Genomic DNA, 72089 nt, shown 5'->3' on the forward strand with positions numbered 1-72089 from the left:
GCTTTGCCAGGGAAAACATGCCACAATGATGCTCACCAACGAGCAAGGATTCCTATGCTGCTCTACGACTTGTATAGCCAACCACAGCCCCTAAGGTCCTCTGCCAATGGCCATATCTGAAATTGGTCAATGACCCTGATAATAGCCTGTGTGATTAATCTATACATAATGTCACTGCCAAGTGAATTACATGATTGTATGGTTATTAACATGGTTTATAGAATAACATGGTTGAGTGAGGTTTACCTGAACACTAAAGGATTACATTTCTTCCCAACATCTCACGTAAGGAGGAGACAATTCAAAACACACAGTAAACCCCACACACCTGGATGAAGTGATGTCACCTAATAACATTTTCAGATGTTTGTAAAATTGGATAGACTTTCCTAACTAACTAAGATTAATGGGCCTTTAAAGGGTTTCTGGTGTTTACATTTTTTTTTATATATATATCACTGCATTCCAGAACAATTTGGTCTCCATATCAGCGTTCAATGAACCAACAACGTGCTTTGGGCCAATCGACATGGGAAAACACATTCAACCATGTTAAACCCATTGTAAACCCAATCCCTCCAGAACTTTCATTACACACACTTGGCCACTATTCCCAGTGATTAGTAATTGTATAAGTGTTTGGTTTACCATTGTCCTGTCAATTATTGGTCCCATGTCCGTTGGTGGTGTGAGTACCTATGCGTTGGTGCAGCTGTTATGCTGGGTGTCTTATAGATTGTGTATTATTGGGTATCGTCCCGTGTCGTTCAACAAGGTTTACCCTCACTCTTTTGTTTGGGTACAGCCCAGTGTTTTTGTATATGTGTTTGTTTTGAGTGTATTAAAAACCCCTATTGTGTATTCCTGCGCCTGTCTCCAAATCCTTTATACCAGCGTGACACCCACTCAACCGTGTTAAACGCATTCAGCTGTGTTAGTCTACTTTCAACCCCTGATCTGTTTCACCTGTCTTTGTGATTGTCTCCACCCACCTCCAGGTGTCTCCTGTTTTCCCCATTAGTCCCTGGTGTATTTATCCCTGTGTTTCCTGTCTCTCTGTGCCAGTTTGTCTTGTTTTGCCAAGTCAACCAGCATTTCTCCTAGCTCCTATTTTTCCCAATCTCTGTTTTTCCCAAGCCCTCCTGGTGTTGACCCTTGCCCGTCCTGACACCATATCCGCCTGCCTGACCGCTGCCTGTTCTGACCACTGCCTGTTCTTACCTCGAGCCTGCCTATCCCCATGTACTGTTTGGACTCAGACCTGTTCACTTAAACCCTGCCTGTCCCCGACCTGCCTTTTGCCTACCCCTTTTGGTATAATAAATATCGGAGCTCAACCATCTGCCTCCTGTGTCTGCATTTGGGTCTCGCGTTGTGCCCTTATAGCATGAACTGGCCATGACAGACCCAGCAGACTGGGACCAGCTCCGTCACGCTTGCAGGGAGCCACCATTGGGAGGCATGATGAGCTACCGTTGGATCTTTTGGAAGGGCTTCGTTCCCTGACGGAACGCCACTACCAAGGGTTCAAGGCTATAATGGAGCAAATCAGTGAGTTAGCTCATAGGCAGTCCGCCACCTCTGAGACCTCCCAACCACCCAGTATCCTGTCTACTATCAGTGGATTTGTTTAACCTACTGGGCTCCTTGAGAACCCTGCTTACCTCTTCTGGCGCAATCTTGGTACCTGCCGGGCATTCCGTTGCCAGTGCTCCCTCATTTTCAAACTCCAGCCCTCTTCGTTCCCTTCGGACCGATCAAAGATAACATATTTAGTCACGCTAATGTCCGGAAGGGTGCTCTCCTGGGCAACGGCTGTGTTGAAGCAGCAATCTGCTGTGTGCCATAGCGTGGAGGAATTCAGGACAGTGAGGAAGGTTTTCGATTCTCTGGTGCCCGGGAGGGAGGTGGCTCAAGCTACTGCAGGTACATCAGAACTCCCGTAGTGTGGAAGACTATGCAGTAGATTTTCGCACGCTGGCCGAGGAGAGTTCCTGGAATCCGGAGGATCTGTTTGACACCTTCCTCCATGGACTGTTGGAGGAGATAGGTTGATGCTTCTGATGTTGGAGTGGGGGCCATCCTGTCCCAGCGATCTGCTCAGGACCAGAAGCTCCATCCTTGTGACTTCCTGCCCCATTGTCTCAATCCTGCAGAGAAGAACTACAACGTAGGCAACTGAGAACTCCTGGCGGTCCAGATGTTACTGGAAGAGTGGAGGCACTGACTGGAAGGAGCAGAACAGCCATTCTTGGTTTGGACCGACCATACAAATTTGGAATATCTCAGTACAGCCAAGTGCCTTAACTCCAGGCAGGCCCGGTGGGCTTTATTGTTCACAAGATTCAACTTCACCATCTCCTACCGCCCAGGGTCCAAAAATGTGAAGCCTGTCGCCCTCTCCTGCCTATACAGTTCCTCTGCCACACCCTCAGTCTCCGAAACCATTCTCCCTACCTCAAGCCTTGCAGCTTCAGTGGATTGGGGTATTGAAACCTTGGTCCGCAAGGCACAACGCTCCCAGCCTGAACCTGAAGGGGGCCCGGCTAACCGGTTGTTTGTCCGTAACTCAGTCCGGTTCCGGGTCCTAGAATGGGCTCTCTCCTCCAGGCTGACCTGTCATCCAGGTTCCCTTTGTACCCTAGCCTTCCTCCGACAACGTTTCTGGTGGCCCACAATGATTCCTGGCGTCTCTACCTTTGTCTCTGCGTGCACAGTGTGTGCTCAGAACAATGCTCCACGGCAAACTCCTTCTGGCCTCATTCAGCCACTACCTGTACCTCATCGTCCCTGGTCTCATATCCCTCTGGACTTTGTCACTGGGCTCCCTCCGTCTGACGGCAACACTATCATTCTGACGGTAGTGGACCGGTTCTCCAAGGCCGCCCATTTCATCCCTCTCCCCAAACTACCCTATGCCAAGGAGATGGACCAACTGATGGTGCAGCACGTCTTCCGGATCCATGGACTCCTGGTGGAGATGGTCTCCGACCGGGATCCTCAGTTCTCGTCTCAGTTCTGGAAGGCGTTCTGCACCCTTATTGGGTCGTCGGTCAGCCTGTCCTCTGGATTCCATCCCCAATCCAACTGCCAGTTGGAGAGAGATAACAAGGATCTAAAAACCACCCCACTACCCCACCCCACAGATGATCAACCAACCCCACTACCTGGAGCCAACAACTGGTCTGGGTGGAGTATGCCTGGAACATTCTTCCCTGTTCAGCCACGAGACTCTCCCCTTTTGAGTGTTCTATGGGGTATCAACCTCCACTCTTCCCAGAACAAGAGCAGGAGGTCAACGTACCCTTGACTCAGATGTTTGTCCGCCACTGTCGACGTACCTGGAGAAGAGCTCTGGCAACACATATCAAGACCAACTTCAGATATTTGGGCCTCGCCTTGTGCCCTTTTACACCCCTCGGCTCTGACGTTTAGAATAGATTCATTATGATATCAATAGGGTCATTGACCAACTTCAATTATTTCAAATAATTATTTGTTGTATAATCCTTATTGGAGTATCATTGGAAGCGGATCATCTTCATTTGAACAGGTCAATTATCCTCAAGTGTAATTTGTCTCCCCATAACAGTCATGTTACAGCTTTCTAAATCATGTGACAAATGTTTTTGTTTTCTTGATCAACAAATAGTTTGGCCATTTTTGTGTGTACGTCTGTCATTACAAGAAGTCAGGTGTTCCGGCCTGGTTTTGTCATGGCTAAGTAACAGCATATAGGGTTTGCCCGAAACGGAGCCCTCAGAAGCAGGCGAGCTCAGTGGGAAACAGCCCTCCCTTTCAGCCCAGCGCGTGTACTTAATGAATTTCGACACGTTCCCCGTTCCTTTCTATCTCCCCTACCAAAATGAATAGAAGCAGGGCTCTACACTGAAAGGCTACGAGGGGAAATCTAAATGAAAGGAGATATTGTTGACACTATGGGACTTCCTAAAAAAAAAACGTAAAAAAAAACGATGGAACTTCCTGTCTGTATATTGTCTGCTTTCACAATATCCAATAACAGTGGGTCATGTTACAACGTTACAAGATAAGGGATCTAGAGAGCTGCTACACTATGTCTGTTGTTTGAATAATAGGAATTTTATCAACTGTGATCTCTCTTTAGGCTCTGGGAGGAACATGATTTCTAAGCCCATGTGAGAGCCATACTATGTGATCATGACACCAAAACCACAAGCACGACGAGATCACACGATCAGAGTCCAAGACCACAACACCAATTCCTGGCACAACTGTAGTTTATAGCTTCAATTAGGCATTTCACTACATCTAATTCCTCTCAGTTTATGCAACATTTTCACAGAAGACCCTCTGTGATTTGTCTAAAAGAGATGAAAGCACTGGCCTTTTTTGAAATAACCTGCTGTCTAATTACGGCTGTAGACAGACAATTAGATGCCTCACTTGGCCAATTAGAGATAACAAACATTAAATCAAATACGTATGTTGGGCAGCAGTAATCTCTCTCTCTCCATCCCTTTCTCTCTCTCTCTCTTCCATATATCCCTCTGTCTCTACACCCCACCCTTTTTCCAACTCTCCCTCTTTATCTTTCATCCTTCCCTTTCTCTCCATCTCACTGTTCATCCATCCCTCCCTTTCACTATCTATCTCTTTCTCATCTCTCTCTCTCTAATCACTGCACAGTCGTGGGCCAGGCATGGCAGCGTGCCATCAGGATTGATTTGAAGACCCTCCTCCTGAAAAGAGGACAATGAGGCCGAGGAGGTGGGTGCGCAGGGGCTCCCTTCTGATTAAATTCCACACAATCTTTTCCTCAGAGGGTTCCAACCTCTCAACACATACCCCTCCGCCCCCTCTGTATCCCACACAGCAGCTGGTCACAATGATTATAATAACACCCTGTACCTAGGTCAGAACTGGTAATGCCAGCAGCCACATGTGAGGGAGGTGATATAGTAGTGTTAGCATAGCAGGGGGTGATCTGATCTCACTGTCTGGTCTCTGAGGTGTTGTTTTATCTAATGGATGTGATGATATCAGACACACTGTCGATGCTTGACTGAAGGCCCTTTGACAGCCGATTTATGATCTCTTCATTATTTATTTATGATTTATTTGAGTAGGGACCCTTGACATTACTGTGCTGTATGTCTGAGATAAGCAGTTATTGTCCATTTTTTATTTAACCTTTATTTAGCTAGGCAAGTCAGTTAAGAACAAATTCTTATTTTACAATGACGTCCTCGCCCGGCCAAACCCTCCCCTAATAACCAGGATGACGCTGGACCAATTGTGTGCCACCCTATCAGACTCCCAATCACAGCCGGTTGTGATACAGCCCGGGATCGAACCAGGGTCTATAGTGACACCTCTAGCACTGAGATGCAGTGTCTTAGACCGCTGCGCCACTCGGGTCAATGCCCTGCTCTCTTGCTGTGTTCCATGGGAGAATCAGAGTTTTGTGCTGCCACCGTAAATTTCCTGACTTCTGTTCCATGCGCCACTAAATCATCAGATGTGGTTGTCCTACTTCCTGTTGTTCTATTGTTCCCATTTCTCCAGATAGACATCAAATCTCCAATAACACCCTGTTGCCCATAGTGCATTGCAGAGCTCTAATGTGGCTCTGGTCAAAAGTAGTGCATTATAAGATACAGGATAGGTTGGGACATGAGATGCATAATGAGCAAATGGTATCTGAAACCCTTCCCCATTATATTAGATATTCAATACCAAATGCCTCAATGTCTGTCCTGAGATGTCTTTTGTCTGAGAAGCATCTAAGGATATCCTCGAGAAAGGAAGGACTCAGTGAGTCTGAATATCTAGTAAGATGCTTCATGGATTGCAGTACAAGCATTGTTTTATTGATTTCATTTTTCTTCATTCTGACAGTCTCCCAACAGTCTCTCATGCAGTCATGGAAACCCCTGGAGTGTCTGTGCCAATGGTGCCAATATCCATCCCCGTTGTAGGACAAGCCTGGCACTGGTAGGGTTCCAGCAGGCCTGGCATGGGACACACAAGGGAGGGCATCCTAAATGGTTATTTGTGTGACAGTGGAACAGAGCTTAGCGCCATGTGTTTCTGAAGGTCCCTGTGGTGAGAGGGGGAATGAAGGAGCTGTAATCCTGTGGTGAGAGGGGGAATGAAGGAGCTGTAATCCTGTGGTGAGAGGGGGAATGAAGGAGCCGTAATCCTGTGGTGAGAGGGGGAATGAAGGAGCTGTAATCCTGTGGTGAGAGGGGGAATGAAGGAGCTGTAATCCTGTGGTGAGTGGGGGAATGAAGGAGCTGTAATCCTGTGGTGAGAGGGGGAATGAAGGAGCTGTAATCCTGTGGTGAGAGGGGGAATGAAGGAGCTGTAATCCTGTGAAGGAGCCGTAATCCTGTGGTGAGAGGGGGAATGAAGGAGCTGTAATCCTGTGGTGAGAGGGGGAATGAAGGAGCCGTAATCCTGTGGTGAGAGGGGGAATGAAGGAGCCGTAATCCTGTGGTGAGAGGGGGAATGAAGGAGCTGTAATCCTGTGGTGAGAGGGGGAATGAAGGAGCCGTAATCCTGTGGTGAGAGGGGGAATGAAGGAGCTGTAATCCTGTGGTGAGAGGGGGAATGAAGGAGCCGTAATCCTGTGGTGAGAGGGGGAATGAAGGAGCTGTAATCCTGTGGTGAGAGGGGGAATGAAGGAGCCGTAATCCTGTGGTGAGAGGGGGAATGAAGGAGCTGTAATCCTGTGGTGAGAGGGGGAATGAAGGAACCGTAATCCTGTGGTGAGAGGGGGAATGAAGGAGCTGTAATCCTGTGGTGAGAGGGGGAATGAAGGAACCATAATCCTGTTGCATCTCCATAGACCCTGCAGCAATTAACATTAATGAGGCTGGTGAAAAGGCAGATGGGATGTTTACTGAGGGCCCTGAGACAAAAGAGGGTCATTTGTACCAATCTGTGACTGTTCTGTCTAAAATACGAGGAAACCAGAATCTTAAGAGTTCTCAAGTGTCTGCTTGTATTCACAGTGACATAATTTGAGGATTTTACTTTTCAAGGATAGTGTTGGTTTATTTCTGACTGTGTAAGCAAGCATGGGTTGATGGTGAGTATGGATGTGGTAGAGACTGGGAACAGCACAGCTGTGTGTGTGTGTGTGTGTGTGTATTCAAGTGTCTGTGTCTGTGCGCACGCGCGCGTGTGTGTGTGTGTGTGCATTCAAGTGTGTGAGCGTGTCTATGTGTGTGTGTGTGTGTGTGTGTGTGTGTGTGTGTGTGTGTGTGTGTGTGTGTGTGTGTGTGTGTGAGAGAGAGAGAGAGAGTGTCTGTGTGTGTTTTGGAGGTATTCCCTGTCTGTGTAGCCTACTTATAAGTTACCACTTTCATTCTTGCATAAAGAACAAAAAGAACTTTGAGGCACATGATCATATGTGCTTTTGTTAAAAAGTCACAAGGCGCATCTTTCATTTCAAGGCACAGATTGGATCATGCTCCCTAATTATTCAATTAGGCTGATTAAAGTGATATGAGATGGACAAAATGAATATTAATATATAAACAAATGTATATGCCAATGTCTGAAGATCACCGGGTTATGGTTAGGGAAATGGTTATCATTAAATGATGTCACAGAAATATATCAAAACTGGAACATTTGCCCCGTTATTGCTTTGATGAAAGTGTATACCAGCCAGCATGATCCGTCTTCATAAAAAGGACGCATCTCCTTTAAGAGAAAATGGGGCGCAACATCTACAATGGTAGGGGTGCATAAATCGACTGAGAATGTAAAATAGCATCATATCGCTAGCACCAATTATTTATCGTTAACAATTCATCAACAGTTATGCTATAATAATCAAGCAATGTGAACTTAAATCATTATACGAAGATTCATATGCAAGAACATTTGGAATATGTCCCTTGTCACCCCTTTCCCTGGCGCCGTCATTGTATGGATACGGACTGTACAGTGCGCTGCAGATTGCGTTGAATTAGCTGTTTGGTGTTGCCCTACAGTTTGGAGGCCATCCCCACACGTTCCGTATAACGGAACGATATTGCAGTATCCTTTGTTTTCCTTCGCTGTGTATCAAGGTAAGAAATTTACCTATGGTTTACCATATGCTTGTCTAGTAGCCGATATATTCTGCACAGACTGGCGTTGCCATGCATTCTTGACTTTTTTCGTCCGTTTCCCTCAATTCTCCATCACCGTAGGCTGAATGGATTGTTTGAATGATGTCAACTAGCTAGCTAGTTATTAAACACAAAATATGGAATAAAGTCAAGTCTGAGTAAAGTCAATTTCAGAATAAATTCGTGAACATGTGCGACGTCGTGTTTCAACCGGCATGCAAGCACCAGGCAACGTTCGTGCGTACTCCACTGTTGTTTTTTTTGGCTCACAATGCTCCATACAGGTTGTTGGTGGCTGTAATTTAGTAGCTACACTAGTTCTACAACGTTGCGTCATCACACCAGCCTGAAGCAGCAGGTCACAACGAAACGATGCAACTAAACCTCAATGTTGCTCTCTTTTTTTGTTGCGGTTTTAACATTCTGTCATTATGATGTTTTGGGTGGCTCGAGCGCTGGGGGATTGCGTAGTCCGCATCGTTATTGTATGATTGTATGGGGTTATGAGCTGTGACATAATTCGAGTAATTGCCCGCTAACAAGCAGGGAAACTTGGACTCGCCAGTCCACTGAGAACATGGCATACAGGAGGACAATGTTATGGTTCTTCTGAGATATTGTGGTGTTTTTCTGTTTTGACTGACATTTTTAGGCTGAGACACACTGTCTTTATTACATTAGTGGAAATTAAGTGCAAGTGTATTGCATTGATTATATATTAGCATTAGGTCTGTTAGCATCGAGTGCCATAGTTTAAAGCGGCAATCAGCAGTTGAAACATTAACTAAGTGCAGTCCCCGCCCCTGTTTCTGGTAAAAAGCTGAAGGATGGTGCTGGAGAATTGTAACAACTCTCAAATTCATAGACAGAGCTATGGCTGCAAGTACTGACCGTCCATGATATCAACATTATAGTTTTAACCATGTTTTGAGGCTAGTGTTTGTTAACATTTACTTTGTTTAACAAACATTGGATTGAAACAAGCTTATATTTTGGGTCTGATGGGGTACAACAGTTGAACTAAGTTGAACTAACTCTGGCTGAATCATTTGATCTACAGTGCCTGGTACACAGCTGCACACAACAGGTTTAGTGTCAAAAGCTAAATATTGGGATTAGAGTGTGTGTGTCCATTGGTAGGCTGGCGTGGAAAATGCATTTGGGTATTTTATATCAGTGTGAACAGATTCTCAGGAAAATGCGAGGGAAAAGCATTAGGCTTGGATGAATTTAGCAGAAACACTTTATTTGAATGCTCCGTCATACTGCCTGCATAAGTCATAAACATGACTTAGTTTGACATAATATGTTTCCTATTGACAGTATGTTAAGCATGATATGCTTATATCAGGTTTATGACAGAGACCAACAGTGGGGTCATAAAGTAATGTCATGCCCCAAGTCCCTTTTATTACACATCAAATGTGTGCATTAAAAGTTAAGCTACCATTTAAAAAAAAAATAATATGCATTTGGCCCAGGCCTAATCATTTTAAAGGGATACTGCGAGATTCTATCAATTATCTCTACAGGTATGCTAGCGTAATGCTACTGTACTTGTAGACTTCCAGTCATTGCCCTACTGCTCGTTAGCTTTGGATTGCAAAACTAACTTCAGTCGCACTGCACGCAGAGACATTAAAATGGTATCCACGAGTTCTTCTGACTGTAGAAAAACGGCTTACTTGCCAGAATCTCACAGTATCCCATTAAAGCTTGACACTGTTGTGATGCATAACAGCAGTAGCTGAACATTTTAGGCAAAAAACCTGACTGTGTGCGTCATAGGTTGCCGACTCGAAACAACACATTATGACACCGTCGACACATTCTGTCCCTGCTGTGTAATTGGACAATTTGAATTCCCCTCTTGATCACATTAATATTAAACACTAAACCTGCCCAGTTGCTCACCAATTAACTCATCCCTTATCTGTCCTGACCATGCACACCTGGGCTGGCACAGCCAAGACAACAGCAGCTGTTGATTCTAGTGTTCATCACTAAAACTTTTTATTTGTGAGGAATGCTGAACCTTGATGAATTGGAGAGACAGACATGTCTAACATATGGGTCTCACAGTCAATGCCAGGTCAGTGTGATACATAATATTCATTTCACTATTCCCAGTTATCTGGAGTAGTAGGCTGTGCTATCATACACTACATGTTTGTTGCACCTTGCAAAGGGATATCATTTAGGCTAGCCTACACTCTGCTATGGCAAGCAGCAAGGGATCATGTCAAGAGGAACACAGAAAGGCAGTAAATGCTAACTCTAAATTGTATTACCTTCACTAGGGAGTCATTAGCTTCACTCCTGAAAGTGTTATGACTGCTGCTTGTACTGAATGTCCATAGTGCTGCTGCCTCTCTATGCCATAAACATGAACCAAAAGTACCTCCTTAACATCTGTTGGGTTTACATGAAGAAAACAAAACATGAAGATGATAAACTAGCCTACACATTTTCTTGCACAGGGAAAACCAGTAAGTCACTTGAAAATATCACTTGTATGAAAATGTAGGCATGTTCCTAAAAACATTGAGGACATACAGTGCCTTCAGAAATTCATACCCCTTGACTTATTCTACATTTTGTTGTTACCGCCTGAATTCAGAATGGATTAAACATATTTTTTTCTCACGTCTACACACAATACCCCTAATGACAGTGAAAACATGTTTTTAGAAATGTTAGCAAATTTATTGAAAATGAAATACAGATATCTCATTTACATAAGTATTCATACCCATGAGTCAGTACCTTGTAGAAGCACCTTTGGCAGCGATTACAGCTGTGAGTCTCAGGGTAAGTCTCTAAGAGCTTTCCACACCTGGATTGTGCAACATTTGCCTATTATTATTTTCAAAGTTTTTCAAGCTCTGTCAAATTGGTTGTTGATCATTGCTAGACAACCATTTTCAGGTCTTGCCATAGATTTTCAAGTAGATTGAATTCAAAACTGTAACTCAGCCAGTCAGGAACATTCACTGTCTTCTTGGTAAGCAACTTCAGTGTAGATTTGGCCTTGTGTTTTAGGTTATTTTAAGGTGAATTATTCTCCCAGTGTCTGATGGAAAGCAGACTGAACCAGGTTTTCCTCTAGGATTTTGCCTGTGCTTAGCTTCATTCCAATTTCGTGATATCCAATTGCGATCTTGTCTCATTGCTGCAACTCCCCAACTGGCTCGGAAGAGGCAAAGGACGAGTCATGCGTCCTCCGAAACATGACCCGCCAAGCTGCGCTTCTTAACACCCGCCTGCTTAAGCTGAAAGCCAGCCGCACCAATGTGTTGGAGGAAACCATAAAGGAAACCATAAAGCCCCCCCCCCCCTCCCCCCCCCCCACGGGTTTGGACCAATTGTGCACCAACCTATGGGGCGATCAAACCCCAGGGTGTTGCGATGCAGTGTCTTAGACCTGCTTTTTCTATCCTAAAAAAACTCCCCAGTCCTTAGTGATTACAAGCATATCCATAACATGATGCAGCCACCACTATGCTTTCAAATATGGAGTGGTACTCAGTAATGTGTTGTATTGAATTTGCCTCAAATATAACACTTTGTATTTAGGACAAAAAGTGAATTTCTTTGCCACGTTTTACAGTATTATTTTAGTGCCTTGTTGCAACAGGATGCATGTTTTGGAATATTTTATTCTGTACAGGCTTCCTGTAGTGACTGGGTGTATTGATAAACCATCCAAAGTGTAATTAATGACCTCACCACGCTCAAAGGGATATTCAATGTCTGCTTTTATTTTTACCCATTTACCAATAGGTGCCTTTTGCAAGGCATTGGAAAACAGCGTTGGTCTTTTTGGTTGGATATGTGTTTTAAAATTCACTGCTGGACTAAGGAACATTACAGAAAGTTAATTGTGTGTGTGGGGTACAGAGATGAGGTAGTCATTTCAAATATCATGGTAAACACTTATTACACAGTTATTACACACAGTGACTCCATGCAACTTATTGGGACTTTTCTTGCAATTTTTTACTCCTGAACTTATTTAGGCTTACCATAATAAAGGGGTTAAATACTTTCATCTTTAGAAGTGATGCTCTAAGCTGCTGCAAATGCCTGACCTGGAACAATCTGTGAACACATGAGCATCCATACATCATACACTGAAAATCATCAGACTACTAAAGCAGAGAGTATTAGCCGACGTAAAAGACCATCTTACACCTGTGTTTTTCAACCTTTTCTGTGCCAGGGACTAGCAAGCTGTGGTTCTCCGCCTTATAGCTGAGTTTAAAGCTATTAGTTGAGAACTGATGAAATAGTGAGTTGACACTATCTGACAGAGCAGATAAGTTAGCAACATCACATGGACCGGAGCTGGTCAACGGAACAGAGGGTTGAGAAACCTTATCCTACTCCTCCTCTGGTCCTCTGCTGATGTAGAGGTTAACCCAGGCCCTGCAGCCCCCAGCATCACTCCCATTCCCCAGGCGCTCTCATTTGACTTTTGTAACCGTAAAAGCGTTGGTTTCATGCATGTTAACATTAGAAGCCTCCTCCCTAAGTTTTTTTTTCTTTTCACAGCTTTAGCACACTCCGCCAACCCTGATGTCCTAGCCGTGTCTGAATCCTGGCTTGGGAAGGGCACCAAAAATCCTGAAATTTTCATCCCTAACTATAACATTTTCCGCCAAGATAGAACTGCCAAAGTGGGCGGAGTTAGCCTGCATTGTTCTGTCATGCTATCCAGGTCTGTGCCCAAACAATTTGAGCTTCCACCTTTCCAGAAACAAGTCTCTCACCGTTGCCACTTGTTATAGACCCCCTTCAGCCCCCAGCTGTGCCCTGGACACCATATGTGAATTGATTTCCCCTTATCTATCTTCAGAGTTCATACTGCCAGGTGACCTAAACTGGGACATGCTTAACACCCTGGCCGTCCTACAATCTAAGTTAGATGCCCTCATTCTCACACAAATTATCAAGGAACCTACCAGGTACAACCCTAAATCCGTAGCCATGGGCACCCTCTTAGATATAGTGGGGGAAAAAAGTATTTAGTCAGCCATCAATTGTGCAAGTTCTCCCACTTAAAAAGATGAGAGGCCTGTAATTTTCATCATAGGTACACTTCAACTATGACAGACAAAATGAGGGAAAAAAAATCCAGAAAATCACATTGTAGGATTTTTTTTATTAATTTATTTGCAAATTATGGTGGAAAATAAGTATTTGGTTAATAACAAAAGTTTATCTCAATACTTTGTCATATACCCTTTGTTGGCAATGACAGAGGTCAAACATTTTCTGTAAGTCTTCACAAGGTTTTCACACACTTTTGCTGGTATTTTGGCCCATTCCTCCATGCAGATCTCCTAGAGCAGTGATGTTTTGGGGCTGTTGCTGGGCAACACGGACTTTCAACTCCCTCCAAAGATTTTCTATGGGGTTGAGATCTGGAGACTGGCTAGGCCACTCCAGGACCTTGAAATGCTTCTTACGAAGCCACTCCTTCGTTGCCCGGGCGGTGTGTTTGGGATCATTGTCATGCCGAAAGACCCAGCCACGTTTCATCTTCCCTTGCTGATGGAAGGAGGTTTTCACTCAAAATCTCACGATACATGGCCCTATTCATTCTTTCCTTTACACGGATCAGTCGTCCTGGTCCCTTTGCAGAAAATCTACTATATTATCTTCTGGGATGAGTAGCAGGCAGTTGAATTTGGGCATGCTTTTCATCCAAAATTCCAAATGCTGCCCCCTTTCCTAGAGAAGTTAAATAAAGGTGAAATAAATAAATAACCATTAGCCAAGGCACGACCAGTTACTTTCCCACTTTCATGGTTAGTGTTCCTCCTTGGAAGAGAGAGGCAGGTATTTTGGGATGCTGATGTTTTACGTCCAACATTCTGTTTCATTGCTTGTTGTTGAACAGTAAGATCTTCTACAGCTGTGAGAGAGTGAGTTTCTGCTGTTTTCCAAAAGGCACGACCAGACAGTCAGGTCTTCTATCCCTCTCGTTCTTCTTGTCGGGCGCAGCATGGGGTGCATCATAATAGTCTAGAAAGGACTTCCTTTCCCTCTCACTCTCCTCTTCATCTGCACTGATCTGAAAAGAAAGGGTAGGTGAATCGTGAAAGGAAGTCCCTGGATACCTGCTGGGAATGCATAGTAGCCATCTGATTAATAGACTTGCATGTGGTGGTTTTAGTCATTCTAAAACATTGTATTGCAACACAATCACTTGCCAATCAATAAGGGATATGTTTTGGCTTTATGAAATAGCAGAGGTAAATCTACCAGGTACATGGTGGTCAATTTAATCTACTTCTGATCTGAGGACACAAAGCAACTTATTGTGACTGTTACAAAGGTTAGTTAGGTCATTGAATTACACATCAAACAGCTAGTGATGTGCTATGTTCAGCAGGACCTGTACCACATGTCCTCTCTTCTATAATCTAGGCCGTTCCTTCCTCAGCCCCAGGGCATGATGTGGTGGTCAGCGAGACGTCACACATTTTGATTAGGACATTTTAAGGCTGGCTATGTTTGTCTCGAACATTTGGAGTCAAAGAATTGTTGGCACTGGCAGTGACATTAAATATCCATGGTTCCTGAGATAAGTATGACTGCATAGCTACTCTTCCTGGGGTCCAGCAAACACTGCTAACCAACAACCTCAGTTTCTGTACTCAAACAATAGTGCCCTCTTGTACATGAGTACGCTAGTGTCTGAGGCATGTTAGCATGCCGTCTGAGGAGCAATAGAGAGAGACTGGGTCAGTCAGACAGCGTTCACTAGGACAGCTCCACTGATATGATCCTGGAGGGAGCAGAAAAATGGGGAGAGAGGGAGAAAGAGGGCAGAGGAAAGAGGGAGGAAGGGAAAAAGAGGGGTGTGAGGGGGGGTTTAAAGTGGAGCAGTGGAGTTTTACTGAGACTGGTTATAAAGCTGGCACTCAGGCGGGAGGAGGAGAGGTAGAGGAGGGGTAGGAGGGAGAGCGAGTAGAGTACTAAGACTTTTGGGAGTGGGCATTTACTGTAGACCGTGGGAGTCTTGAAGGTTGACCATAGACATCTCTAACTGTAGTGTAGAGAATCATTGTACCATCTAAACCGCTGTGAAATATATTTTACATAACCAAAAATATTGTATTTTCAGCTGTTTGAAGCTGGTGTTCAAAACCGAAAGTAAGACGCAAAAACTAAACTTTAAATGGGAAGCATAGAAATAGCGTACATAACCGATCTACTGCTTCTTAGACTTGCTTTCAATGAGAATGACAATCTATAACTCACATTTCTATTTTGAATTTTGTCGGGTCGCCCAAAAAAGTTACATATTGCAGCTGTAATGCGCTAAAACTAAGCTAGCTGTAATAAAGCTTTGCAGTTGCTGCTGATGCTCGTGAATTTTCTCTGATGGTTGTACTAGAGTTATTTTACTGTTTACATTGTATGATAGTGGCATTTACTGGCTAGGTTGTATTGTGTCACTGTTATAGGCGTTGTTAAAGTGTGACTGTAGTCTCAGCCAGGCTAGCTATTTTTATGCCTGGGCTGTTTGAGTTGGCTGGGCTAATTCGGAGATTGCTGTGGTGATAACATTGTGGCTCATTAGAATTCTCTGGAAGGTTAGGCTATGTGAAAATGTGGCTGTGCAGTGTCAATTTAGGATTGTGATAATGCGACTATTAGTTGTGGTAATGTAGTTTATGTCTGCATTTTGCTACAGATACTGTCTCTGTTGTGTCATATCGGAGATTAAAGTGTGGCCATTTTATTTATGGTTATGTGGCTGTCTCATGTTAAAGTGTGTACTACTGAGTCACTTTTGTGATAGTCTGGCCATCTAGGCTAGGTTGTGTTATTGTGTTGATGGTTTCATCTTTCGGTTGTGATAGTGTGGCCATCTAGGCTAGGTTGTGTTATTGTGTTGATGGTTGTGATAGTGTGGCCATCTAGGCTAGTTTGTGTTATTGTGTTGATGGTTGTGATAGTCTGGCCATCTAGGCTAGGTTGTGTTATTGTGTTTATGGTTGTGATAGTCTGGCCATCTAGGCTAGGTTGTGTTATTATGTTGATGGTTGTGATAGTGTGGCCATCTAGGCTAGGTTGTGTTATTGTGTTGATGGTTGTGATAGTGTGGCCCTGGTCTCATATTTCTCAGCTCATGTGAATCCTCTGGAGGCTATTTAGACCCATCTGTCTGATTCCTGACACATCAATGGAGACGCAGCTGTAAAAAAACAGGGCCCCTTCAGGCCTTTTCCTGACAGAGTGAACACATCTCTGTGTGTGTGTTTTGCCTCCAGTCAACGGTTGCCCTACCTGCTGCTTGTTTTTTTTTTTTATGTCGAGTGCATCTGCCTCTGGAGAGACAAGAGAATTAGCTGATCTGATCATGTGGCCTAACACTCACCAGTGTGAGGCCTCCCGGATGGTCATTTGACTCCCAAAATCCTGATACCTCAACCATTCAACACATAACAGGCCAATCAAACACTCCTGAGCCCTGGAAAATAGGCCTACTAATAATTTGCATACTGTACACATTTAGTGTAGAGCCCTGTGCAAGAACTCCTTGGCAGACACTGTGTATTTGCGCTTGAATGCGAGGAGAGCTACTTGCAGCGGCATTCAGGATATAGGAACCTCCTTTTTTTTTCTGGGATGTGGACCTAGGCCCAATGTCTTGTAATTTAAGTTAGTGTACATCTAAGCTACTTGACTTCCTGCCGTGCTGTTATGTGAGGAGGGTGCACATCACACCCCTTTGTGCACACTGACTGATTCTCAAAGGGCCGAAGCCTTGACAGTGAATCATCTCGTTTTAGGATTAGATCCAGAGTGACATTTCTGTCCTGCTGGGGTTGTGCTAATGCCTCACCTTTGGTCTGCTTCTGCTTGGCGTTAAGCCTTCCTGGTTCTCAGGCTGTTATGTTGTGGCTTCTAAAGGCCTCTCAGGCAGACCTGTTCATATGCATGTTGAAATGCAAATCTATTGTTTTCACCCTCCAAGAAACAACACACACTGATAGGCCTGGCCTACATAGGGCTGGGGTGATTTTGTTTGACATTCATGGCAATGTATCATCCTAGATGTTTTGTGTGACATTCATATAACCCAAGTATTGTTATTAGGTTTCTAAATCGTGATCCCATTGAGATTATTAAACCTGTCGCAGTGGTCACCAACCGGTCAATCGTGATCGGCTGGTTGATTTTCAATGCATTCCTTGTCGATCACCAAACATTTCTGTAGGAAATCCAACGATAAAGGCTTGCGCTCCATTTTGTTCAATTTTTATTTGTGTTGTGAATTTGGCGGTAGGTGCACTTGATTCATAAGCCCTGCGCAGCAGGTACTCAGTGTTCACATTTTTAACTATTTAATTTGTTACAGAAGATAAACTCTGCCTACCTGGCGGACCGGTGACTAAATCGAGTGCTGCGACTACTACGCTGGCCAATCGCTGGCCAATCGGATAGCTCAAATCACCACGCCCACAGAACTCTCACGACCCACAGCAAAGTTTGATAGGCTACTAGCCTATGTAAGAGTTAATAACTTTTAAAACCATGACCACATAGAGACCGTCCAAATTATACAGCAAAGAGCTGCTGTTTTTGAGTGAGTTCATGTTACATTTTTTATTCAGGACTGTCAACACTGTTTTTATTCGACACTATTACAAAACATAAAACGCACTTCTCCGTACTTCCACTAGCGCTGCAATGAATGAGTAGCCAAGTATAGGCCTATCAAAGGCCCTGCGTTTTAGTATTAGTAGCTTGTCGTGTCTATTGTAATATTGTGGAATATTTAACTTTCTCATATGAACAACATGAATTTGTGCATGAGGCAGATGCAATGCGACTCGAGTTTAGTCATCAGGTGGGAGACTGTTCCCCCTCTCTCTAGTCATCAGGTGGAAGACTGTTCCCCCTCGCTCTAGTCATCAGGTGGGAGACTGTGCTTCCTCCCTCTGGTCAGTCTCACCGGAGGAAAGAAAGGAGAGCTCAGGGACCGTGAGAGGACCCTCTTCTGTTCTCTCCCTCTCTCCACTGAGACTAATGCCGCGTTCAAAACAACTGGGAACTACTGGGGGAAACTAGATCTGACTGGGAAACCGTTTTGAACAGTCATCCAACTCGGGATTCCAAGTCAGAAACTCTGGCATCTTTCTAGACCTCCGACTTTCCAACCTGAAGATCACTGACATCATGATTTTACCTTGGGCCCCAGTTGTCTTGAAAGCACCTTGACCAAACGCACATTTCAATTTATGCTCAGCTGTGTCTCACAAGTGCAACACCAACTGATCTATTTTGTTATCAAAGCTCGAGTTGTGAAATATAATATGGTCTGATTAACAATTTTGGGAGGCCAGTCATATAGCCAATATGCTGTGATATTGTATTAGTCCTTAACTTAATTCCTACACAACTGGTTTTATTAGGTTCATCAAATCACATTTTATTTGTCACTTGCGCCGAATGCAGGTGTAGACCTTAGTGAAATGCTTACTTACAAGCCCTTAACCAACAATGCAGTTCAGAAAAATACCTAATAAAAATAAAAGAAACAAAGTAACAAATAATTACAGAGCAGCAGTAAAATAACAATAGCAATGTTAAGGTTACATTTTTTTTAGTGGTAGATCTGCTTGTTTTTAGACTGCGAAAGAAGTGATCTTACTGCACCAGTAACCAAAAGGTTGTTTGTTCACATTGTTCGAATACCCTAGCCAACTATCTGTCTATGTGCCCTTGAGCAAGGAGCTTAACCCTAATTGCTTTGGATAAGAGCCAATTTTTTGCTTGACACAATTTCATGTGTCCTGAAGGTAGAACTCCGCCTACCCGGCAGGCCCAGAGAGCAAATCAATTACACCTATAGGCCTGCCGCTGGCTAATTGGACAGCTCTGATTACCGTGTCTGCACAATTTTCTCGTGCCATAGACTGTAAAACAAAGCCTTGAACGCACAGCAAAGTTGATAATGTAAGATTTAAAAACTTTTAAGACAATGACTATAGAGAATGACTCAACGACTACAGCAAAGAGCTGCTGTTTTTATGAGTAAGTTCATGCTTAAGTTATTGAGCACTGTCAACACCTTGTTCAACACTTTTTTATGAGACATAAAATGTGAGCTCTCTCTACTTTCACTCATGCTACAACCAGCACTGCACCTGCAATGAATGAGTCTAGTAAAGTGTTTCCATAAGCTTGTGTTGCTTTTATTATTGTCTTGCCTTTTTTTAATATCCAGGAATATTTTACTTTCTCTGGTCATAGGAGTAACAACATTAATTGGTGCATGAGGCAGAAATAATGCAATGCGACTTGTGTTTCGCCATCAGCTGGAAGACTGTCTCCTTTTCTCAGTGGAGGAAGGGAGAGAGGAGGGACGGTGAGTCTGGTGAGAGGCAGCCTCATCGCTGCTCCCGCCCTCCGCTCAGACTGACCATCAGATGCAGGTCATCAGTCCAGTAAAAAAAGTACATTATTATGCTCACTCAGCTGTGCCTCAGAAGTAATACAACAAATGATCTATTACCAGTGTGATCATATACCTACAATTTTGAAATATCATTTGAAAATGGTCTGAAAAGAACCCCATATGCAGGGAATTTCAAGCATAGCCAATATGCAGTGATAATGTATTGGGCCTATAGCCTTCTGCACAAACAGAACTGTTTTTAATTGGTTAATGTTGCATAGGTTTATGTTTTTTATGTCACATTTAAATCAAATCTGAGCGGTAGATCTCGGCCTGCATTTTGAATTAGAACGTGATCTTGACTCAGGAAATCTTGGTGACCACTGGTGTAGAGACTTATTTACAGATGGCTGGGCATGCTACCAGAGTTGTGAGATTATTCCAACATCAGGTTGAATGAAGGGGGATTATACGGCAGCACTGCTGTGAGTGTGAACGACCCACCAGAAGGTACTGATGAGACAGACCATATAGTACCCGGCCTGAGCAGATGGTCTCAACCAAAGGTCTCCACAGGAACTGTTGAAGGGTGCCAGGTAACGAGCAGTTCCATATTTCCCAAACACAAACAAGCGATGCAGAGAGCCAGAGAAGAGCTGTGTCTGCAGTAGCACTGTGGACGATTGTGACATTGACAGTATTCGGATAAAGTCACTAACTCCTCTCTGCTTGTAAAGGCCAATTGATTTGGGTTTCGAATTACAGTACCAGTCAAAAGTTTGGACACCTACTCATTCCAGGTTTTTAAAATTTAATTTTCATATTTTCTACATTGTAGAATAATAGTGAAGACATCAACACTATGAAATAACACATGGAATCATGTAGTAACCAAAAAAGTGTTAAACAAATCAAAATATATTTGAGATTCTTCAAAGTAGCCACCCTTTGCCAAGAGTGTGCAAAGCTGTCATCAAGGCATTCTCTCAACCAGCTTCAAGAGGTAGTCACCTGGAATGCATTTCAATTGACATGTGTGCCTTGTTAAAAGTTATTTAGTGGAGTTTGAGCCAATCAGTTGTTTTGTGACAAGGTAGGGGTGGTATCAGTGGCGTAAAGTTATTTAACTTCTCTAGGGTAAGGGGCAGCATTCGGAATTTTGGAGTGAAAGCATGCCCAAATTACACGGCCTGCTACTTGGGCCCAGAAGATATGATATGCGTATACTGATACTGGTAGATTTGGATAGAAAACACTCTAAAGTTTTCAAAACTGTTAAAATAGTATATGTGAGTATAACAGAACTGATTTGGCAGGCAAAAACCTGAGAAAAATCTGTTCAAGAAGTAGTTTATTTTTTGGTTTTGTAGTTTTCTATTCAATGCCATTACAGTATCCATTGACTTAGGACTCAAATTGCAGTTCCTATGCCTTCCACTAGATGTCAACAGTCCCATTGCAATATTATAGAACATTTAGGCTAAAAACAACCTGAGGATTGAATATAAACATCGTTTGACATGTTTCTATGAACTTTACGGATACAATGATTTTTTTGTCTGCCTGTCTTGACTGAGCCTGTGGATTACTGAAGAAAACGAGCAAACAAAACAGAGGTTTTTGGATATAAAGAGACTTTATCGAACAAAAGGAACATTTATTGAGTAAATTAATGTCTTCCGAGTGCAACCATATGAAGATCATCAAAGGTAAGGGATTAATTGTATCTCTATTTCTGACTTGTGTAACTCTACTTGGCTGGCTACTGTTTGTAATGATTTGTCTGCTGGGCTATTTTCTCAAATAATCGTAAGGTATGCTTTCGCCGTAAAGCATTTTAAAAAATCTGACACCGTGGTTGGATTCACAAGAAGTTCATCTTTAAACCGATGTATAACACTTGTATGTTTTCTGAATTTTTATAATGACTATTTCTGTATTTGAATTTGGCGCTCTGCAATCTCACTGGATGTTGGCAAGATAGGACGCTAGTATCCCACATACCCTAGAGCGGTTAAAACATCTTAAGGCTCCTTTTATCTCAATTTCCGCCTGAATGACGTGCCCAAAGTAAACTGCCTATTGCTCAGGCCCTGAAGCCAGGGTATGCATATAATTGGTACCATTGGATAGAAAACACAGAAGTTTGAAGAAATTTTAAAATATATTAGGACAATAAAACACAATAGATATGGTTGGAGAAAATCCAAAGAAAAACTAACTGTAATTTTGTTTCTTTTGAGAGAACATCCTCTTAGAATGGCCAATATAAGGGCATACTGAGAATTAGCTCCCTGGATGTGATTCCTATGGCTTCCACAGGGTGTCAGCAGTGTATGTTCAAGGTTTCAGGATTGTAACTTAAAAAACTAATAACAAATATCAGTTTTAGTACAGGGACACAATCTTGGAAATTCGTGTTTGCGCGCGCTATGAAGACAGGACGCACCTGCTAAAATCGGTTTCCTATTGAACATACTTCTTTCCGTAAGATATAATAGTTTGATTACATTTTAGGGTATCTGAGGAGTAAATAGAAATGTATTTTGACTTGTTGAAACGAAGTTTAGTCGTAGATTTTCAGATTCTTTTCTCTCCATGTTGAACGAGTGGATTACGCAAATCGATGGCGCCAACTAAACAGACCTTTTGGGATTTAAAGAAGGATTTTATCTAACAAAACGACACTACATTTTATAGCTGGAACCCTTTGGATGACAAATCACAGGAAGATTTTCAAAAAGTAAGTGAATATTTAATTGCTATTTGTGAATTTATGAAACCTGTGCTGGTGAGAAATATTTTGATGTAGGCGCTGTCCTCAAACAATCGCATGGCATGCTTTCGCTGTAATAGCTACTGTAAATCAGACAGTTCAGTTAGATTAACAGGAATTTAAGCTTTCAACCGATATAAGACACATATGTACCTAAATCTTTAATATCCATAATATTTATGAATATTTATTTGATTTGTGAGTCCTCCAGTTCCACCGGAAGTTGTTCCGCTAGCGGGATGCCTAGGCTTAAGAATGAACTGACTTGCCTAGTTAAATAAAGGTTAAATAAAAACATCTGTGAGATTGACTAACAAAATCAACGCCCCCCCCCCCCCCCATTTGGTAATTCGACCATGATAGGGCAGTGCATAAGTCGTCCAGGTTAGGGGAGGGTTTGGTCATCATTGTAAATAAGAATGTGTTTTTAACTGACTTGCCTAGATCATAGATCAAGAAGTTAAGTAAAAATACTTTAAAGTACCCAACAAAAACTACTTAAGTAGTATTTGTACTTTAGTTTATTTATATATTTCTGACTTTACTTCACTACATTCGTAAAGAAAATAATCTACTTTTTTACATTTTCCCTGACACCCAAAAGTACTTGTTACATTTTGACAGGAAAATGTTCCAATTCACACACTTATCAAGAGAACATCCCTTGTCATCCCTAATGCCTCTGATCAGAAGAACTCACAAAACACAAATGCTTAATTTGTAAATTGTCTGAGTGTGCCCCTGGCTATCCGTCAATAAAAAAATCTAAATTTTGCAGTCTGGTTTGCTTAATATAAGGAATTTTAAATGGTTTATATTTTTACCTTTACTTTAGGCACACTGCTGCAGTGTGTGCAAGCCTGGTCAAGAACTACAGGAAACGTATGATCTCTCTAATTGCAAACAAAGGTTTCTGTACCAAATATTATAGTTCTGCTTTTCTGATGTATCAAATACTTATGTCATGCAATAAAATGCTAATTAATTACTTAAAAATCATACAATGTGATTTTCTGGATTTTTGTTTTAGATTCCATCTCTCACAGTTGAAGTGTACCTATGATAAAAAGTAGACCTCTACATGCTTTGTAAGTAAGAAACACTGCCGATTTTGCAGGTTATCAAATACTTGTTCTCCCCACTGTAAGTACATTTTAGAAATTCCATTTACTTTTGATACTTAAGTATATTTAAAACCAAATACTTTTAGACTTTTACTCAAGCAGTATTTTACTGGGTGACTTTTACTTGAGTCATTTTCTATTAAGGTATCTTTACTTGTATTCAAGTATGACAATTTAGTACTTTTTCCCACAAGGTGGTATACAGAAGATAGCCCTATTTGGTAAAAGACCAAGTCTATATTATGGCAAGAACAGCTCAAATAAGCAAAGAGAAATGACAGTCCATCATTACTTTAAGACATGAAAGTCAGTCAATCTTGAACATTTCTGTCGGGTCTCAATTTACTGTTATAGAATAATACACAATTTCGAAATTTGGTTTTGCATCAGCAGTTTTTCTCTTATGTCAGTCACTCAATTATCCCAAGCCTGCTAACTTTAGATTGGTAAGTTATTCTAGCCAGCTATTTTATTTTTATTACAGGTCGAAGAAACATTTCAAACTAAGTATAGAATCAATCATTGGGATGTTTTTATCATAAATCTTCAATAAAGTTCTAACCGGAGAATTCCTTTGTGTCTAGAGGAGCAATGGAACGCAGTGGAATCATGTGGAATGCGCATGACCAGGAAATGGCTCTCTGCCAGTAACCTGACTCATTCAGCTCTTATTCAGTCCCACAACACAGTAGAATCCTCATTCAAGTTTCTAAAGACAGTTGACATCTAGTGGAAGCCCTAGGAAGTGCAACTTCATTCATATCCCACTGTGAATTCAATAGGGCCTGGGTTGAAAATCGACCAACCTCAGATTTCTCACTTCCTGTTTGGATTTATTCTCAGGGTTTTGCCTGCCATATGAGTTCTGTTATACTCAGACATCATTCAAACAGTTTTAGAAACTTCAGTGTTTCCTATCCAATACTACTACTAATATGCACATATTAGCAACTGAGACTGAGGAGCAGGCTGTTTACTCTGGGCACCTCTGGGCACATTTCATCAAAGCTACTCAATACTAGAGGTCAACCAATTAATCGGAATGGCCGATTTAATTAAGGCCGATTTTTCAAGTTTTCATAACAATCGGAAATCGGTATTTTTGGACACCGATTTGTATTTTTTTACACCTTTATTTAATCTTTATTTAACTAGGCAAGTCAGTTAAGAACACATTCTTATTTTCAATGACTGCCTAGGAAAGTTGGGTTAACTGCCTCGTTCAGGGACAGAAAGACAGATTTTCATCTTGTCAGCTTGGGGGATCCAGTCTTGCAACCTTACAGTTAACTAGTCCAATGCTATAACCACCTGCCTCTCGTTGCACTCCACGAGGAGACTGCCTGTTACGCGAATGCAGTAAGCCAAGGTAAGTTGCTAGCTAGCATGAAACTTATCTTATAAAAAACAATCAATCAATCACAATCACTAGTTAACTACACATGGTTGATGATTTACTAGTTTATCTAGCATGTCCTGCGTTGCATATAATCTGACTGAGCATACAAGTATCTGACTGAGTGGTGGTAGGCAGCAGCAGGCTCGTAAGCATTCATTCAAACAGCACTTTTGTGTGTTTTGCCAGCAGCTCTTCATTGTGCATCAGGCATTGCGCTGTTTATGACTTCAAGCCTATCATCTCCCGAGATGAGGCTGGTGTAACCGAAGTGAAATGGCTAGCTAGTTAGCGGGGTGCACGCTATTAGCGTTTCAAACGTCACTCGCTCTGAAACTTGGAGGGGTTGTTCCCCTTGCTCTGCATGGGTAACGCTGCTTCGAGGGTGGCTGTTGTTGTGTTCCTGGTTCGAGCCCAGGGAGGAGCGAGGAGAGGGACGGAAGCTATACAGTTACACTGGCAATACTAAAGTGCCTATAAGAACATCCAATAGTCAAAGGTTAATGAAATACAAATGGTATAGAGGGAAATAGTCCTATAATTCCTATAATAACTACAACCTAAAATTTCTTACCTGGGAATATTGAAGACTCGTTAAAAGGAACCACCAGCTTTCATATGTTCTCATGTTCTGAGCAAGGAACTTAAACGTTAGCTTTCTTACATGGCACATATTGCACTTTTACTTTCTTCTCCAACACTTTGTTTTTGCATTATTTAAACCAAATTGAACATGTTTCATTATTTATTTGAGGCTAAATTGATTTTATTGATGTATTATATTAAGTTAAAATAAGTGTTAATTCATTATTGTTGTAATTGTCATTATTAAAAAAATATAAAACAATTGGCCGATTTAATTGGTATGGGCTTTTTTTAGTCCTCCAATAATTGGTATCGGCGTTGAAAAATCATAATCGGTCGACCTCTACTCAATACTGACCTTGCAGTCATAAGAAGTTAACTGCCCTGTTCAGGGGCAGAACGACAGATTTTTACCTTGTCAGCTCAGGGATTTGATCCAGCAATCTTTCGGTTACTGGCCCAACACTCTAACCACTAGGCTACCTCGCTCCCCCAGATTTCACATTAAAAACTGCAAACATTTCTCCCCACCCTATGAAAAAAATGTGTAGAGTTGCAGGAAATTTGCTTTAAAACGGCTAATTCTTCTTTCCGCCCCATGGCAAAATGTGTGGAATTGCAGGAAATTAACTCAAAGCTAAAATATTTAGCTTGCAAGATGGGGGGAAACACTTTCACTTGGGACCCCCAAAAGACTAGGGCCCGTTCTGACTGTGGATGTGGGTACGCCGACCGGCGAGCCTCTGCAGCCCCTCATGATGAATTCAGATCCCCCCCCCCCCACCCCCATCAAAGTTCCCTGAGATAGAACATCCCTGGCCCAACCTGCTCCTCCACAAATGTATTTGGTTGACATTTGTTTTGCTGTTGTCCCTCATGGTAAAGTAAAGATACCCAAGGACCGTATCCAAGTGTCCCTGCATCCTAAAGCTGGCTCCCTCTCACTTTCCATCCACAACTGCACCTGCTCATATCCAGTAACACAGGGGCAAAGAAAACCTTTCTAGTGTTGTTATGGCAATGATTTGTGATCTCTGCAATACTAACAAGGGACATATGACAGCAATAGGACTAAAAACAGACACATTTCCACCTACAGGTGTGTATAGTAGTGAAAATATTTGACAGAACTTCCCTTAATGCAGACAGGTCTTCCTGGGACAAGGATTGGAGTCACTACCATTTTTCACTCCGTTCAAAAGATTCTCATAGAAGGAAATGAGCTGTTTCTATTCAGCATCTAAACTGACGTGACCCCAACCCCGCCAGAGGGTTATTTTGAGGTCACTTCATGACCTAGTACACTACACAGTATCCCTGGTTCACCCATAATGTTTATCTGTGCGGTATAACATCGTAAGCTCTTAAGACCTTTTGGGGCCATGATCCTCTTGGCTCTCTAAGACTTTTAGACTGAGACCACGGCTGTTTCAGAAGGCTCATCATTCTTTGAGTGTGTGTGAGTTTGTTATTAGCCCTCTCTGATTTGAGCCAGGGTTGTTTTGTTAGCCTATTATTTGTGGATGGGGCAATTTTGTCTGATCTTCCTCAGTGAACTCCATAACCCGCTGTATTTGGACAATAGGCAGTGATTACTGTGCTGTACAGTCGATCTTTGTGAATTAACCTCAGGGCCAGTGAGATCAGTCTAACAGTCTGACAAGGGGATTAAAGGATGACCCAAATCCTCTGCATGGGGGGTGGGGTACTACTGTACCAGGCACTAGAACACGTTTTTGGTTTCCACACCTGACTTTTTTGTTTCTCTTATTCAATCACTCCTACATAGGTCATAACGAGGGCAGTTGTCTCTAGTCTACTTTTGTTAGGTGGCATCTACTGGCCCTCAAGTATTTGGTATTCCTGAAGTAAACTGCATTCGGAAAGTATTCAGACCCATTCACTTTTTCCACATTTTGTTATGTTACAGCCTTATTCTAAAACTGATTAAATCGTTTCCCCTCCTCAATCTACACACAATACCTCATAAGAATGGGAGAAACTCTCCAGATTCTGGTGTGCCAAGCTTGTAGCGTCATACCCAAGAGGACTCAAGGCAGTAATCGCTGCCAAAGGTGCTTCAATATAGTACTGAGTAAAGGGTCTGAATACTTATGTAAATCTTATGTACATTTTATAAATATGCAAAAAATGCATTTTTGCTTTGTCATTATGTTCATTTAAGAATAAGGCTGTAACGTAACAAAATGTGGTAAAAGGGGTCTGAATACTTTCCAAATGCACTGTATATATGCACCATTTAGCAGATGCTTTTATCCAAAGCAACTTAGTCATGCGTGCAAGTACAGGTGGTCCCAGGAATCAAACCCACTAACCTGGCGTTGCAAGCACCATGCTCTACCATCTGAGCTACAGAGGACCAGGAGGGTTTTGCATGGACCTCCCCTTGGATGCAGACTGACTGTCATCCAGACTACGTAGTTTTCAGGCAAATCAAAAGAAGAGGATTAGTACTAGGCCTACTCAGGTTGGTGGATTCAGCTCCCCTCAGCCAAATAGGTTTCTCTGCCATAAAAAAAACAGAACCTGGCCAAGTTAATACTCACCTCAATAACCAGGTCCTGTCCAGGTTAATACTCACCTCAATAACCAGAACCTGTCCAAGTTAATACTCACCTCAATAACCAGAACCTGTCCAAGTTAATACTCACCTCAATAACCAGGTCCTGTCCAGGTTAATACTCACCTCAATAACCAGGTCCTGTCCAGGTTAATACTCACCTCAATAACCAGGTCCTGTCCAGGTTAATACTCACCTCAATAACCAGGTCCTGTCCAGGTTAATACTCACCTCAATAACCAGAACCTGTCCAAGTTAATACTCACCTCAATAACCAGAACCTGTCCAAGTTAATACTCACCTCAATAACCAAGTCCTGTCCAAGTTAATACTCACCTCAATAACCAGAACCTGTCCAGGTTAATACTCACCTCAATAACCAGGTCCTGTCCAGGTTAATACTCACCTCAATAACCAGGCCCTGTCCAGGTTAATACTCACCTCAATAACCAAGTCCTGTCCAGGTTAATACTCACCTCAATAACCAGGCCCTGTCCAAGTTAATACTCACCTCAATAACCAGAACCTGTCCAAGTTAATACTCACCTCAATAACCAGAACCTGTCCAAGTTAATACTCACCTCAATAACCAGGTCCTGTCCAGGTTAATACTCACCTCAATAACCAGGTCCTGTCCAGGTTAATACTCACCTCAATAACCAGGCCCTGTCCAGGTTAATACTCACCTCAATAACCAAGTCCTGTCCAAGTTAATACCTCAATAACCAGGTCCTGTCCAGGTTAATACTCACCTCAATAACCAGAACCTGTCCAAGTTAATACTCACCTCAATAACCAGGTCCTGTCCAAGTTAATACTCACCTCAATAACCAGGTCCTGTCCAGGTTAATACTCACCTCAATAACCAGGCCCTGTCCAGGTTAATACTCACCTCAATAACCAGGCCCTGTCCAGGTTAATACTCACCTCAATAACCAGAACCTGTCCAAGTTAATACTCACCTCAATAACCAGAACCTGTCCAAGTTAATACTCACCTCAATAACCAGAACCTGTCCAAGTTAATACTCACCTCAATAACCAGGTCCTGTCCAAGTTAATACCTCAATAACCAGGTCCTGTCCAGGTTAATACTCACCTCAATAACCAGGTCCTGTCCAGGTTAATACTCACCTCAATAACCAGGTCCTGTCCAGGTTAATACTCACCTCAATAACCAGGTCCTGTCCAAGTTAATACTCACCTCAATAACTAGGCCCTGTCCAGGTTAATACTCACCTCAATAACCAAGTCCTGTCCAAGTTAATCCTGTTGAAGTTAATATTTACTTATCATTTTTGTTAAACAACTCTGTAATGACAAGCTAGGGCCTAATAGTTTTTGAACTTTGGTCGATCTGGTTGTCTCTCATAGTCAGTTAGTGTAGTAAGGCTTTAACCAATGTCTGTTAGAAGTAGGATGCAGTTTCTCCTACAGACACTGATTGCATTTACCCCCAAAATGTTTCAGGATAGGATTTAGGGAAGGTCAGTTGCTGCTAGATCTCTGCCTATGGACAGCTTTTACCCTGAGTGAACGTCAGTCTTTGTTATTTCTGAAATATATTTGCCCACACCAGTTGGTTTCAGATGAACCATGCTTTCTTTGCCAGTATAAATAGAACGCGTTTTGCATTGTGCTTCTTAGCTCGGTTGGCAACACCATTATCTGGTCTGAGTGTTCTATAGTCTAGGTGTTAGCGAATTAGGTTGTGTTCCTCAGACTTTACCTGTGGACAGGGTCAAGCTTTGGCCTTTGTAATGTTGTTAACCCTTCATCATCCCACTTTGGAGAGATCATTACCCTGAGAGCCATTGGCCTAATCTGTGTTGAGGGAAGCACTGAGATTATTTCTCTCCTGTGCACATTTGCAGAATGTCCAAGTGATCTTATACTTTCCATACTGAAAATACAGAGTAAGTTACTTTTGCTTTTCTGTGTTGACTTGGTTAATGATGGAATCCGCAGTAGGTGGAAACAGCGCCACTGTCACCCATTGTTTTTGCTTTGTTGACGAAGCAAAGACTGGGAGTTCTGGGGAGCGTCAAGTTAAAAAATGCAGTACATATTCTCCTGTATTATCATGCATGCAATGATGATCTTGAAGAACGATCTGGCCTTAATGACCATGTATTCTTATCTCCACTGGGCAAAGCCAGAAGAGGACTGGCCTCCCCTCAGAACTTGTTCCTCTAGGTTTCTTCCTAGGAGCTTTTCCTAGCCACCGTGCTTCTGCATTGTTTTAGGCTGAGTTTCTGTATAAGCACTTTGTGACATCTGCTGATGTAAAAAGGGCTTTATACATTTTAAAGAAACTGTTTGTTTGCAGTAACTTCTTTGTTGTAATATCGCAAATGGTCAGTTTCACCATTAGGGAATCCAGCTTCAAGGTGTGGTTACAAGAGTCTTAGTCTTGCCGTAAGGGTCTTGCCACATGGTTTGGCTAGCAGTACTAGCATTTTCATTAGGCAGGATGTAGAGCTGTGATTAAGGCCCCAGGTAGATCACACTGTATTAGGCTAATGGGGTCTGAAAGCAGGTTAGCTCATGTTCTACTCAGTTATTTTCCTACGTGTAGTTAAACTGTTAGGGTTGTAAAATGCTCCCATTCTGGACCGTGATTCTCTTTTTCCAGCTCTGGAAAGTACTTCAATGTTTGGGCTGCTAGGAAGATCTGCTTAAGCAGTAAGTTTGTATGCTAATTTGCTTGTTTCTTGTATCAGGCAAAGTGTTAGGAAAACAACCTGTTAGGGATGTTTATTTTTTCCTAGTAAGATGTGGCACATAGTTTGACAGTGTTGAACATTTTCATTTTGATATAGGCTAGTAGAGCAGATTATTTTGCAATTGATCTAGACCCTACACAGGTCTGTCTTTCCCTTTGACTAGTCTACCGTCCAATAGTATCTATGGCTACGCCTCAAGTCCCTTTCCAAGTATGTCAGTGTCTCATGGCCCTGTTCAATTTAAACAGAAAATCCCTGGTTTAAGGTAAAATAGCAATTCCTCCAACATTGCAAGAAAGTGCATGAAATTGACAATCATGCAGTCAACTTATTTATTTTACTCCATAGCCTGTTGTTGAATGATGTATCCAAATGTAGTTTGCTGAAGTGAAGTGTTATTTTCTCATACCCTTTCAACTTCTAGATACCAGTTTGTTTGAATACTGTCTGCCAGTGTCTGGTCTATCTTGATTTCATTGTGGCTCAGTACAACTGTTGAAGGTCAGGAGACATCCCTCTATCCTTTAGTGTCCTTAGAAATAAAAGCAGACAGTTAGAGGTAATACTAGCTAGTGGAATACAAACAAGGCATCATTGTCCTATTTTATTGCGTAGTGTCTGTGCTGGTTTAGATGATGGATTAATCATCATGCATTTGATTGATCAGACTAAACACATGTTTTATATGAGAAGATAATTGGCCTGCAAGGGCCTCCAGTTGAGGGCAATAATTTAGGCCTACCTCACAAAGAGGTGGCTGTATTGGATCTTAATACACATGGTTATTTTCCTGTGGTCCTGTACGTCCTTTGTTGCAAAGAAGGTTACCCAGTACTTTATGCTAATAATGAACCAGCTATGGTGACGATTAGGGAGAGTCTAAGACAGGTGTTCTGGACTTGAACCAGCTATGGTGACGATTAGGGAGAGTCTAAGACAGGTGTTCTGGACTTGAACCAGCTATGGTTACGATTAGGGAGAGTCTAAGACAGGTGTTCTGGGCATACTTGAACCAGTGCAATGACTCAGAACTTTTCATTTCGGTCACTGCAAAATTAAAATCTTAAAAGGAGAACAAATATTTTACGTAGACAAATAGCCTACATTCAGTATCTTTCACGATCTCACTTCCATGCACACACACACACTTAGGAGTGCTGTTACACTAGCATTCACTGCTTCATGAGGTCATGGCAGGCAGACACCGTATCCGTCGCCATTATGTCTGGGCTGGCTAGCCTAAACACACACAGGCTCCCTGTCCACGGGGCTGGACCGAGTTCATTGTGTCTGTCCTCTCGACAGCGTTATTAAGAATGGCTGCTTCACGTCGTCTCCTGAGGATTCCATTTATAAATGTATAGTACTGGTGCTGCACCCCCCTCACCCCACCAGACTATCGGAACGGTCCACTGAAGACCTGGAACTAAATGAGGAGGAGAAAGCCAGGGGTGAGAGAGGGGCTGTGCTGCAGCCTGTAGTCTTTTAAGATCTCAGCGTCATGTGTCTGCCTGGTGCTGCAGGTGTCAGTGGCCAGTCACAGTCTGACAGGTGGACCGCCCCCCCCCAGTGCTCTAATCCTGACACTGCGGGTCCTCGCTGCTGTTGCAGGCGGTCCATCTCGATACCTGCGGGGAAACCGTGGGCAGGAAAGGGGAGGAAGAGGAAGAGGGAGGTGAAGGGGGTGACTTTGTTTTAAAGGTCAGCATAAAGTATTCAGCAGAAAGCGGCGGTGGTAAGTGTGAGTGTGTGGTGGTCGGTAACCAGATACTGGGCCACAACCCTGAGTTAGGCAGATAGCCTAGTGGTTACGTGTGTTGGGCCACTAACCAAAAGGTTGCTGATTCAAATCCCTGCGCTGACTAGCTGTTGATGCCCTTGAGCAAGGAACTTAACCCTAATTGTTCTTGTAAATTACTAAAATGTAAATGGTATGGCTGTTTTAATTCAAGTGTGTGCTATCATGTCTGAGTGGGAGCCTGTTTCCAGGCCGTGTGTCAAGTGGCTGTTTGTGTGTATATTTCAGCACTGGAAGCTTGTAGATTCAGAACCCTAAGAGCTTTTCGGAGGGTGCTGCTATGTTTTAAGTACTGTGGTGTGTTTGTGTGTGTGTGTGGGATGGGGAGTATTACTTAATACTGCTGCAGCACTTCTACAGTGGCTGAGGCTGTGTAATGGAAATTCATTGAGGCTTTATCTTGGTTGTTTATTTTAGTATTATAAATGATGTAATGTAATGACTTAGCACCATTTGAGTAATTGCTTATGGATTGAACCATTTGATGATTTTACCTGCCGCTATTTCATTGTTGACTGAACTAAACCTAATATTTTGTTTAGCATGTTGTTCCTCTTTAAATGTCCTTAGACATGTGACTCTGACTGGTCTCATGTTAGAGTATACGCCACATCATGCATGTATCAAGGTTTGGTTCAATAAGACCACTGTTTCCATGCCAGAGCTGTCTTATTTTGATGGCTTGTGTGTATTTATTCAGCTTAGCTAGCCCCTTCTCCAAGAGAGTGTGTGTGTGTGTGTGTGCAGCATGTTTCGAGGAGTTTGGGCCGGTCTTGTTGCACTGAAACAGGCAGCAAACAGCGCTACTCCTCTCTGCTCCAGATTTGTGAAAACAAATGAGAATATTTTGTGATTATAGAAAAAGGATGAAAGAAAGATTATATGTTTGTCACAAGATTCTGATCAAGGCTGCATGAATTTCATGTTCATGCATGACGGTGTGATTTTTACTATTGACTACTGTAGTACAGCAGACCAAGCCTACCTTGATTTTTTTCACTTACTAAGTAAAAAGAGTCTCAAAGTCAGATGGACGTTTCCAGCTGAATGATGATGGGAGTTTAGTTCCTCCAATGGGAGTAGGCCTTACTCAGCACTACACACACACAGCACCTTCCCCTTTCTCTGCAGTCTAAACACTCCCCTGTCTGTTGTGTGGAGGACTCTATTCTGATGCTGCCAGTCTGTCTGACAGAGAGATCAGACACTGCTGCAGCGAGTAGCCAAGCTAATAGGAATATAAGCAACTTCACTTAGAAAAGCTTAGCTTTGAAGCGTCCAAGCCTAGGATAGGAAAGGAACTAATGGCTTTCGAGCTTATTCAGTGCAGTAGAATTACAAAACAAACTATTATAGATGACATACATAGAAAGCATTCCTTGACCGCCGGTTCAGTAGCCTTGATTATATTCTACAGCCTGGTATTGTTGTATTCAAAACAATGTTAATGACTGGAGATTTGGTGCCTATTCAAACTAAAATGTTCACCTCTGAAACATGACATTCTCCCCTTTGATCAAAACCATTAAAAGGAACAAATCTACCAAATCCAACCACTAACATACTCCACCTGTCTCCCGAACTAAAAATACAGGATCCAGGGATAAAGTTGTCCATCAGCCCTTAAACCGTATCTGTTCGCCTCTTCGTCTAAACACCTTCAAAGTAGTTGTGATTTACATTTCTTCAGAGATCCTGAACAGACCTCATTCCTTTCTCCCAGTACACACCCTATCCTGCCAATCCCTGAAGTACTGTAACTATCTAGGCCTAGCACTGCTGAACAGAGGAGCATCATCCCAAATGTTTTCATTACTTCAGTGCAACAGTGTTTTTCCACTCTAGCACCAAGGCCAACAAGCAGCTAAGCTAACAGGCAGCAAGGTAGCAGCAGTCTTCTGCAGAAGAAGAAAGACAGACCCAAATGTTATTCCAATGTGTTCAAGATAATGTCAGGACAGAGGAAAACACAAGTGGACTAAGTTCATCACTCACTGGTGGTGATGATTTTCCACTGTTAGACACCGAGGCCGATTGGAACTTATGTTCTCCTTTTAGCCAGCCGAATTATCTTGCATTTGAGATGCATCTGCTTTCAGCTGAGACAGTGTTCTATCTATGGCTGGGACAGCTTCCCTGTCTATCTGTACTGTAAGCTAGTATCAGTACTGTAAGCTGGTATAGCTGACAGAGCAATATACTGATCCCCCACTGTGCCAAGAAGCAGGGCCTCTCAAACACGCCCACCTCGCTCCTGCTTCTGCTGGTGTTAGTAAACAAACGATAGATAATGTATCACAACTGTGACTATCTCTGCTAAGAACAGGATGGATGTATCACAACTATGAGAAGGCAAGCTGTTAAGAACAGGGTAGGATGCTACTGATCTAAGTCAGTTCTATGTTAGGTTAGGATTTGAGAAGGTGGGCCTACTATCTTCTACCTGCAGTGTTTAGAACAGGGAACAGAGGAAGCCAATGATTCTGGCCATATGTTGTATGTAGTGCAACATCCTTTGTTCCAGCCCAGAACCCTAAACACCTGACTCAACTAATTGTGGTTTTGAACCAGTACTGTCAAGACAATGATTAGGTGCTTAGGTGCTGCGGTGAACCAAAAGCTTTACTCAGTACTAAACAGTACTAAACAGTGTAACAGTAACCTTTAGTGGAGTCTGTGTGAACAGTCATTTTGGCCTAGATCAGATCTATCCTCGATTAAGTGATCACAGTGGGCAGAGAGTTAGTGTAACTGGCAGCCCATTAGACAAATAGGCTATGTTATGTGTAGCTAAACAGCAGAGGGTCAAAGTCGTTAAGAATTCAGCTCTAGCATAACAGACGGCATGCACTGAGGCTGGGGCCAGTTTCATTATGCCCTCTAATGGTCATGGTCTTTTGTTAGTTTTTCTCCCCAATTTTGTGGTATCTAATTGGTCTTGCCTCATCGCTCCAACTCCCGTACGGACTCGGGAGAGGCGAAGGTCGAGCTTCATGTGTCCTTCGAAACACAATCCAACCAAGCCGCACTGATTCTTGACACAATGCTCACTTAACCCAGAAGCCAGCCGCACCAATATGTCGGAGAAAACACCGTACACCTGGCGACCTTGTCAGCATGCATTGCGCCCTGTCCGCCACAGGAGTCGCTAGTGCGCAACGGGACAAGGACATCCCTGCCGGCCAAACCCTCCTCTAACCCGGACGACGCTGGGCCAATTGTGCCCTGCCCCATGGGTCTCCCGGCTGCGACAGAGCCTGGACTCGAACCCAGAATCTCTAGTGGCACATCAGGCGATGCAGTGTCTTAGACCACTGCGCCACTTGGGAGGCCATTGGTCATGGTCTTTATGTTTGGGAAACAGATCCTGAAACTGCTTTCCTACATCAAAGGATGTTATTCAGCCTCTTTATTTCTCCTATGACTCCAACTGTCCTACTTTTAAAGGACGGAGGCTGAGGAGCTGTTTTTGTGGAGGTGGTGCCAGGAAGAAGATGGGAGGACTACTCTCCTGTTTTCCCCCTGTTCTCTGTGGCGTGACCATAATTAACACCACTGAAACGCACAGCATGCTGGGAGGGAGGGGGAGAGAGGCGAAGTCAGGCGGGTTAGCGACTCAAGCAGGCGCACGTGTGTGCGTGGTCTGCCAGGAACCCTGTTTATAAATATCCCTGCCTACACTGCTGCATCGTGGGATGCTGAGGCTCATCGTGTGGAGGCTGTGCTCTCCGCAGTGTATGAGATAATCTGCTGTTTTTTATGAGGGAAGAAGAACCGATATTATGAGGCTATGCCCCCGTACTCTTACAAATTGAGAGAACAGATTTAAAAAAGCTTTAGCCTACTTCATTTGCAGCCAATTTGAAAAAGTGTTTCTTATTAGGCTTATTTGTCAACAAAATAGCCGATGCCACGTCTGTTAATTTGAATTGTATTCTCTCAAAAGACTTCCATGTGAAACTAAAGTAAATAAGTTATGAATAAGTAGAATATCCAGTATTATTTTTTTCTTATTGTAATAACTAACCGGCTTCATTGCAGTAATTTAGTTCAGAGCCATATTTCTGGCTATAAGGAACTGAATCTGCCTCATTGTTACAGGTTAGTCATGGTTGATTTGGGAGATTGCTATAGTGGAGCGCTTGTTCCACATTTTGTTACATTACATCTTTATTCTAAAAAAAGTATTAAATAAATACAAATTCTCAATCTACTCACAATACCCCATAATGACAAAGCATTGTAGACATTTTTGCAAAAAAAACAGAAATACCTTATTTACATAAGTATTCAGACCCTTTGCTATGAGACTTGAAATTAAGCTCAGGTGCATCCTGTTTCCATTGATCATCCTTGATGTTTCTACAACTTGATTGGAGTCGACCTGTGGTAAATTCAATTGATTGGACAGGATTTGGAAAGGCACACATATAAGGTCCCACAGTTGACAGAACATGTCATAGCAAAAAACAGGCCATGAGGTCAAAGTAATTGTCCGTAGAGCTCCGAGACAGGATTGTGTCAAGCACAGATCTGGGCCAAAGTACCCAAAAAATTCTGCAGCATTGAAGGCCCCAAGAACACAGTGGCCTCCATCCTTAAATGGAAGAAGTTTGGAACTACCAAGACTCTTGCTAGAGCTGGCTGCTCGGCCAAACTGAGCAATCGTGGGAGAAGGGCCTTGGCCAGGGAGGTGACCAAGAACCCGGTGGTCACTCTGACAGAGCTCCAGAGTTCCTCTGTGGAGATGGGAGAACCTTCCAGAAGGACAACCAGGAATGGCTTCCGGACAAGTCTCTAAATGTCCTTGAGTGGCCCAGGCAGAGCCCAATCGAACATCTCTGGAGAGACCTGAAAATAGCTGTGCAGCGACGCACGCTCCCCATCCAACCTGACAGTGCTTGAGAGGATATGCAGAGAATAATGGGAGAAACTCCCCAAATACAGGTGTGCCAAGCTTTTAGCATCATACCCAAGAGGACTCGAGACTGTAATCGCTGCCAAAGGTGCTTCAAGAAAGTAATGAGTGAAGGGTCTGAATACTTATGTGATATTTCAACAAAACTTATTTTTTTAAACATTTGCTAAACTTTCTAAAACTTGTTTTTGCTTTGTCATTATGGGGTATTGTGTGTAGATTGATGGGGGGGGGGGGGGACAATTTAACACATTTTAGATTAAGACTGTAACGTAACAAAGTGGAAAAGTCAAGGGGTCTGAATACTTTCCAAAAGCCCTGTACCCCCCCAGTTCTTCTAGTAAATAAACATAACTGCTTGCATGAACTGAGCTGGATAAGGTGATGTGCAGGCAGGCAACAGCATTGTAATGAAGTGTCTGTGTTGAACATAACTGCTTGCATGAACTGAGCTGGATAAGGTGATGTGCAGGCAGGCAACAGCATTGTAATGAAGTGTCTGTGTTGAACATAACTGTCCCAAAACAGCCTCCCTCTCCAATCCCATTAGCAATATTTGTCGGCAGCCGTTAGGCTTGCTGATGTTGGGATCACATTTACGGAGTGTGTGTGTGTGTCCACCCACTGTGAATGTGTAAGTGTGTGGAGGAGAGGGGAGGTTTGTGTGTGTGTGAGAATACTGACAATCTCTCTCACACAGTAGCATCTATGGTTGTAGCTCACCAGTAACACATCTATGGTTGTAGCTCACCACTAACACATCTATGGTTGTAGCTCACCACTAACACATCTAGGCAAGGACTTGATGATCTGTTGAATCAGGTTGTTAAACATCCGTGGAGTTTAAATGAAGACTCTATGCATGCTATATAAAGCCTTTGTTTGTGGGACCAAGCCTGAGCACCACATGAGACTAAGTTTAAAATGGGTCTGAGTGTGTGTGTGTTTTTCTTGTACTAATAGAGACTACGGTGTTTGTGTGTTTCTATCTCTGTCATTCTATCTCTATAGGAAACCCTGCCTGTCTGTCCTGATGCCCTTTGCATCCGTTTGCCTGGGATCACAGATTAACACAGAGACTTCACTGACTAATTCCTGTACCATAAATATTGATTCTCACCATCCAAAATAAGTAACACAGGCCTGCTTGTACAGTCGTATCGGCGCAAATAACCTCTAATGGAAAAACTGGCGGTTTCGGACCAACAAACGCTTTTACAGTTTCTCTCTGTTCTTCCAAATAGTATAAAATTCAATAGACTTACATTCAGTCCAAAATAATTTTCCTGTTGCGTAAAATTAATATTTTATTCTAATCAGTTTTCCGACTGAAAAATGTTCGGTTTATTTACACGGTGGGATGGTCAAGATGTAACGGGATAGCTGAAGTGTACAGGTACAGCAGACCTATTCTGTAACAGATCTATTGTATTGTCTTTTGGCTGAAGACACAGCGCTGGCTGCTGTCAATATCTCCATATCTCCTCAGAGTAACAGATCTTCCAAGCCTTGTATTGACATTGGAAAGTATTGGCAGTTAACTGTCGCTGCAATTCTTGAGTTTTTCACATAAAGACAGTGTTGGGAGTTTGTGGGCGACCCCTAGAGTCTGAACATCTTTTACTGTCACTTTGATCTCAAGCTTTTTCCCATCTTGCTTTTGGAGAGAGTGCAGACCAACGTTGAAGCAGAAAGAAACCTAGAAAGTTGTAAAGTATATGTTTACTACTAAAGGAGAATCGAGTGCTTAGATGATCAGTGTGATGAACCAGAAGGGAATTGGAATGTCTCTTCCTTTGACATTTGTGAATGGAGAATCCTGGTTTTGTGCTCCCCTTTTTGATGTGTGCACTCCATTCTGATTCTACAGCAACAGCGCCATCTACCGCCATTTTCTACAAACTACTTTGCCATCTAATAGAGCCTCATCTACAGCTTCTAGAATCATCATCGTCGCCTCATTTTAAGAGGGACGTTTGACTGGTACATCGTGGGAGGATCTGATATGAGTGCACTCACATTTCATTTTCATTTTATTATTACTGTTTTGGACAACTATTGTTGTGAATGAATGTGCATTGAAAACAAACTATTTCAACAGTAGATGAATTGAAACATTTGTCACTGAGTCCTTGCCGTATTCTTCCTTCAGTAGATATTACATGTTTTCCCTTGCCTTTATTAGATAACATTGCTTTAGATCGCAGTCCCCTTTTGTACCGCAATAGACTGTATGCACATTGTACATAGTAACTCTAAAGTAGTTCCTACAGTGTGTTGCACAATGTTTTTGGGGAAATAAAGGTATTATTTTATATTCTCTGCTACCCCAAAATCTCTGGCCTAAAATCTTACCCACTCTTCTACACTCCTTCATGTAAAAGGGGTGAGCCCATCCAAAAGCACCTCTCTGGGCCTGCAGCCATCCCCAAACTACCATCCCCAAAGACCAGCCCCCTTCAATCCCCCTGAGAGGAGAAACCTGGGAGTGGCGTGTTTCTTGTGGTAACAACATGCAGATAGAGATGGTTTTAACCATGTTCAGAGAACCACACACAGAGATGAGAGGGAATGGGCTCCATCCCCCAGGGAGATGTGGTGCAAGCACATATTCAGTCTCAACCAATATCTGGAAGGATGGAGGAAATCTGTAAACACACAGAACCATTTGGGGGAAATTAGGAGACATGCTATAGGTATCACAGGGTCTCTTTTCATTATAGTGAATGAACCATGAGTTTACAATGACACATGGCAACCTGACATATTGTGGCTCTGAATCTTCTCCTGTCTGTTGCAGATTTGTGTACAAGACCTTGGCAGATAGTAGATTTGCAAACCCTATTAAAGTCAACCGCCAGTTGAATGACTCAACACTCAGAGACTGTCGTTATTTGGGGGTTTGCAAACATCTGAGTCTTGAGAATTAGCGATGGCTCAAAGCTGATCCAACCCCCGTTGTGCGGCTCAAAGCTGATCCAACATTGTGGACTTCATTGTAGTTTGTAATGAGTTTTGATTTTGCATGTGCAGTACTTCTCTCTCTACATGCTGCATTGGTCATTCAGCTATACTGTACGTAGTTCTTATTCTGTCTCAATTTGTCGCAACAATACCATTATTTAACTGAACATGGGCCCCTAGCCATGTCCGTTCAGTCATCACCAAATGTCTGGGTGCCTACTTACTGCCTAGTACGTAACACACTGACCATCATGTGTTTGGGGCCTGGGGTTGAGAAAACAAAAGGATTGTCTGCCTCCCAGACCCAGCAATGAATTTGAGCTCTCAGCTGATGTGGTGTTTTTCTGTTGGCCTTTGATTTATTTTTAAGGAAGAGAATGGAATGTTAGGCTAATGTGGTTATGAGAATGAAGGATTTTGTTGGGTCGAACATTCCAAACATACTCCGCTGTTATGGATGTGCTCATTCTGGCCAAAGGACACTATGCATCTCCTGTGTTGATCAACCCCCCCGGCCAACAGCTCTGCACCCCCCCCCCCCCCCCTCTTCTCCTTCATCCAAATCCAGATAGCTGATGTTCTGAAAGAGCTGCAAAATCTGGATCCCTACAAATCAGCTGGGCTAGACGGTCTGGACCCTCTCTTGCTAAAATGATCTGCCTCCATTGTTGCAACCCCTATGACTAGTCTGTTCAACCTCTCTTTCGTGTCGTCTGAGATTCCTAAAGATTGGTAAGCGGCCGCAGTCATCCCCCTCTTCAAAGGGGGCGACACTCTAGACCCAAACTGTTACAGACCTATATCCATTCTGCCCTGCCTTTTTAAGGTCTTCGAAAGCCAAGTGAGCAAACAGATTTCGAAACCCACCGTACCTTCTCCGCTATGCAATCTGGTTTCCGAGCTGGTCACGGGTGCACCTCAGTCACACTCAAGGTCCTAAACGATATCATAACCGCCATCGATAAAAGACAATACTGTGCAGCCGTATTCATCGACCTGGCCAAGGCTCTCGACTCTGTCCATCACCGTATTCTTATCAGCAGACTCAACAGCTTTGGTTTCTCTAATGACTGCCTCGCCTGGTTCACCAACTACTTCTCAGACAGAGTTAAGTGTGTCAAATCGGAGGGCCTGTTGTCCGGACCTCTGGCAGTCTCTATGAGGGTGCTCAGGGTTCAATTCTCGGGCCAACTCTTTTCTCTGTACATATCAATGATGTCGCTCTTGTGGCTGGCGATTCTCAGATCTACCTCTACGCAGACAACACCATTCTGTATACATCTGGCCCTTCTTTGGACACTGTGTTAACAAACCTCCAAACGAGCTTCAGCTTCATACAACTCTCCTTCCGTGGATTCCAACTGCTCTTAAATGCTAGTAAAATTAAATGCATGCTCTTCAACTAATCGCTGCCCGCACCCACCCACCCACTAGCATCACTACTCTGGACAGTTCTGACTTAGAATATGTGGACAACTAAAAATACCTAGGTGTCTGGCTAGACTGTAAACTCTCCTTCAAGACTCACATTAAGTATCTTCAATCCAAAGTTAAATCTAGAATCAGCTTCTTATTTCGCAACAAAGCCTTGTTTGTTGCAATGTTTTTTAAAATATTTATTTTTTAGTTATTCCACCTTTATTTAACCAGGTAGGCTAGTTGAGAACAAGTTCTCATTTACAACTGCGACCTGGCCAAGATAAAGCAAACCAGTGCGACACAAACAACAACACAGAGTTACACATGGAATAAACAAGCGTACAGTCAATAACACAATAGAAAAAAAAGAAAGTATGCCGCCAAACATACCCTCTTAAAACTGACTATCCTACCGATCCTTGACTTCGGTGATGTCACCACAAAATAGCCTCCAACCCTCTACTCAGCAAATTGGATGCTGTCTATCACAGTGCCATACGTTTTGTCACCAAAGCCCCATATACTACCCACCACTGCGACTTGTATGCTCTCGTTGGCTGGCCCTCGTTTCATATTCGTCGCCAAACCCACTGGCTCCAGGTCATCTATAAGTCTTTGCTAGGTAACGCTCCGCCTTATCTTAGCTCACTGGTCACCATAGCAACACCCACCCGTAGCACGCGCTCCAGACGGTATATTTCACTGGTCATCCCCAAAGCCAACACCTCCTTTGACCGCCTTTCCTTCCAGTTCTCTGCTTCCAATGACTGGAACGATTTGCAAAAGTAACTGAAGTTGGAGACTTATCTCCCTCACTAACTTTAAGCATCAGCTTAAAGCAGCTCACCGATCGCTGCAGCTGTACACAGCCCATCTGTAAATGGCCCATTAAACTACCTACCTCATCCCCATATTGTTTTTATTTACTTTTTTTGCTCTTTTGCACACCATTATTTCTACTTGCACATCATCTGCACATCGATCACTCCAGTGTTAATTTGCTAAATCGTAATTACTTCGCTACTATTGTCTATTTATTGCCTTACTTCATTTGCGCACACTGTATACATATTTGTCTATTGTTTGTTTATCCCATGTGTAACTCTGTGTTGTTGTATGTGTCAAACTGCTTTGCTTTATCTTGGCCAGGTCGCAGTTGTAAATGAGAACTGGTTCTCAACTGGCCTACCTAGTTAAATAAAGGTGAAATAAAAAATCTTTATAAGATCCATGGAGAATATACGTCTAATAAAGAGGTAGTCTGTTAAGGAGAAAGACATGGCAAATGGTATTTATTAGGAGGAATCGGCTTCCTCAGACCGAGGAAGAGGGGGAGAGAGAATGAGGTGTGTGTGGACTTATCTGACTTAGTGACTTTTGCTTTGAGTAATTGAATCAAAACTGTAGGTCACTGACTGTAAACATGTGTATTATATCATCCATTCTCTGGTTGAATGTCAGGTGAAAAACTACTGAACTCTGTGCTGACATCATATACATACACTACAAACTCACTCTTACAACCCCCCCACCAAACAACCCTGCACCAAACAACGAGTGTTGCAGGGCAGACGGGACAAAAGGCCCCCACAGCTGGTTGGTTGGCATAGCCCTGTTGAGGGGGGTGGGTAAGGGTATTGTGAGAGGGGGGTTAAGACTGTAGTCCAGAGGTGATTATAGTCATTTGTATTGGCTTGAGGAGAGTCTGGTATTTACTGGTATTACTGTGTATAGTACTGGTTCTGACCCCCTCCTGCTCCTTAATTACGGTATGGTGGTGTGTGTGTGTGTGTGTGTGTGTGTGTGACTGCAGACAGTGTGGTGGCAGACTGCGGCCTCATATGTATGGGCCCTGCCACTGACCCACCCACTTCTAATGAGAGTTTCCTTTTGTCATGCTGTTTTACACAGTCCTCTGTCTCCCATAACATTCATAGTCATATAATCCTCTCATGTTTACATTATAATATAGGCAATCTACTGGGTCCTTTAGCTCTAAGGTCTAGCCGTGACCATATCTATGGAGGAAATGGGGCCTGGGAGAGTTTCTGTTCATTCAGACGTCCTTCTGTGGATGACCCTGCAGTGTTTCCCCTATGTATTTTCATGTAGGCGTGTTGCAGAGGCCCCCGAATCTGCATCCGGGGCTAACCAAACAAATGTATTCCATTGAAGAAAAATGTAAGCGGGGTCAATGGGCAAGGTAGCCCTCCTAATTTATAATAAGGGGAAACACTGTCCCTCCGTATTAACCACTAGGGACTACAATGGTTTGGTTTATTCTCCTGGAGTGTCTTATCTTTAGATGATGAAATGGGTCCCCACGGTTACCCCGTGGCCACTGCTGTGTTTCGGCTGGAGCTGGGAGTCTGTCATTGCTCGATTGAATTATGTAAATATTCCTTTGCAGATTGCTGTGGGAGTCCCCAGACCCCTAATGTGATTATATTACTAAATAGAGGGAAGCAGGCTCGCCTCAGGTCTTTTTGTGTGTGACGGGTCAGGATATAAACTAGTAGTGTGTTTCTATGCTGTACGACAGGGGGGATTGGGAGTGAGGCTTTGGATCTCAATCTAGTCACCTCTCACCCCATCTCGTTTGTGGCATTATTTTGATTATGAAAAAACAAGTATAATTAGTGATTCGGGTGGATAAAGTTGGAGATATTGGATTCAGGCATGTGTATATGAAACAATTATTACTGATATGATGAGTGTGGGTGTGGAGAAAGTCACATGTTGTTTGCAGATGGTGATTACATTTTGTTGTAGTAACAACCCTCATTTCAGTGATTGAGGGGATTCACAAATTAAAAACAGTAGCATCCAAAGGTGCCTCTGATAATTACATTTCCATAGTAGCAAATTGAGGTACCACAACCCCGTTCAATCCAGAAACAAAAGCAAAACCCACAACAAATGGTTAGATTTGCCCTGATCCATGACCCCATCACACCCCCCGTCCAGGCAGTGCCACCACTTGAAAATGACAAAGTAAACTACAAATTGTCCCTTTAAAAGGAACTCATTAGTCTACTCTTATCTGTAGTAAGCCAGACATTAGGGTGTGTTTTTGGTTTGACTGAGGCAGTCCAGGTGTCTGCTCCGCCATCGCTCCCCCAGACTCCTCTCCCTCAGTAATGTGTGACGTGTCACAGGCAGCGCTGCCTCAAGATCAAAGCAGACACACATACACATACGGTGGGGCTATAAAACTGGTTTGTCACTGCAATTTCCCTGTCCTGTCCCTGTCCTGTAATGATTTTTTATTTATGACAGCCCAAAATTCCACTTCATTATTTTTTCTGTGAAGTTCCCTGAGGTTCTGGTCAAGGCTGAGTGCTTCACTCTATACTTCACTGCACTCTCTATTTCACTCTACACTCTCGCTCTCCTTCTCTGTCATTCCCTTTCTGTCTTTCTGGCCGTGTGTGTGTGTGTGTGTGTGTGTGTGTGTGTGGTGAAAAAAAGCACACCACTGGTGGCAGTGTCAGCACTTTCTCGTGTGTGTCTGTCTGAGGCAGAGGAGGAGAGAGAGAAGAGTGAGTTGGAATAGTCTGACTCCTCTCACTGACAGACATCTTATCCTTCATAACTCTTCTGATGTTAGAGCAAAATGTACTGTGTGCTTTTCTACTCAGTCTTTCTTCCTTTGACTAACACCATATTTCTGTGTGTGTGCTTGCATCTGCATGTATTCCTTTGTGTGTGTGTTTTTATATAGTGTTCCCCTCAACAGACAAGTAAATGCATGTGTCCCAGCTCTTCATGTTGTTGTTATGACCTGATGTCACCTGATCTCCTAACGCAATTGGTCCGTCTGTGTTTCAGATCTGCTGCCTCCAGTCGGGCGAACAAAGGAGGGGAGAAGAGGCTGATCCTTCCCACAATCCTTCAGTCACTGGGCCTACTGTTCCGGACCACTGCTCTGCCTTCTCACTCCCCTCTCCCCTCCACCCTAAGGCAGGCAAGCTGTGGGGCAGTAGGATCAGGGCAGCAGTAAGGGCTGATTGATGCTCTGTGGGGATGAGACCTGGCTGCTGAAGGCCAGTGGAGACTGCTCCCATTCTCCGCTCGCCTGGCTTTATGTGCGTGTCTGCAGGCTGCCCTACGCGCAGCAGCAGCAGAGCCACCCCCCACGTCAGCCACGGTGGCCACCCCGAGCCATCCAGACATGCCCACCGAGACCCTGCCGTCGCTGGCAGATAGCAAACCCACCGGCCCTGGGGCGGCCTTTGTCTCCGCTGTCCCCCTGCGCATACTCAACAAGGGACCCGAGTACTTCCGGCGCCAGGTGGAGACCAACCCTAAGCGGCTGAGCGCCGTGGAGCGGTTGGAGGCGGACAAGTCCAAGTACGTGAAAAGCCAGGAGGTCATCAACGCCAAGCAGGAGCCTGTCAAGCCCCAGCTGCTGGCCAAGCCACCTGTCTGCCCCGCAGTGGCCAAGAGAGGGGCGAATGGTGGCGGTTGTGGTGGGGTGGCCCTCAAGACATTCAATAACAACTCCAAGTCGGACACGTGCGCCACCACCAGCAAACGGGAGAACCTTAACCTGGAGATCCTCAAGAACCTCCTGAATAGCTCCGGCTCGGTCTCTGAGGGCCACGCTAAGAGCGCTACTCTAAAACCTGGGGCCAGGAGCTTGGCCCCCCACCGCTCCACCCCCACACCCACCACAGACTGCACTGAGCCCACCAGCCTCCGTTCCGTCGCCAAGTCCCTCAAGGTGCCTCCGCCTGCACCTGGCCGACAGAGCCCCCAGGGGGGGAACCTGAACCTCAGCCGCCGGCTGCTGGAGGAGCGGGGCGAGGGCAATCACTCACCCCTCCATGCCTCCCACAGCTCCTCCGACATCCGCAGGCTGTGCAACGGTAAGCCTCTAAGGGCGGCCCGAAGCAGCAGCAGCTCCGCACCTCCCTTACCCCCCAAGCCCAGTACCAAAGTCCTGGCCCCCCTCTGCGATAATGCCCCTCAGTCCCCTGAGAGGGAGCCTCCTCCGCCCTCCTCTGCCATCCCAGATGAGCAGTTGGAGCTAGAGTTGGGGAGCTCGTTGGCCCGCCGGCCCTCTCTGCACCGCTCCAAGTCGGACCTGAGTGACCGGTATGCGCGGGCAGGCGCCGACGTGGAACGCTTCTTTAACTACTGTGGGCTGGACCCTGAGGAGCTGGAGAGTGTGGGCGTGGAGAGCTTTGCCCGAGCCAACTCCGACATAATCTCCCTCAACTTCCGCAGCGCTAGCATGATCAGCTCGGACTGTGACCAATCACGGCATAGCAACGAGGACATGACGGACGAGGAGGAAGACGTGAGCGAACGCGTGCCGTACGGAATCTCGGCCGTGGAACGAAACGCCCGTGTCATCAAATGGCTGTACAGCATCAAACAGGCGCGCGAGTCGCAGAAAGTGTCTCATGTCTAAAAGAGAAGAAACAAACTATTAGATGGTCCTTGCAACAAAACAAAAAAATACTTCCTATGGAATGAAGGTCTTTGGACACTCAATCTCTGAATGTCAAAGTATTGACTGGCAAGACGCCCTTGGATGGATCTTGCGGTCGCTATTGCGTTCAGTGTTTGTTGTCCTCTGAATCTGCATGGCTCCTCCCACCCACCCGCCACGGCGGCCTCCAGCTAAAGCAACAGATTTAGGAAATATTGCCTTTTTCAAGATGGCAGCAGTTCAGTTCCGTCTCTTCGAGCAGTACAGCTCTCTCTCATTGTTATGCTTTCTGTCTGTTTAGACCAGCTCAATGACGCCAGCTCTTTTTAGATGTCTTCTTAATGTCCTTTCTTTCTGAACAACACTGAGCCTGGAAGCCATATGGGTGTGAATGCAGCGCTTCAGTGTGTAACCAGTCTTTAGTCTGATAATTCTGAGCTTTGAGTGTCTATAGAAAAAAACTTCCTTGAAAAAAGGGCTGCGAAAGCATGGTACAGTCCAAACCTGCTTCACCCCTTTGGTACCAGGAGAGTTTGTTTGGTACATTCCAGACCCTGCCCCCTTCCCAGGGAAACCCCATATTTATCCCCTTTTTCAGTGTTACTATGGTGATAGCATTCAGGCAGCATCATGAAATCATTCAGCATTATGTGGTTTTTGCTTCTGTTTAGTTTGTTGTCCATAACATTCTCATTGGCAGTTTGATTTTGTGGTACTTGCTTTTTTTAAAGATATGTGTAAATGCTGTAAGAAAATGTATATAATTTCAAAACTGTTAGATGTTTGTCAGAGGGCGCCTGTTAAGCTAACTTACTACATTGTTCAGTCTTCTCTCTTGGCTTGACTGTGAGACTGCGTCAAACCCAGTTCATGATCAAATTTTTACGACGTTATGATGACATACACTACCGTTCAAAAGTTTGGGGTCACTTACAAATGTCCTTGTTTTTGAAAGAAAAGCAAAACATTTTTGTACATTAAAATAACATAAAATTGATCAGAAATACAGTGTAGACATGGTTAATGTTGTAAATGACTATTGTATCTGGAAACGGCTGATTTTTAATGGAATATCTACATAGGCGTACAGAGGCCCATTATCAGCAACCATCACTCCTGTGTTCCAATGGCACGTTGTGTTAGCTAATCCAAGTTTATCATTTTAAAAGGCTAATTGATCATTAGAAAATTGCAATTGTTAGCACAGCTGAAAACTGTTGAAATAGCCTTCATTTCTCAGAACAAGAATAGACTGATGAGTTTCAGAAGAAAGTGCTTTGTTTCTGGCCATTTTGAGCCTGTAATCGAACCCACAAATACTGATGCTCCAGATACTCAACTAGTCTAAAGGCCAGTTTTAATGCTTCTTTAAATTAACACAACAGTTTTCAAAGGAGTTTTCTAGTGATCAATTATCCTTTTTAAAATGATAAACTTGGATTAGCTAACACAACGTGCCATTGGAACACAGGAGTGATGGTTGCTGATAATGGGCCTCTGTACGCCTATGTAGATATTCCATTAAAAATCAGCCGTTTCCAGCTACTATAGTCATTTACAACATTAACAATGTCTACACTGTATTTCTAATCAATTTGATGTAATTTTAATGGACAAGTGACCCCAAACTTTTGAACGGTAGTGTACATGTTCAGTATATTGGAGTTGGAATTGTTTTGGTACTCAGTACTTCAAAATGAAGGCAATGAATTGTGTTCACTTTCATTTATTTTGCATTATTTCAATAAATGGCTTGTTTTGCCGTCTACTTCGGAAAGTTTTGTGAGTATTATTTCATAAAAAATGTGTATGTGGACACCCATTCAAATTAGTGGATTCGACATTTTCAGCCACACCCGTTGCTGACAGGTGTATAAAATCGAGCACACAGACATGTGATCTCCATACACAAACATTGGCAGTAGAATGGCCTTACTGAAGAGCTCAGTGACTTTCAACATGACACTGTCATAGAATGCCACCTTTCCAAGTCAGTTCGTCGAATGTCTAGAGCTGCCCCAGTCAACTGTAAGTGCTGTCATTGTGAAGTGGAAACACCTAGGCACAACAACGGCTCAGCTGTGAAGTGGTAGGCCACACAAGCTCACAGAACGGGACTGCTGAGTGCTGAAGCGCATAGAGCGTAAAATCATCTGTCCTCTGTTTCAACACTCACTACCGAGTTCCAAACTGCCTCTGGAAGCAACATCAGCACTAGTTCGTTAGGACCTTCGTGAAATGGGTTTCCATGGCCGGGCAGCCACACACATGCCTAAGATCACCTTGCAGTGGAAATGCGTTCCCTGGAGTGATGACAGTCCGACGGACAAATCTGGGTTTGGCAGATGCCAGGAGAATGCTACCTGCCGCAATGCATAGTGCCAACTGTAAAGTTTGGTGGAGGAGGAATAATGGTCTGGTGCTGTTTTTCATGGTTCGAGCTAGGCCCCTTAGTACCAATGAAGGGAAATCTTAACACTACAGCATACCATGACATTCTAGGCGATTATGTGCTTCCAACTTTGTGGCAGCAGTTTGGGAAAGGCCCTTTCCTATTTCAGCATGACAGTGCTCCCGTGCACAAAGTGAGGTCCATACAGAAATGGTTTGTCGAGAAATTTGACTGGCCTGCACAGAGCCTCAACCCCATCTAACGCCGACTGCGAGCCAGGCCTAATCGCTTTGTTCATGTTCTGTACTACATTATGTATGGTTACTGCAGGGCATTGCATTTAAGGGTTACCATTACGTCATCCATCTAACTGCTCTACAGTGCATCAATTTGACTTGCAATGCGCCTAATATTTTGATGTGCGACTTGTCATTTTTATTTAGGAACACAGTGCACCTAGCTTTATTACCTAAATTATTTTGCATTATGCTCCTAAATGTATTTTTGTGCGCCTACATTTTTCAACATAGATGCACACGTGCTCCTTGCAAAAAAAAGGTCAGTGTACAGCACTGACTATGTGAGTGGAGTCTGATGTTCGTTCAGAGGACACCAATATCACCTTCCTTGGGCGGTCCTGGAAAGCGAAAACCTGTCATTTTCCATGCTTCTGTGTATTGCTTCACTGACTGTACAAGGAACCTGAGCTAGTGTGTAAAACTGTATGGCACTTGCAACGGCAGGATTGTAGGTTTGATTCCCGGGGCTATCCATACAGTACATACATCCATACAGTACATACATCCATACAGTACATACATCCATACATAAAAATGTATGCAGTGCACGCATGACTGTATGTCACTTTGGAATAAAGCGTCTGCTCAATGGCACATTACCATCTCCACTCTCCATGTTCCAGGTTTACCAGGCTGTGGGAAATGTTACAAGAGTGATATGTCTGGGTAATGCAGCAGTTTCTTTACATAATTGTCTGTCTCCGGCTCAGAGAAGAAGTGACCTAATCAGTGGCGACCCATCATTCAGGGCCGCAAACAAATATGGTCTCTTTTTTGCTTTCTTGAGTAAAGCAGCTCCAAAATGCAGGTGTTTCAGCCAAGCTCAGTGCTTTCTGTGGTGGTGGGGCAGCCAGCAGAAAATACGAAGCGTAGGGGTTGGTAATGTTCTCTAGTTGCACTGTGATTGGCTCAGTGTTTTTCCACTCATGGGGACACTAAGTCACTGCCAAATCTAAGCCCCTTGGGCGCTGCCTTAGAGTTACATTGGAAGTGCCCATCCAAGAAGGCTCAAGGTCATTGGCCACAGATAAAATGACGTCAAATCCCGTTATATCTAATGTAGCTTTGATTGGACTGATCATCTAAACATCATAGTTTCAAAATCTTAGCATGCAGTCATTATCATGAATCAAGTCGACAATCTACTGGCAAATCCCTTTTAATCCTTGTCATATGAAGAGAAATTATAGATAATATATCGGTGCTCGTCAGCCGTTGGACATAAACATTACACAACAAGTTTGAAATCGCATATTCAACATTGAGTGGTTTGGAAGGAATCAGTGGCTCACTGCAAGCATTGCAAAGCAATCACTAGCCCGCTATTCAGTGGAGTGACTCTGTGGTCCCAAGTCTGGGTTTAAGGGTCTCCTTTCCAAACTTAAAATGATAAACATTCAACATTGGCCATGCTGTCAATCCAGCATGATTTCTGCAGTGCTCAAAACGACTCTTAATTCAGATCTTGTGAAATCTGACTTCGGTGAGTTGAAGACAACTGGGAACTTGGGGAAAAAAATTGCTATAATAGCAGTGATGGGACAGATTTATGTAGGCCCTAACAGTTTGTTGGCACTGTTTGTCACTGTTATAGTGCAATTAATGTATTGTTTAGTGTCGTGTTGTGTCGTGCTTTGCTGGCATGCATCCCACATTTTTTTGTTTTTGTTTGCCCCACCAAGATTTACATGCTAAAATCGCCACTGGACCTAATCCAAAACCAAAGTGCTAAGATTCACTCATCTATCAGGCACAGTTTACTCAACCCACGTTAGGCTACACTATGAAACATTACTGATGGAAGCACCCCACTCATTGAATGAAAGATGACATGCTCACCCTCAGATTATTTCTCAAATGTAATTGGTCCAGTCACCACACCCTAAGGTGTTTCACCAAGGGCACATCAATTGACCTCACATACCCATACTATACTGTAAAACTACAACTGCTAGAGGAACAATGACCACGTTTACATGCACACCAATATCCGGTTATTATTCGGAATACTCAAGTATTCTGTTTTTGAGTTGATGCATATAAACATAATTTCCTGTTTAAAATAACCTGAATATGTTTGTATCCCGGTTTTGAGAAGTCTGAATAAGATGCCTGGGATATGCTGATATTAGATGAGATACTGTGGCATGTAAACATATTATCCCATTTACTGTTGTTTTTGGTCAGATGGAAACAGTTATAGTTGGAATACTGACTGAAGTCTGGACATTGATTGTAGGCCTCACATAGCCTATTATAATATTAATTCCTGCAGAATTAAGTGTTGTAAAATTATAGACCAAATGTTAATTTTGTCTCGGGAACAGGCGTGGAGAAATGAGATTAATTTCTTTCTTCTTTAAAAAAATGTGAACATGCGCTTAGGGACCGTGTTGTGTATCCTAAACGTGCAATTTTTTTCAGCAACATAAAAGCTGAAAGTATTTCACATTTAACCGCAAAATATGCATTCAAGATTAAAAGTGAAATACTATCAGAAACATGTTGGATCGTTTTCACAGATTTTAATTTCCTTAAAACCGGTCAACAAACTGATATAATTTGGAAATGTTGCACTGAAGATCTCCCTGGTCCCTAACTGTCTTTTGCTCCAGGAGAGAAGCAGAAATGAAAGAGAGAACTTTACCGATGTTAACTAGGTTGTTGATAATGCATTAATTTATCGATTTATGACAGCATTCTAGTGAGCAAGGCTTTATTTAGTATTCTAGAGCATTGTTCCCCAATTGGCGGGCCACGGAACGAATTTGGTCCGCTGGTGATTTTATTTGGCTCCCCAAGTTTTCGGAGAAAAAAATGTATATTATTGGACATAAGACAAATCAGCTCCCACAGATTCTTTATTTGGAAATCTGTTCCAAAGTATTCCCACACATAATAGAGAGATATGTGATCGTATAAAGCAAGGTTTGAAATTATTATGTTTTAGTCAAATATTATATATGTTTAGGCTTCCTGCAGTCAATTTGCAGTCTACAAATTATTTGTAATTATGTTCTGGCCCCATAACCATCCGCTCAAGAAAAAATTGTCCCGTGACTGAATCTAGTTGATGATCCCTGTTGTAGAGCATCAAGTAATGACAGAAGATAAACTGCATGTACTGTATCTAATTATAGACAAGTTGACTAACAAATAGCCTACATAATTTCAGAAATTATAAGCAGAAAAATAGAGGCTTAACTTTTTTTCCCCCGCACCCCATGTAAAAAAATGGTACTGCTGTCCCTGGGCTAATTAAGAATATGTTTATTCATGGGAACAGGGATACTTGTGAGCGGGATATCAAAGGTGCATTTAAACAGTTTATCCTGAATTAGACCTTAAAGCTGCAATATGTAACTTTTTGGGAGACCTGACCAAATTCACATAAATGTGAGTTATAGATCTGTCATTCTCATTGACAAAGTCTAAAAAGCAGAAGATTTGTTCTATGTGCGCACTTTCTATGATTCCCATTTTTAAGTTTCACTTTTGTAAACCAGTTTAAAACAGCTAAAAATACAATATTTTTGATAAAGATATTCCACAGCGGTTTAGATGGTACAATGATTCTCTACACTGTTGGCTTGTTTTGCCATATAAACTGAAATTAGGCAAACTATTTGCATTTTAGCAACCAGGAAATGGCAGAGATTTCTGCATATTACACCTTTAACAGGAATAAGAGCTATTATCCGGAATACTCTGCGGATGTAAACGTAGTCAATGTGGTTATAGCTTCTACAGTATTCTCGGGAGAGACATTCCCGGTCTTCATCTACTCACAACTGGTTGATTTAAGAACAGCATGACCTCACCATGACCTCAGCCTCACCCTGGAGTCTCAAATGGTAGCTTCTGTTTCCTGGTGTGCTGCCAGGAGAGTAAATATGAGTGTTTGACAGCCCTCTTAGCTTGGCTGCCCCGAAAATTAACTATAGCCTACATTCAGCTAAAGTACGGCCTGTTTCAATGTCATAGGATCAAACAACAACATCACAGACTCAAAACAAACAGCTTCTGTTTGGTTAGTTGGACATTAAAATGAAGTGAAACGACACCTGACGAGGCTGTAGCTCTAATAATCACAGAAAGTTGAATATAATATACTGAACAAAACTATAAACGCAATATGTACAGTGTTGGTCGCATGTTTCATGAGCTGAAATAAAAGATCCCAGAAATGTTCCATACGCACAAAAAGCTTATTTCTCAAAAATATGCACCAATTTGTTTACATCCCTGTTAGTGAGCATTTATCCTTCGCCAAGGTAATCCATTCATCTGACAGGTGTGGTATATCCAGAAGCTCATTCAACAGCATGATTGTTACTCATGGCTCCCGAGTGGCACAGCGGTCGAAGGCACTGCATCTCAGTGCAAGAGGCGTCACTACAGTCCCTGGGTCGAATCCAGGCTGTATCACATCCGGACGTGATTGGGAGTCCCATAGGGTGGCGCACAATTGGCCCAGCTTCGTCCGGGTTTAGCCGGAGTAGGCTGTCATTGTATAAGAATTTGTTCTTCACTGACTTGCATAGTTAAATACATTTTTTATTTTATATTACACAGGTGCACCTTGTGCTGGGGACAATAAAAAGCCACTCTAAAATGGGCAGTTTTGTTATACAACACAATGCCACAGATATCTCAAGTTTTAAAGGAGTGTGCAACTGGCATTCTGATTGCAGGAATGTCCACCAGAGCTGTTGCCAGAGAATTGAAAGTACATTTCTCTACCATAAGCCGCCTCCGTCATTTTCGAGAATTTGCCTGTATGTCCAACCGGCATCACAACCGCAGACCATGTGTAACCACGCCAGCCCAGGACCTCCACATCCGGCTTCTTCACTGCCGGATCGTCGGACCAGCCCACCGGACATCTGATGAAACTGTGGGTTTTCACAACCTGAAGATTTTCTGCACAAACTGTTAGAAACCGTCTCAGGGAAGCTCATCTGCATGCTTATCGTCATCACCAGGGTCTTGACCTGACTTCAGTTTGACATTGTAACCGACTTCAGTGGGCAAATGCTCCCCTTCGATGGCCAAGTGTGCTCGATGGAGAAGTGTGCTCTTCACAGATTAATCTCGGTTTCAACTGTATTGGGCAGATGGCAACTGTATCATTGTGTGGGTGAGCGGTTTGCTAATATCAACGTTGTGAACAGAGTGCCCCATGGTGGCGGTGGGGTTATGGTATGGGCAGGCATAAGCTACAAACAACGAACACAATTGCATTTTATCGATGGCAATTTGAATGTGTAACCGATGCGAAATGGCTAGCTAGTTAGCGGTGGTGCGCGCTAATAGCATTTCAATCGATGACGTCACTTGCTCTGAGACCTTGAAGTAGTGGTTCCCCTTGCTCTTCAAGGGCCGCGGCTTTTGTGGAGTGATAGGTAACGATGCTACGTGGGTGTCAGTTATTGATGTGTGCAGAGGGTCCCTGGTTCGAGCCCAGGTATGGGCGAGGGGACGGACTAAAGTTATACTGTTGCAAATGCATAGAGATACCGTGACGAGATCCTGAGGCCCATTGTCGTACCATTAATCTGCTGTCATCACCTCATGTTTCAGCGTGATATTGTTGCAAGGATCTGTTCACAGTTCCTGGAAGCTGAAAATGGCCCAGTTCTTCCATGGCCTGCATACTCACCAGACATGTCACCCATTGAGCAAGTTTGGGATGCTCTGGATCGATGTGTGTGATAGCATGTTCCAGTTCCTGCCTATATCCAGCAACTTCGCACAGCCATTCAGGAGGAGTGGGACAACATTCCACAGACCACAATCAACAGCCTAATCAACTCTATGCAAAGGAGATGTGTCGCGCTTGATGCAAATGGTGGTCCCACCAGATACTGACTGGTTTTCTGATCCACGCCCCTAATCTTGTTTTTTTAAAGGTATCTGTGACCAACAGATGCATATCTGTATTCCCAGTCGTGAAATCCATAGACTAGGGCCTAATTAATGTATTTAAATTGACTGATTTCCTTATATGTAACTGTAACTCAGTCAAATCCTTGAAATTGTTGCATGTTGTTTTTTTTATTTAAAATTTTGTTTAAAATCCCACTCTCTGTGCTGAGGTCCCGCTCTAGTATCTCTGGCAGGCTATTGGATTCGTCAGCTTCTTTCCTCCCACACCTGCACACACCGTAGAAAGACAGACGCTGCTTTTTAAGCCTTCTGAGACATTCTACTCAACTGCAGCAGCTTAGCCTAAGTCCATCCGCTGTGCAAAATAGAGAGGAGACGTTTAGCTGAGTACAGCTGACAGGCTCCTTATCTCCTTAACTCAGAAACGTGCTGTCACCACCACCATCATGGAGTCTCCTCCACTGAGCTCCATGGAGTTGTTTTAAGTGGTGGGAATAATCAATCTTTCAGTGAGGAGCCGTTTAACTGGAGGGGAAAAGAGCCTAGAAGGCCACTCTACTGTACTCCCTGTGCAAAAGTAACTGTCCAGTGAAAATCTCACTTTTAAAAGTTCACATTCTGTTAACTCATACCCAAATAATTGTGTTGATTCATCCTATGCTCGTATTTGTGGCCAAAGCATAAATCAGAGAAAAACACATTAAAAATACCTCAAATTTCAAAAATGCTTGCAATTTCCTCAGAGGATGATGTCATCTTCCTGAGGAGAATGAGCTGGCCAATCAGCAGTCTACTCGCATGAATATATTTTTAAATTATTATTTATTTATTTTGAATTTTACCCCTTTTTCTCCCCAATTTTGTGGTATCCAATTGTTTAGTAGCTACTGTCTTGTCTCATCGCTACAACTCCCGTACGGGCTCGGGAGAGACGAAGGTTGAAAATCATGCGTCCTCTGGTACACAACACAACCAAGCTGCACTGCTTCTTAACACAGCACCATCCAACCCGGAAGCCAGCCACACCAATGTGTCGGTGGAAACACAGTGCACCTGGCAACCTTGGTTAGCGCGCACTGCGCCCGGCCCACCACAGGAGTCGCTGGTGCGCGATGAGACAAGGATTTCCCTACCGGCCAAATCCTCCCTAACCCGGACGAGGCTAGGACCTCATGGCCGGCTACGACAGAGCCTGGGCGCAAACCCAGAGTCTCTGGTGGCACAGCTGGCGCTGCAGTACAGCGCCCTTAACCACTGCGCCCATCGCATTAATATTTTGAATGACTGGTATAGGCCCACGCCATTCTGTCGTTAGAGTATACCATTCCAACACAGAAAAGCTGCTTTTTAACATACTTAATCTGCCTGGTTATATAAGGGTATAAAATGTAGTCGAAGTCGGAGGTTTACAAACACCTTAGCCAAATACATTTAAACTCAGTTTTTCACAATGCCTGACATTTAATCCTAGTAAAAATTCCCTGTCTTAGGTCAGTTAGGATCACCACTTTATTTTAAGAATGTGAAATGTCAGAATAATAGTAGAAATAATTATTTCTTTCATCACATTCCCAGTGGGTAAGAAGTTTACTTATACTCATTTAGAATTTGGTAGCATTGCCTTTAAATTGTTTAAGTTGGGTCAAACGTTCTGGGTAGCCTTCCACAAGCTTCCCACAATAAGTTGGGTGAATTTCGGCCCATTCCTCCTGACAGAGCTGGTGTAACTGAGTTGGGTTTGTAGGCCTCCTTGCTCGCACAGGCTTTTTCAGTTCTGCTCACAAATGTTCTATAGGATTGAGGTCAGGGCTTTGTGATGGATACTCCAATATCTTGACTTTGTTGTCCTTAAGCCATTTTGCCACAACTTTGGAAGTATGCTTGGGGCCATTGTTCATTTGGAAGACCCATTTGCAACCAAGCTTTAACTTCATGACTGATGTCTTGAGATGTTGCTTCAATATATCCACATCATTTTCCCACCTCATGATGCCATCTATTTTGTGAAGCGCAACAGTCCCTCCTGCAACAAAGCATCCCCAAAATATAATGCTGCCAACCCCGTGCTTCATGGTTGGGATGGTATTCTTCGGCTTGCAAGCATCCCCCTTTTTCCTCCAAACATAACAATGGTCATTATGGACAAACAGTTCTATTTTTGTTTAATCAGACCAGAGGACATTTCTCCAAAAAGTATGATCTTTGTCCCCATGTGCAGTTGCAAACCGTAGTCTGGCTTTTTTATGCCGGTTTTGGAGCAGTGGCTTCTTCCTTGCTGAGCGGCCTTTCAGGTTATGTCAATTTAGGACTTGTTTTACTGTGGATATAGATACTTTTGTACCTGTTTCCTCCAGCATCTTCACAAGGTCCTTTGCTGTTGATCTGGGATTGATTTGCACTTTTCACACCAAAGTACATTCATCTCTAGGACACAGAACATGTCTCCTTCCTGAGCGGTATGACGGCTCCGTGGTCCCATGGTGTTTATACTTGCGTACTATTGTTTGTACAGATTAACGTGGTACCTTCAGGTGTTTGGAAATTGCTCCCAAGGATGAACCAGACTTGTGGAGGTCTACCATTTTTTTTCTGAGGTCTTGGCTGATTTCTTTTGATTTTCCCATGATGTCTAGCAAAGAGGCACTGAGGTTGAAGGTAGGCCTTGAAATACATCCACAGGTACACCTCCAATTGACTCAAAGGATGTCAATAGCCTATCAGAAGCTTCTAAAGCCATGACATAATTTTCTGGAATTTTCCAAGCTGTTTAAAGGCACAGTCAACTTACTGTATGTAAACTTCTGACCCACTGGAATTGTAATACAGTGAATTATAAGTGAAATAATCTGCCTGTAAACAATTGTTGGAAAAATTACTTGTCATGCACAAAGTAGATGTTGTCACAGGCCGGCTCATAGCCTGTGGCATTAATAAGGGGACACGAACAACAGGCCAATCAAAAAGGTTCTTTATTATAAACCAAAAACAATTAACTTTAAACAAAGAAAAATGAGGTGTGAAAGTATCATAATGTAGGGTGTATGTAAAGTGCAGGGATGCGTGAATCTGTGTGTGTGAATATGACTGAGTGAAAACTACGTAAAACTACAAAGGAACAAACAAAACAGGATCATACCTGGAGGAGCAGAGAGAAGATACAAACTAGGTTAAAGAAGCACGGGACAGAGCATCAGCAATGATATTATCCTTACCACTAATGTGTCTAATATCAAGGTTGAATGGTTGCAAGAACAAAGCCCAACGCATCAGGCGCTGGTTGGGATTTTGCAGGGATTGTTGTTTGTGTCCCCTCATTTTGCAGGGATTGTTGTTTGTGTCCCCTCATTTTGCAGGGATTGTTGTTTGTGTCCCCTCATTTTGCAGGGATTGTTGTTTGTGTCCCCTCATTTTGCCACAGGCTATGAGCCGGCCTGTGACAAGTGGGGGCTCATCCGTAAATTAAAGTTAATTGTACTTTAGTCTTACTTTAGTATTTCTAGTTCTATTTCTTTTTATTTAGTTCTATTTCTAGTTTTTTTTACTTCTGCCTGACCAAATGAACTGACCAGGAATAACTCTAGGTCCTAGTTATGGGGTATTTTGCCATCAGGTGAGCAGGTCAAGTGGACCATGGGAGGGTAGGCAATACCAGTGTTCAGATGATACTTTATGATCCCTGTTACACCCAAATGTGTGTTCTTTTGATGTAAAACATGAAGAAATCAAAGGTCTCAGGTTCAGAAGTTGAATCTGTGAGGATTTATCTTAAATAACATTCCTGTGTGTAATGGATAGAACAGCAGTTCCCAACATTTTCTGTTCCGGGGTCACCAAATCACCGTCAAAAGCTCTTGAGAACCACTATTGTTGATTCGCAGAATTTGTTAACATTGAATTTCTTGGTGGACAAATTTAGAGTACATTTTATCAGGGAACATAACAGATGAAAGACCTATTAGTGTTATTATAAACCATTTGTATTGTGAAAAGTCATGTAAAATTCCTTCTAATACCATTAATACTCCCAACTTTTATTATTGGAAGAAGGGAAAAAAAAATTCACACACAAAAATAATCATTCTACAAAATAATCTTGAAAGAAATGTGTAGACCACAGGTTGAAAACCACTGGGATAGAGGAATGTCTCGTTGTCCTTGGTAGTTGATTTAGTGTAAAAATGTAGCTATTGTAGAGATGACATGATGCTGTAAGGTTGAGTACAACATGATTTTGACATCCGTGTGTCAACGAAGTGAGTAGAGCCTCCTTTTCAGCAAGAGCATTTCACATAGCAATGATTGAGGCAGGAATGAGGTGAAATATGCATTCCTGCACCCATAGAAGGGTGTATGGGTTTTTGACTTATGGCTCTTTTACATCACCTGAAAGGATTGTAAGTCAAAACCCCATACCCATTTCTATGGGTACAGGGATGCATATTTCACCTCATTCCTGCCTCAATCATTTCTATGTGAAGTCATTGCTATGTGAAATGATCTTGCTGAAAAGGGGGCTCTACTCAATTCGTTGACACACGGATGTCAAAATCATGTTGTACTCATCATTGCTATGAAATCCTGATGACTACACTTCTTCAATGACAAGACTGTTCTTTGATCACACCAGCAAACATGTGGTCCCCCCTCTCTCTATCACACACACACACACATCAAATCCCCTCTCCACACAGCACCCTCCTGGGGAGGACATGTCTGGGGCTGGCAGACAGGAGGCCAGGAAGAGGCTGAGACAGACAAATGACTGTTACCACAGACAGTACAACATGACCCCATCCCTATGGGGTAACCTATTTCACATCATTATAGGGTTGCCCACATAGGCTGGCATGTGTGCTTGACATACAGATGAAATACTGTGGAAGAAAATGTAACGTTTTTTTTTTTTTTAGTTTACAATTGAGCTACACAGGCTCAGACCAGATAGGGAATTGTCTTAGGCCATGATCAATTTGTTTTCCTTCCTTCCTAATCACTATGTGCTAAGAAACAAATTAACCCATTCTGGGAAGGAGTCACGTTCCCAGCCTTGTTGAAATTTGATGTATCCTAATAGACATGAGGGGTGTATATTTAACCTTTTTTGTACAGGGATTATTTATTGAAGGTATTGCTGAATCAATCAAGCCTGCATATGGATCATGGTAACTCGATATAGTTTTGCTCTCAGCTAAATCTGTCCTTTTTTTTTTTTTTTTTTTTTTTACAAATCATGTAAAATAAGTAGACGCTTGGTGATAGACCTTGTGGTATTTGCTGACATCTAGTGGTTGGAAGCACGGTTAAATAAAATTCAATAATTTGTATAGCTAATAATTACGAATTCACTGCATAAATGTCACGTGTGTTAATGTGTTATGTACGTTAAAATACGGAGTGATTGTTAAAAAAGGCTTTGCACTAACACTAGTCTTACTAGTACTAGCAGGAAAGTTTTTACTAGCAATGATTGTGTTGTTGTCTTACCTACCTTAGTTGAATACACTGACCTTCTGGATAAGACTGTTAGCTAAATGACCAAAATGTAAACTTTTATTTGCTGAAAACAAATACATTTCGAAAGGCTATGGGATATGCATGACCTGAAAAATAAACAATTTACCTTTGAACTCTGGCCCTGCCGACAGTATGTGATTCATATACCGTTGCCGTGTTCATGTGCTAGTCGGGAACTAGAAAGTCGAAAATGTCCGAATTCGACTCAAAATTCTTGAGTTGTTCACCACTAGTGACATCAGAGGCTAAGTCACTCCTTTGAGGAATCACCCAGGAGGGGAGCTCACTATAAGGTGGCTTTGTTGGTGAATGGCTGCATTGAGTCCAGATGGTACAGGAGGCATAGACAGGCCGTAGAGCAAAGCTCTGCTATTCGGGTGTCCAGTCCAGGCCCAAAGCTAATTATTTCATAACCTCTAATCAGGGACTGATTTAGACCTGGGATACTTACACAGGCAGTCTAATTCTTTTTTTTCACTAATTGGTCTTGACTAATGACATCAGATCTTTTTCAGAGCTGATCTGATTGCGCAAAAGACCAATTCGAAAATCAGAATTGGACTGCTTGTGTAAATGCAGCCCAGGTGTGTGCAAATAATTATCAGGTAGAATAGAACCAGCAGTACTCTGGACCTCATAGGGGAATATTTGAATACCCTTGCTCTACACAATACATATGTTTCTGTCCACAACCTGGGCCTTAGTTGGTGACGGGTCTAATTTGAAGCCTCGCACCAGCTACAACATGACAGGTGTCCAGGTCCCACGCTGGGAAGGTGAAGGGTTTCATCGAGGAGGCCTTCGGGTCCACAACAGTCATCCTCCCAGCAGGGGGAGCAGGTACTGCACTTTTATTTGTCTGAAGTTTGTTCACCCAAATGTAGAATTTCTTAATCATTATCTGGCCATAGAAGTAGTCTTGGGTGAGCTGTGAATGCGTCATACTTTCATTTGCCATTTTTATAAGTATACCTATTTCTGTGGGCTTCAGTTTTTTAATAGGTGTTATATGATTGGAATAACACCCTGTCAGGTATTTACACAATTTATTTCACTGTTTTGTGGATGTTGATCTGGTATTTTCTACTCTCCATAGGCTATAAGGTGCTTGCTCTGCTGGACCCCAGTGATGAGGACATTGAGAAGGCAGACATGTACATCCACGTGACCTTCATCAAGAAGTGAGACATCTGTGCCGGCAATGGCCTGCTCACAGCCCTGGGAGGTCACATGACCACACTGAAGGGCGAGGAGATAGACCATTCGGGAGTGGCAGGCAACAATGGTGGTCTGCTAGCCAGTGTCAAGGTGGACCACCAAGCCCTGGTGGCGAAACTGCCTGCATGGGACTCTGCTGACAAACACTGAAAAAAACACACAGATATTTACACTCACCCATTATGTTCATACACAGATGATCAAGGACAAACAGACAAGATGACCACAAGCCTTGAAGACCAAACAAACACAGATGACAGGACCGCACAATCTGGGACAAGACAATATTACAAAGCCCACCAGTTTCTCCTTCAAACTCCTTTCACCATTTAAAAAAAATAATAGTATTTGTATAAAGATAAGTCAGTCCTTGCATTTTCTATCATAGAAAGTGCTAATAAGTTGGACAAGGAAAAGCCATGTGCCCAGCTTCAGTTTGTTGCTAAGAGATGGGTGCCTTTGATTGGCATGGAAACTTAGTCAATGCCTGGTGTGGAAAGGAACAAATGTGTTGGAACACTCTGTAGTTGTCGTTGTTCTTGACACCTTTGGGATATGATTGCTGGTGAAGGTACAGGGATGAATCAAGAGCGTTTTCTTCATAAAGTCATTTTCATTGTAGCACAATAACCTTGATCCTGTGAGGTTTCTTCTTTTAGTTGCTCATTCCTACAGAACATTTACATTATGCTAGACAGGGTAACTATGAGGGGATCATTTGTTTAACTATAGCTTAACACATGATGCAGGGGTGGGATTTGGGCTGCTACAATGTGAATTTAATTTGAGGGTTGTTTTTAAAAGCATGGTACTTCCTAAATATGCGCAATAGTTTTAGTGTACTACTGTGTGTGTATGTATGTGAAAGTGCAATTTCCACTTATTTTTTATGAATAGCATGTGTGAATTCACTAGGTACTGCAGCTTTCCTGACTCCACCTCTGGGGCAAGGCTATACAGTGTGTTACATCTACATGTAGCTAGTGTAGTTGCTACATTTGCAAATAAGAAACCATTCTGTTGCAAATACTCTTATTAGTTAAACATGCTAATTTGTCAGCAACAGTTTATTTTTATTTTTATGTTTGTTGATGATTTTTCCCATATACAGTAGGGATGTTCAGATTCACAATATACCATTCAGACATGGATATCCCTGCTCTAGCACTGTGAATACTAAGGCTGGATATCAAACTGAGCACTCAGATCGCACTCAATCACTCCGGAGTCAAACGCTGATTGTCGAGTCATCGAGGGCTCCACTGCTCCCTTCGGAAGCCTCACTATCAAGTAGTAAACCTGTTGCCGACTAGGTGGAATTGGCATGGCATTCTTCCCATGACTCTGTCACCTAGGAACCACCGTCATTACTACTTTGCCCTCAAGAATAGTCGGAATAAGTCAACATAAATTGGAAAAAAATCTGTAATTTTGAAATATTGCTAAGTGGCAGTTGGGATGATGAGTGCGCATCGTCTCAATGCTAATTTTGGCCAAAACACATTTTTATTGTCCAACTGTGCATTCTCAAAATGACTATTTTTGTACAGCATGATGTATGTCTGAATGGTGTATGTCTGAACTGGCTGTGTATGCTAAGCCTGTACATATAGCTGTTATAATGTGACTGTGTTTCTCCAACTTCCCTCTGTTTTAAATGAAATTGTGCTGTGCATAAGATCACTGACTGGGTTATGACTACTTCCTACGTGATCTAGATCGTTTGATGTGTGGTGTTACTACTGCTGCATGCCCTCATGGTTATGTTGTACTGTTGATGAGAAATACATGTTCAAAGCTATCCCTGTCAAACCTCTCTGTCTGAGTCTGTAATACCAACACGTTTCAGCCAACATTCATACCAACATGTTTACACGGTGTGTTCAATAGACATGAAAATGTATAATTGTTTGTGTGTAATTAGTTTAAACAGACTGTGCTTGTCTATTGTTGTGACCTAGATGAAGATCAGATCAAATTGTATGACTAATTTATGCAGAAATCCAGGTATTTGGATTCACATACTTTTTCTTGCCACTACATATTACCTCTACTAACCGGTACCCCAGCACATTGACTCTGTACCGGCACCCCCTGTATATAGCCATGCTATTGTTATTTTACTGCTGCTGTTTCATTATTTGTTACTTTTATTTCTTATTCATATTTTTTTATTTTTAGGTATTTTTACATTTTTATACTGCATTGTTGGTTAAAGCTTGTAAGTAAGCTTTTCACTGTAAGTTCTACTACACCTGTTGTATTCGGCGGATGTGACAAATACAATTTTACCAGAAGATGGAGACATTTGCATGGCCATTCTGTTTATCAAACAAAATTGTTTTAGCTGAGTTCTCCGAGTGGACTGGAGTCCATCTATTTTACGACCCTATTGTTTTTCAAGGTTGAACTCTGTATTTAAATAGCAGATTTACCATAACCCTGTATAGGCACACAATCACATGATGTGCCATGGTAAAACTAAACTCATGAATGACCCAAACAACAGCTATTCACTGACAAAGTCCTACCTTCCAGCACCCATCTCTGGCTTATGAGGCACAGACAACCATTTTTCAATAATGTATTCTCTCATTTCAATTTACACACCAAACTCCTACCCACGCATGCCCTCTGAATCCTGACTCGCTTTTAATTGCTTTCATTCTCTGCTTCCAAAATAGCCCTTGAATGGAACAAGTGAATTAGAAACTGCTGTGATGACAGGTTGTCTTCTTAAAATGTGCCCAAAAGTATGAATAGAGTCGATTTGCATGCAATGGATTGACTGTGAATGCCAGAAGCACTCTGTTTTTCTTCCTGCCATGTCTGAAATTGAGCGAGATTAATGTCCTTTTATATAAATTATTTCCTTGAATTAAATTGCCTGGTTTTTCATAACTTTTTTGGACTGAAAGCGTGGTTTACCTACTGTGATTTTGTTCACACAGTGATGGTAAGTTTTTTGGGGGGATAAAAGGTGCAATTTTCATTCAAATGTAATCAAAAAAAATCCTTTCTATTTGATTCCTGTAAAGGTAAAAGGCTTCTTTCTAGCTTGGTCGGTCTCGGTCTCTCTCTCTCGGTCTCTCTCTCTCTCTCTCTGTCCAGCTCTATCTGTCTCTGTCTCTCTTGTCTCTGTCTCTATCTCTGGTCTTTCTGTCTATGTCTCTCTGTCTATGTCTCTCTCTCTCGTTCTCGCTCTCTCATTACAGCTATATGTTGTACCCCGTGCTCTTTAATTCAGAGGTTCAGTGTTTCCACACTGAATACCTTTTTATAACACTAATAGCGAGAAACCAGCGAACAATGGTCAGGTCTGGCGGGACAATAGACCGGTCTACATATGTCAGAGTGTATGTCTGTTGCCTGGCAACAAAACCCAGGTCACCGTCAGTAGTGTAAAGTACTTTAAAATACTTTAAAGTACTACTTAAGCAGTTTTTGGGGGTATCTGTACTTTACCATTTACATTTTTACTTTAACTTCAGTACATTCCTAAAGAAAATGATGTACTTTTTCCTCCATACATTTTCCCTGACATCCAAAAGTACTCGTTATGTTTTGACAGGAAAATGGTCCAATTCACACACTTATCAAGAGAACATCCTTGGTCATCCTTACTGCCTCTGGCGGACTCACTAAAGACAAATGCTTCATTTGTAAATGATGTCTGAGTGTTGGAGTGTGCCCCTGGCTATCTGTCAATAAAAAATATAAAAATAAATGTGCCTTCTGGTTTGCTTAATATAAGGAATTTTAAATGGTTTAAACTTTTACTTTTATTTTTAATACTTAAGTACATTTTAGCAATTCCATTTACTTTTGATACTTAAGTATATTTAAAATCAAATACTTTTAGACTTTTACTCAAGTAGTATTTTACTGGGTGACTTTTCCTTTTACTTGAGTCATTTTAAAATCATTACTTTTACTCAAGTATGAAAATTGAATACTTTTTCCACCACTGGTCACTGTGTCACGTATTGATTAAATCTATTACATTTAGGGTGTGTTCCTAAATTCAATCTGGAGGGCCAGAGCGTGCTCAGAGTGCGCGCAGGCCATTCGTAAATTCAATCTGGAGGGCCAGAGCGTGCTCAGAGTGCGCGCAGGCCATTCGTAAATTCAATCTGGAGGGCCAGAGTGTGCTCAGAGTGCGCGCAGGCCATTCGTAAATTCAATCTGGAGGGCCAGAGTGTGCTCAGAGTGCGTGCAGGCCATTCGTAAATTCAATCTGGAGGGCCAGAGCGTGCTCAGAGTGCGCGCAGGCCATTCGTAAATTCAATCTGGAGGGCCAGAGTGTGCTCAGAGTGCGCGCAGGCCATTCGTAAATTCAATCTGGAGGGCCAGAGTGTGCTCAGAGTGCACGCAGGCCATTCGTAAATTCAATCTGGAGGGCCAGAGTGTGCTCAGAGTGCACGCAGGCCATTCATAAATTCAATCTGGAGGGCCAGAGCGTGCTCAGAGTGCGCACAGGCCATTCGTAAATTCAATCTGGAGTGCCAGAGTGTGCTCAGAGTGCTCGCAGGCCATTCGTAAATTCAGAGCATTGTCAGATTGTCCTTCGTAAATTCAGGAGGAGTAGTGTTGATCCGAGTGTTCTGACCTCACAACGGCAGTCAAGCACCCAAGCTAACTGGCTAACATTGGCTAGCTACTTCCACACACAAATAAGAGAGCACCTCACTCTGACCATTTTACTCTCCCTAGCAGAGCTGGTTAGGCTGTTTTCATGTTATCTAGAGCGTTGGTGACTGTAACTGTGCTGCGGGCAAAAATATTATTAAGCTTTTTGGCAGATGTTTACTGACACCGGCCATATTCAACTGGTGTTGAGGGTTTGTAAATTCATCAGTTATTCTGCACTCTGGTACACTCAGACAGGAGTGCTCTGAAATCGGAGTAGATAGCTAGAGTGAATTTACGAAAGCACCCTTTGTCTAGAGAAGGCTTCATATAGATGCTTCAGTCATTGAACATGCCCTGTCTATCATTGACGTGTTGTTGTTGTCATTGATTTCAGCACACAGGTTTTATACTTTCATTAATGGCTGCTGAAATTATCCATCAACACAAATTATGTTAGATTCTGTGAGGAGCTTTTGTTGTGATTGCTGTCCATTTGATTATTATTGCCCTCAATGTCACAGATTGCACACAGTGCAATGAAATGGCTACATGCTGCACAAATATGTATCTACTTAATCTGAGATGATTGATAGGCTGTTAATCTGAGATGATTGACAGGCTCTTAATCTGTGATTATCTGCCCTGCTAAAGCTTTCCCGGTCAACTGTATGTGCTGTTATTGTAAAGTGGAAACGTCTAGGAGCAACAATGGCTCAGCCCCGAAGTGGTAGGCCACACAAACTCACAGAACGGGACCGCCGAGTGCTGAAGCACGTAGTGTGCAAAAATCGCCTGTTCTCGGTTGCAACACTCACTACCGAGTTCCAAACTGCCTCTGGAAGCAACGTCAGCACAATAACTGTTTGTCGGGAGCTTCATGAAATGGGTTTCCATGGCCGAGCAGCCACACACAAGCCTTACATCACCATGCGCAATGCCAAGCGTCGTACAGAGTGGTGTAAAACTGTCTGCCATTGGACTCTGGAGCAGTGGAAATGCGTCCTCTGGAGTGATGAATCACGTTTCACCATCTGGCAGTCCGGCGGACGAATCTGGGTTTGGCGGATGCCAGGAGAACACTACCTGCCCAAATGCATAGTGACAACTGTAAAGTTTGGTGGAGGAGGAATAATGGTCTGGGGCTGTTTTCACGGTTCGGACTAGGCCCCTTAGTTCCAGTGAAGGGAATTCTTAACACTACAGCATACAATGACATTCTAGCGTACTTTAGTGCACAAATAAAACCCACAATTTATATACGATTATGTACATTTGGGAGTAACTCCATTCCTAGCACTACTGTCTTTCAGTAACAATAACTGTTCAAATGAATTGATATAAAATCTGACTTGATCTCATATTGGGAGGGATTGTTTTTGTATTCTGTGATTTAAAATAAGTGTCAATTTGATATATCCCCCCCCAAAAAAATACAAAATGGTCGCAATTTGGCCCCAAGGTGTTGTGACAGTTTGGGATTTTATTTATTGATCTTATCTTATTCATCCTTCATTCATAAGTGGCTATTATCAGTGATTCCATTGAGTACAACCATCTTTCCAGGGGGCATTTCCCAAGGAAACGAATTCCAATTTTCAAGTGCAGAGCGTAGCTGAAGAGGGATTGTAATCATAGGGTGAGGTCTTCTTGAGATGGAGAATTCGATGGATGAGAAGGGTGGAGGAGCTCTCTGTGGCCTGAGGGGGAGAGGGGTGTAGCAGCGGGGGTGAGCCTTCCTTCACCCTCCACTATAACCCCCTGCTTCAAGGAGTGAAGAGCTCAGGTCCCTAAGGGCCATGAGTCAACCCCATTCCACCATCAAGACCATGTTGACCTGTTCATGCTGAGGTGATTTTTTTTTAAACCCATGAAGACAACCTACTGTATGTGTTAACCTTTATTCCCCTGTGTAGGCTGTTTCCTAGCTTTGTTTCAGTGGATGTGTTCTGTTTGAATTGCTGGGATTCACATAAACAACCTGATCAGTGATCCTCTCAAGTCAAAATACAATCAGGTAAGTCTATTTTTCACTTATTTTGTTGTATCCAACAGTATGGCTCTCTGAGCAACAGAGTCACCCAGAGAGATTTGGTGGGTGACTGTATTTGATAGCCTACACCAAAGTGGAAATACCTTACTTAACACTATTCTCTTTTATTACGCTCCAGGCATTTAAGTTCATTAGAACTACATTACAATACTGTCCCCATTCCAGGGCCTTGAGCACTGAGCAGTGACACTGTCCTATCTGTCCAGAGACTCGCTTTTTAATACTCCAGTATGGCAGCTTTGAAGCGCTCACTAAAAATCCTTAGTACATCTCTCAAAAGTAAATATTCATGCCAATGATCATGTCAGTGTCATCAGAATGATAAGTCATTGAGTCATTGTTCACAAACAAGGTCATCAAAATGTTTAGGCATGTTGTCAATGTAACTGTGTACTTTGACAGTATTACCTGATGTAAACTTAGGCTACAGATTGGATGACAGTTACTGTATTGAAAATGCACGAGGCTGCACTTCTATGGCATATATCAATTTCAACAGTACTATTTACATATTACTGTATGGGGGTTATTGATTGAAAGAGACTGGACAACCCAAGGGGCGCAAAGGGAAATAAACTAAATTAGAAAGAAACACAGGAAACCACCCCTAAGGCACATCTTTCTGGTAAGAAGAGGGGCGGGGGTGTATGCCTTATGACTAACGTGACATGGTGTGATGAAAGAAACATACAGGAACTCAAATCCTTCTGTTCACCTGATTTAGAATTCCTCACAATCAAATGTAGACCGCATTATCTACCAAGAGAATTCTCTTCGATTATAATCACAGCCGTATATACCCCCCCCCCCAAGCAGACACATCGTTGGCTCTGAATGAACTTTATTTGACTCTTTGCAAACTGGAAACCATTTATCCGGAGGCTGCATTCATTGTAGCTGGGGATTTTAACAAGGCTAATCTGAAAACAAGACTCCCTAAATTTTATCAGCATATCGATTGCGCAACCAGGGGTGGAAAGACCTTGGATCATTGTTACTCTAACTTCCGAGATGCATATAAGGCCCTGCCCCGCCCCCCTTTCGGAAAAGCTGACCACGACTCCATTTTGTTGATCCCTGCCTACAGACAGAAACTAAAACAAGAGGCTCCCACGCTGAGGTCTGTCCAACGCTGGTCCGACCAAGCTGACTCCACACTCCAAGACTGCTTCCATCACGTGGACTGGGACATGTTTCGTATTGCGTCAGACAACAACATTGACGAATACGCTGATTCCGTGTGCGAGTTCATTAGAGCGTGCGTTGAAGATGTCGTTCCCATAGCAACGATTAAAACATTCCCTAACCAGAAACCGTGGATTGATGGCAGCATTCGCGTGAAACTGAAAGCGTGAACCACTGCTTTTAATCAGGGCAAGGTGTCTGGTAACATGACCGAATACAAACAGTGCAGCTATTCCCTCCGCAAGGCTATCAAACAAGCTAAGCGTCAGTACAGAGACAAAGTAGAATCTCAATTCAACGGCTCAGACACAAGAGGCATGTGGCAGGGTCTACAGTCAATCACGGACTACAGGAAGAAATCCAGCCCAGTCACGGACCAGGATGTCCTGCTCCCAGGCAGACTAAATAACTTTTTTGCCCGCTTTGAGGACAATACAGTGGCACTGACACGGCCTGCAACGAAAACTTGCGGTCTCTCCTTCACTGCAGCCGAGGTGAGTAAGACATTTAAACGTGTTAACCCTCGCAAGGCTGCAGGCCCAGACGGCATCCCCAGCCGCGCCCTCAGAGCATGCGCAGACCAGCTGGCCGGTGTGTTTACGGACATATTCAATCAATCCCTATACCAGTCTGCTGTTCCCACATGCTTCAAGAGGGCCACCATTGTTCCTGTTCCCAAGAAAGCTAAGGTAACTGAGCTAAACGACTACCGCCCCGTAGCACTCACTTCCGTCATCATGAAGTGCTTTGAGAGACTAGTCAAGGACCATATCACCTCCACCCTACCTGACACCCTAGACCCACTCCAATTTGCTTACCGCCCAAATAGGTCCACAGACGATGCAATCTCAACCACACTGCACACTGCCCTAACCCATCTGGACAAGAGGAATACCTATGTGAGAATGCTGTTCATTGACTACAGCTCGGCATTCAACACCATAGTACCCTCCAAGCTCGTCATCAAGCTCGAGACCCTGGGTCTCGACCCCGCCCTGTGCAACTGGGTACTGGACTTCCTGACGGGCCGCCCCCAGGTGGTGAGGGTAGGCAACAACATCTCCTCCCCGCTGATCCTCAACATTGGGGCCCCACAAGGGTGCGTTCTCAGCCCTCTCCTGTACTCCCTGTTCATCCACGACTGCGTGGCCACGCACGCCTCCAACTCAATCATCAAGTTTGCGGACGACACAACAGTGGTAGGCTTGATTACCAACAACGACGAGACGGCCTACAGGGAGGAGGTGAGGGCCCTCGGAGTGTGGTGTCAGGAAAATAACATCACACTCAACGTCAACAAAACTAAGGAGATGATTGTGGACTTCAGGAAACAGCAGAGGGAACACCCCCCTATCCACATCGATGGAACAGTAGTGGAGAGGGTAGCAAGTTTTAAGTTCCTCGGCATACACATCACAGACAAACTGAATTGGTCCACTCACACAGACAGCATTGTGAAGAAGGCGCAGCAGCGCCTCTTCAACCTCAGGAGGCTGAAGAAATTCGGTTTGTCACCAAAAGCACTCACAAACTTCTACAGATGCACAATCGAGAGCATCCTGGCGGGCTGTATCACCGCCTGGTACGGCAACTGCTCCGCCCTCAACCGTAAGGCTCTCCAGAGGGTAGTGAGGTCTGCACAACTTATCACCGG

At 43.1% G+C, this 72089-nt stretch overlaps 1 protein-coding gene across 1 annotated transcript; it reads left to right on the forward strand.

Moving 5' to 3' along the window:
• Nucleotides 1-7912: 7912 nt before the first annotated feature.
• On the forward strand, nucleotides 7913-49033 carry LOC110508826 (protein FAM110B). Its single transcript, XM_021589666.3, has 2 exons — nucleotides 7913-8066; nucleotides 45648-49033. The coding sequence occupies exon 2, from the start codon at nucleotides 45991-45993 to the stop codon at nucleotides 47233-47235; it is 1245 nt and encodes a 414-aa protein (XP_021445341.2). The 5' UTR covers nucleotides 7913-8066; nucleotides 45648-45990; the 3' UTR covers nucleotides 47236-49033.
• The last annotated feature ends 23056 nt before the right edge of the window (nucleotides 49034-72089 follow it).

The sequence above is a fragment of the Oncorhynchus mykiss genome, chromosome 28 (assembly GCF_057628025.1).
Source record: "Oncorhynchus mykiss isolate SJ-2025 chromosome 28, ASM5762802v1, whole genome shotgun sequence".
Lineage (NCBI taxonomy): Eukaryota > Metazoa > Chordata > Actinopteri > Salmoniformes > Salmonidae > Oncorhynchus > Oncorhynchus mykiss.

What these genes read in the sequence shown, in the direction of transcription:
- LOC110508826 (XM_021589666.3), top strand. Translation starts at nt 45,991, where the DNA reads ATGCCCACCGAGACCCTGCCGTCGCTGGCAGATAGCAAACCCACCGGC.